Raw genomic sequence first — 72,089 nt, 5'->3', positions numbered from 1 at the left:
GAACAATCCCGTTTTTATGCACTGCGTTTTGGAGCATATTGGGTAGCCATGCCATCGCATGCGTACCGTTTTGAGTGTTAGAAAGCCTTTTTTCAAGGTACTGTCCGCATTATTGTGGAGTATTGCTGTGCAGTGTGAGATCCACATTGAAAAAGTTCAAACAAAGACAGCTCGTTTTGTATTATCGCGAAATAGGAGAGATAATGCCACAGACATGATACGTGAATTGGAGTGTCAATCATTAAAACAAAGCCGTTTTTCGTTGCGACGGGGTCATCTCATGAAATTTCAATCACCAGTTTTCTCCTCCGATTACAAAAACATTCTGTTGGCAGCCACCTGTACAGGGAGAAATGATCATCACGATAAAATAAGAGAAATCAGGACACGCGCCGAAAAATTTAAGTGCTCGTTTTCCTCTCTTGCCGTTCGAGAATGGAACAGTAGAGAGACAGCTTGAACGTGGTTCCTTGAACTCTCTGCCAGGCTCTTTATTGTGAACAGCAGAGTAATCACGTAGACGTGGATGTAGATATTTTTGTACTGTTGCCTTGGCAGAAGTGATACATAGACGGTACACAGTCGAGACGAGAAGAGGGTAGAAGCTTTCTAAATGTGGTATTAGAAGAAGAATGCTGAAGGATACGTGCGTAGATCGAAAAGCTGTTGACGAGCTACTGACTCAAACTGGGAAAAAAAATGAATGTATGCTGCAACATTACTGAAATAGGTGATCGGCTTCAAAATACGTCCTGAGACTTTAAGCAGCAGTCAGTTTAGTGGCGATGGGTAGTGGGGGAGCTAAAAATTACAGATAGAGAGACCAAGTCTGGATTATAGTTAGCAATTTGAAATGGTTGTAGACTGTAGTGGTAATGTATCGAGAAGAGCTGCATCAGACCAGCCTTTCTACTGACAGCAACGGCTGTTAATAGTGTAATAGTTGGGACAATAAAATAAGTGTTACATCGTGAATTTACCTGCTAGAGTTTCCACCAATGGCAGGTTTCTTCCTGATTTTGGGTGAATATCGCCCCACTATTTGTACGCATATAGCACAAAAATCTCAAACACGTGCATATTTGTATCCTTTATCTGTGCTGTGCAATATGAATTAAGAGAATAGTCTGTAAAATCTGTAGATCTCATCATAGCAGAACACTTGCAACCCGATCATATTCTTCTTGTCTGATAGGTAGGGTCTATCGCTTCCGTGTCTAATTGATTTGGAGAGGTAAGCTGTCCGAAGTCACTGCAGGAATAGAGAGAGGGTTATCCATCTAATTACACTAATTGTTGGATGTTTTCTTTAAATTAGAAACTAGCTTAATGAAAGATCGCCGAGTGTTTCTGTGTGCCATTGTGATTAATGAACGCCTTAGATAGCAGTCTCATTTCAGATAACGCGCGTTACAAAGGCATAGGCATCGCTTTCAGTCGTGTCTTCTTCCGCTTGGAGCGCTTTTATCCGCGTTCTTTCCTCCGCCCTCAACGGCAGGTTGCTGCCGGCTCTATTGTCTCTGCGCTTCTCTTAACACCGTCTTTTCTCATCCGCTCCTTGGCCGAGAATCGGATTGGCTACTTTCTGTTGTTTTATTAGGCCGAGAGCTGCATCTCAAGCTTCGCTGCGCCTCTCTTTATTAGATTCGCAAACGGTCTGATATCTGCAGACTTTAATAACGTAATCCCTGAGATTGGCCGCCTGCGGCAGAACTGTGGTCTTACAAAACCACTACCTTACGGCCGGCGGTGACGTGGCCGCAATCGGCGGGCGGAGATTTCATAACCTCTATAAGCCTAAGATCCCAGCTCTCATTGGAGTTTGCCTCGGGCGAGCTCCCAAGGACAGAGTAACAGGCAGCGATAGAAGAAGAACCCGAGGAAAAAAGTAACAAACTCCGGGTAATTTGAAGTGCTCTTTATGAGACTCCAGGCTGCCTACAGGGTTTCGCAGACACCTGCATGAAATTATACCATATGCTTTCGTTACGCATGTATGCAAAACTCAAGTATACTGTTAACATCGCACTTCCGTCCAGTAACTCAACAGTTTCATTGTTATCTGTATTATCTATGTACTTCAGTCTGACAGATTTAACGCGTGAAAGTCTTTTCTTCTATATATAGCTACTGCACCTTGCATCCATTTGAACTTGCCTAATGTATTCGAGCGTTGGGGCTCCTCTACAATTTCGTGCCCTTCCCCTCCCCATCGTGGATCTATACTTCCCCTCCACCACCCCCCACCCCCACCCCCCTCCGTCCATCCAGTTAGCAATTTGATGCTTCCTTATTGCTTCGGGATATGTCCCATCGACCGAGCCCCTCTTTAAATTCTGCTTGTATCATAAATTTATTTTCTCCCCAGTTACATTCTGTACCTTTTCATCTGTTTCTACATTCACTCATTTGAAGGCTGGTCTTCAGACAAGTCCCTTCAAGAAGACTTTCGAAAGTATAAGCTAAATTCCATGTTAAAATTTTTTTCTTTGTCAGAAACGCTTTTGTAGCTGTCGCAAGTCCTTCCACTGTCGTCAACTGTTTTGCTGACCAAATAGCAAAACTCTTAGAATACCTGTGTTTCTTTGGCGTCAGCAGATTTACTTCAAATACCGTTCGTTACCCTTTCTTTTACTTTTGTTGATATTCGTGTTAAAACTTTCTCTCAAGACATCATCTATACCGTTCAATCCAGCTTCCAAGTAATTGTCTGACTCTGATAGCCTTACAGTGTCATCGCGTATCGGAATAAAATTATTGTTAGAAAATAGTTATTTTGGTGCCTTAGTTGTTAATTTTCACGGAGACTAAAATACGAGTAGATGGAAGTGTATCCGTGGTGTAAGTAAACAGACGTATTTAGAGTTCAGGCAAGTACGCTATTTTTAGTGAATTTATAAAATAAAATGAGAAGGACTTACGGTAAACGAATCTGTGGTATTCACAATTAGTTGAGACAATTATTGTTAGACGTGTTTTTTCTGTGAGAGTCGGGCGAGCCAGCCGCGGTGGCCGAGGGGTTCTAGGCACTTCAGTCCGGAACCGCGCGACTGCTACAGTCTCAGGTTCGAATACTGCCTCGGGCATGGATGTGTATGATGTCGTTAGGCTGGTTAGGTTTAAGTAGTTCTAAGTTCTAGGGGACTGATGACCTCAGATCTTAAGTCCCATAGTGATCAGAGCCATCTGTTAGTGCCACTCAATAATGACCCACAAATTTTCTATGTCAACGAAAATAAAACGACCTTACAGTTCGTTGCAGACCTTAAGCCGTTGTCTTCGTTCTCGCCTACGATGCTCCCATTGCTCCATGTAATACAGTGGGCACATCTTGATTCGCAATGACCAGTTATTGGACAGGATCTTGATGTTATTGGAGTCTCTTACGTCTGTTCACACTCGTCATGCTATTGGTACCTCAATAATAACAGTTGCGCCTCACACAGACCAGACAGTGCACACCACTTGAGTGTGTTCACTCTCTCGTCTCAAAAGTAAGTCAGCCACCTGCGTGCTCTAATGTGACGTAACTCTCAGCGCTCCTACACAGGTCTTTGCTCTCTGCCAACGATATTGCCTTTCCAATCTTTTGCTAACGGCATTAACCCAGAATAAATACATCATAATATAAAATGCTGTGAAAAGCTTTCACCGCATATCACATTCCTAATTATCATATAATACCTAGAGATATACAGAATAAAATAAGTACATTATATTTACAAGAAAAATAATGTGAAATTTATTTAGATAGCCCATCTTTATTATAGTGTCACAGATAGTCCACCCAGCGTGCGGGCAAACACAGTAACCTCAATGCACAGCTCTGTGCGTACAAGCCTTTCCTGTAAAATATGACTGACACATCGCTACACTCACAAGGGGAGTCCACTACGTTGGGATCACAGATTTACTTCAAACTTTGCACACCTTTAGCACGCCATTAAAACCAACATAAATTCCACGTAGTAAGATGCACTACTCAGGCAACTCCGAGTAAAACGCAAGACGAGTTTTACGCGTCTATAATGTGGCTTAGGTATCAGTGCGTGGGTGCCGACAGTTAGAGTTCATGGTGGTCAAGTGTAAGCATTCGTCTATCAGGCGACGGTTCGACTCCCTCTCGAACTTCACCTATTTTTTCGTTAATAGTCTCATTATTTAATTTGTATGACATTTGACAGGTAATGTACTGGAAAAAAACACCTGTATTTGCGTGAAGTTTAAATTTATGTTTTCCATGTCAGTATGACAAAGTCCTCCGGCGTGTGATGTCGAGAGCACATCCGACGTGTGACGATACACCCCTCTTGTGATACGGCACGTTGTGACATACTACGTTACAGATTGTGAATAACGTCATTCGCATCATTATTTACCGAGGTTTGACTTGGGCATTCCTAGCTTGTTCCCCGTCCTTGAAAATTTGATTATCCATGGTAAATCGTCAAATAACACACGGAATTCATTACAAATTCATGAAAATTCACGTGGTATTTTTCGTTATATTACCTTTCAAATGTCGTATACACTGTTAACCGAATCTTCCATCGGTTCTTGGTAAAACATTATAATAAATGAAAAGCACCAGTTTGCTTTTGTTCTGCAGTATTACATTTCTTGTTAACCGGTTTTCAGCTTACAAGGCCATCTTCACACATTTACTGAGTATTATCACCAAAGAAGTTAAAATGTTTGCGAACAACATTGGAAGAGAAGTAACACGTCTAGACTGAAGTAGAAACATACAGTAAGTAACATCTTTGCAATAAAAAAGTAAAAATTGAATAGTACATAAATAACAATGTAGTAGACAGGAAAACGTTTAGTACAAAACAGGAATAGCATGCCTACATAACAGTTTCAATTAATAAACAAAAGTAATAAAATCAAATAAAATTAGTTCTAGACAAGGCTACATCAGGAGGTATGAAACATAGAGAGTGATACAAAACGGTTCAAATGGCTCTGAGCACTATGGGACTTAACGTCTATGGTCATCAGTCCCCTAGAACTTCGAACTACTTAAACCTAACTAACCTAAGGACATGACACACATCCATGCCCGAGGCAGGATTCGAACCTGCGACCGCAGCAGTCGCGCGGCTCCGGACTGAGCGCCTAGAGCCGCTAGACCACCGCGGCCGAACCAATTAAAAGAAGAGACAATTATCAGTGCAACTACTGAATACATAAGGAACTTAAACAATATCAATAAGATAAACAGAAATAAATAAATGCAGGAAAATGGAGGTGTTTGAGGGAACCTACAGTTTGAGAGTGTGGTGGTACTGCATTTTAACATTAACATTATAATCAAACCAGTGGCTGTGTAACAGTTTTCATTAAATAAATGAGCAAAGTAAAATATGAATAGTATTTGATGAGCGAACTACAAGGGGTGTTAAACATGGACAGTAATACAAATGCCAGTTAAAAGAAAGCCTTAACTATTGGAACTACGGTCTATATGGAATACAAAATCAACTTAAACAAAACAGAACAACTTAATGAATACAGGAAAATGGGAATATGTAGGAAGAGAGAGTGTAGGAAATAATGAACAACAGAGATGATTATATGAAGTTTACGAGAGGGGAAGTGTTGAGCTGTGTCTGGTCATTTAGGATGAGATCTGGACTGTGAACAAAGTGCTTGTTAATTTCCAGGGCTTCCAGTTGTTTGCTAAGTGAAGTACATGCGACACTGGCTGGTTGTTGTGACCCTTACTCAGTATCAATTAAATAAAATGACCAGCGATAAAAAGATATATAGATTAAAAAGTAAGTGTGACCTGGACTCGAACAGCGGCCTCCTTCACGACCCTCTCGCACAGTGAGAACGCCAACCGCTTGACGACATTGACTTCTTGCGACTGGCTTCTTCGCACGGATACATCAGTTACACAACAGACGCGTAAAATATCTCGGAATTGCCAGAGTAGTGTGTCATAATACTTGCACCTAATGTTGTTTTAATGGCCAACTGAAGGTGTACAAAGTTTGAAGTAAATCCGTGATTCCAACGTCGTGGCCTGGCATTGTCAACGCGCACAGCTTGTGCCCTTGACTGTACACTTAACACAGCTTGAATCAACTCAATCGAGCGATATATAGCTGCCGGCCAAAAGAACGTTGTCAGTGCTGCTCCCATACTGTGAATGCCTCTGCCCGTGTGTCCTCTAGAATCGCCGTCCTCTCGTCCAGGACAGACACCAGCCACCGTCCCGACCTGTTTGTGTCCACATTCTGCAGGAGCGTCCCACATCGCTCGTTAGTGGGTTCCCACCTCCGGCTCTTCAGCACACCAACTCTGCAGAAGTTTCCCCTCTCACGGCCCCCCACTGAGTGACCGTGCTGACTTCTACCGCCCTCGCACCTCTGCCCCAGCGACGCTCGCGTTGATATCCGTGCACACGCCGACATTCTGGTGGAGTGCTGCCGTGAAAAGCTGCCAGATCTTCTCTCCGAGTGCAAGCGAAACAAACGAGACACTTGACGTGGCGTGCCGAAATAGTGCAAACACCGTCCAGACCGTAACAGTTTTGGACAAAGCATCTACGCAGTCCACTTGCAGACCTCTGGTCCTGCGTTGGCACAGTGCGAGGGGACACACTGCCATGTCCTTCTTTGTGCACCGCAATAATTGCACGGAACACAACTTGTTATGTAGAAATGCAGTACTTTACGAGTTACACACGTCTGCCCGCTGCAGCGATTGGCTAGCCGAGACACACTTCCGTTCTCTGCGGTGTCTCCAGGCTATCTGGCCCATCTGCTCTCTGCGGCCACTCTCCATTGTGCCTGCGTGCACAGAGGACCTTTAAAGCGCAGTTTCGCACACCAGGAAGCAGGTTATACTGGACCAGATGAGCTGTCCGTTTTGCAAGATGCCGCTAGATAGCATTTGGATCGGCAAAGTGAGTTATGGATCTCGACATACTCCCAGTCTAAAAGAAGTCTTCTCAGTTTACAGTGTAAACATAAATTTAACAAGCAACAGCAATGGAAAATTTTTCTATAGCGACAGAAAAATGAAGGGTGAGAAATTTAAATTGGGATTTATGTAAATGAATACTAAACTTGAAATATTAAAGTAGGAATGAACGTTACTTGAATGTCAAGTTAAAAGTTTGTTGTCTTTCACAAAGAAGTTTTCCCCTTAATTAAGAGTGCCATTAAAAGGATCTGAGCTTTCAGGACTGTCCAGCTACGCCTGTGTTCAGTAGGTTTACTTGTTTATGATCCAGGTTCGTACAGTCGCCCAGATGATCAATTGGTAGTGATATGAAGACGTATGCTCCAGCACTTCACACCTCTGCTGTTGCGCCCCGCTCTCCTGAAAAACTTATTTAAGTTTATTTCTCAAAGTAGGCACGCCTGTCCACCTACACACGTAGAGCACTCTGGGCTTGTGAATGTAGTCGACTCTTTTTCTTGCCGGGAGGGGAGGGGAATTATTATTACTACAGTGCCTATGGCGAGACAAGAGCTCTGACAGCTAAAGCGGCCTTGGCGCACGTGCTTCGCGCATCCACGATGGCCAATCATATCGTGAGCTTTTGTTTATGTTACCATGGCAACGCTGCAGTGTTGCCGTAGTGCTTCGCGACCGCTGTCGGCTTTCTGCCCGTCATGTCGAATACTGGCAACTGCGCTGCCAGCTGTCAGAGCTCTTTTCTCGGCGTACGGAGTATAAATTACAGTTGCAATGCAAAGATGCCCTGTTTCGATGGAACGGTCCGCGTGCAAGCTCGAACACTCATAAAGGCAAAGACAGGAATGTCTAACTGTGCGTGTATGTAAACATGTAACACAAGTTTCAAAAGTTGTTAAAATAATGAAATTGCTCTCGTATGAATAAATATTTATTAATACGATAATTCTCTTTGACAAAACAACCACTTTCGTATTTCTATTCGATTAGGTATTGCAGCTCAACCTTTAACTAAACTCAATTCTCTAACTAATTCCACATCCGTACAACAATACAATTAGATCCCCTCCGAGAGCACCTCCATCTATTCCAGTTTCTCAACTCGTAGTAAAAAGTATTGTCAGTCCAGGTGTCAAGGACGCTGTATCAGCAAAAAGTAGCATCGCCTATATAGAGTTTATTCTCGTAGTCACTTCCTTTTGCTTTTGCAAATACGTTAATTCTCAAGCGCATAAAGCGATGCAGTTAAGTCAGTTTACGTTGTTGTTGAATGTAAATTCAAAATAATAGAAACCATTGAAATTTAGTATCAGAACACACAATATCGTGTCATATATACTGATCAGCGTAACCACATCTGCACTCACATGTCGACTAATCTCCTTAAATTGCGGGGAGGGTGGCGATGATCTCTGACGCCGCGTTCAGTCACATCTAGATGTGTTAGATCGGGTTCAGCACAGAGTTGAGAAGCCACCATGTCAACTGTAACTCGCCACTGTGTTCCTCGAACCACTCCAACACACTTATAGCGTTGTGGCATGACGCATTGTCTTGTTGAAGAATGCCACTGCCATTGGGAAACATGATAGCCTTGAAGAGGTGTACATCGTCTGTAAGGAGTGTAACATACTCCTTGGCCATTGTGGTGCTCTGTGTGAGATCCACTGGAACAATGAGTGCCCACGTGAATCTTTCCCACTGGCCTGGCGAAGATGGTATAGGAATTAATCATACCATGTGCCGCTCTACCACTGCGCCAACGTCCAGTGCCAACGCTTACATAACCATTTCAGTCGTAGCTGGCGCCACAGTTCCCCGCCTGTCCTGTCCTACCAGTCTGCCCATCTCTAATGAGGGGTGGCCGGCGAACCTCACAATGTCTGGACGTCGTTTGAATTTAGTTTCTCCTCATGTTGAATACATTCACCACAGCACTCCTCGATCACCCAACAAGTCATACAACTTTCGAAATGCTCGTGCCCAGCCTCTGGGTCATCACAATCTGCCCTCAGTCAAACTCAGATACATCGCGCGCCTTCCCCATTCTGCACACGGACAGCACATTCACTGATATTACATGATGGTTGTGTTTGGCTAGGAGAAATTCCTCGTCAGGAGAGGCTGCTATCGCCTGGACGGGTTTATATCGATAGCACATCGGTGGTAACAGTGACCTGCCTGATCAGAGTAAAAAAGAAATACAATAACATTTAGGGTAAAAAAAAAAACTGTCGCACTTCATGTGGAAGCTTAGGAATATATACGAACAACATATGCAGCCTCCCAAGCTGAGGTAAAGATTTTTTGCTGCAAAAAGCAATTTGGCGATTGGATTTTACCGTGTACCAACATTCTAATAGTTCACTGGTTAGGCGGGTGACACAATTTTGCCAGTAGGACTATTAATATGCCCATTCACAGTGTTCACCATCACTACAGGCACCCACTTATCAACGGGAAACAGCTGCGTGACGACACGCAGCCACACACTAACGCAGGCAAGCTATACTCCATCACCAGCACATGGTCATCAATCTGTGACTGCTGGACTCCTTCCCATGCCCAGTTACTGAGTTGCTACAGCTGATGCACGTACTCAGTGGACCACCTCCAAAAGCAGTCATTCAGCTGAAACTTCCTGCCAGATTAAACCTGTGTGACAGACCGAGACTCGAACTCGGGACTTTTGCCAAGTGCACTTGCCCGCGAAAGGCAAAGCTCCCGAGTTCGAGTCTCTGTCCGGCACACAGTTTTAATGTCCCAGGAAGTTTCATATCAGCGCACACTCCGCTGTAGAGTGAAAATCTCATTCAGCCATTCAGCTGTTGTACAAGTTACTACTTGTGCAACTTGTTGACAGGAATCTCTAAGATGGAGGGTATTGGAGCCGACAGATAAAATTTACGATGTTCCAGTTGACGAGAGACTTGTCACGATTCACCAAACCAGCCTACATATCTCTGATTTTTATCACAAGCTATATGTTGCTGAAGGTGCGTTAATCTGTGTCAGATGATTTGAGTTCTCTAATCTTTGCTTGCTTAAGGTATCGAAGAAAACATCTGAAACCGGAACCATACCAGCTTCATAGAAGTCGTGATCAGAAAACGGCAACCAAACGGAATGTTCCAACCTGTTGTGACCATGTACCTAGAAGGCAACTCACTGTCCACAAGAGCACAAGTGGTTAAATTGCGAGCTTGGAAAATACATCGACCTTGCAAGTTTGTGACACATTTAGGGAAGGTATTGTTTATACTATTTACTGGCAATGTCTCGTTGCATAGTGTCTGCTTTAGATTCTCCGCCATGACCTTTAAATATAAAAGACGATTGTCCCGACTGTCTAGGGGCGCCATACAAGATTGCTACCTATCCATGCTCTCTTAAATATTGACGACAGCTGTTGCCAACAATGCATTATGGTTGTCATGTGGTCTTCCCTGAGTCAAATGATGGGAGAAGAAGGAGCTTCTAGAGTCATCAGTCTGACTGCACATTGCGTCAACTGGCCTGAGGAGCATTGTGCAATGAGGTGACAAAAGTCTTGGAATAGCGATACAGATAGTAGTGATATCGCGTACACAAGGTATAAAATGGCAGTGTATTGATGGAGCTGTCATTTGTACTCAGTTGATACTTACGATAAAGCTTACGACATGATTATAGCCGCACGATGGGAGTAAACCGACGCATGGTACATTCCATTTCTGAAATCGTTAGGGAATTCAACATTCCGAGATCCACAGCGTCAAGAGGGTGCCGAGAATAAAAAATTTCAGGTGTTACCTCTCACCACAGTCAAAGCAGATGACGCAGAGCAGCGGAGTTTGAGTACATTTGTCAGTACTAACAGACAAAGCAACACTGCGTGAAGTAATCGCAGACATCAATGTGGGACGTACAACGAAAGCATCCGTTAAGACATTGTGGCTAAATTTGGCTTTAATGGGTTATGGCAGCAGACGACCGACGAGAGTGCCAATGCTAACAGCACGAAATTGACTACACTGCCTCTCCTGGGTTCTCGACCATGAACGTGGATTGAAAGAGCAATATGGAGGGAATGGTACAATAGGGATTTGGATTGCTGATTAGTGGGCGCGGTATTGGCTGTCAGGACTGGGTTTAGTGTGTTAAATCTAAAGGCGTTATAAAAAGAGAAGAAGGCGTGAGATGAAGATGTAGTGGTATACAATGTCCACCAGGGAAAGTAGGCTTATACAGAAGGTCAGATGGAATGTATGCCTACTTGTGATTTCAAGGGATTTAAAGTATTTAAGGTGAGATGGAGGTCCTGCCCACGTTGGCGTAAGTTACGATGGGGCATATCAGAGATTTATAGCTAAGGCTAATGGTGGAAGGATGTAGACTCCAGGTACAGCCTGTAGGTAGTGTTAGTCAGTTTCATGATTCGTGTTGGATGGCCAAGAGCTGTGCGTTCGATATTATTTTTATTTCGAGGTCCGTCCTGAGTACTGTGTCTGACAGATGAAGGGTCAGTTGTAGCTGGAGATATGGGAATATGGATGGTGGAAACGCAGAGTGGTACGAAAGAAGATGACAGATTGGCATTATGTGGTTGTACTTTAAGTTACCACACACTATATATATGAGCGGCAAATGCTCATGTAGATATGGAGAACTGTAGTGAGAGGAAACGACATGGATGATAGAGATATATTGTAGTGTCGCCTCTGTGATGGGTGTTGTTTCGCAAATTCAGGTGTGGTATTTCTTCCAGTATGATTATCTGTGTATGAATTGCAACGTATGTCAATTATTTAGTTTTGTGTCAGAGAAGAGGTGTGCCATTTTCATTGTGATCTCCCAGGCGTGTCACTTCACAGGCCTACCTTTGAGGGTGCCTGCATTTCTTATTTCTGGGCTCCACTGTGGGCAACGGTTCATACTAAGAAAATCTGAAACGTCAAATGCACAAACAGACGACAAAATTAATCAGTTGCCACCAGACTTCATATAGAAATCGTGTCAAGTACTTTAGCAAGGTTAAGTAGGTACATATAATTATAAACAAAAATCATTCTCGAATTCAGATAATGTATTCTATCGAATCATATCGGCAACTGATAATGGCCAAAGAAAACATAATCATTTTTACAAAATAATATGTACTGCAGCAGTCAATTGTTACTAATTAGGACGACACGTTTCGGCAGAATCCTGTTCCAGTATATATTATTGCTTGGAAACGTTATAATACAGTCACAGCCTTCAAACAACATCCATATAACTTGGATAAATTTAAGTTAAACCAATCCTATTAAAGCAATACATTTTGTATGCTTTACTCTAAACTTGAGAGCTAATGCTGCACTGTTCGCAGGAAATTATATAGACTTCCATGACAGCATCCATGATCCACCACCAACGTTATCAACAGACCCCATCACCAAATACACCCCTAAAACTACACTACTGGCGATTAAAATTGCTACACCAAGAAGAAATGCAGATGATAAACGGGTATTCATTGGACAAATATATTATATTAGAACTGACATGTGATTACATTTTCAAGCAATTTGGGTGCATAGATCCTGAGAAATCAGTACCCAGGGCAACCACCTCTGGTCGTAATAACGGCCTTGATACGCCTGGGCATTGAGTCAAACAGAGCTTGGATGGCGTGTACAGGTACAGCTGCCCATGCAGCTTCAACACGATACCACAGTTCATCAAGAGTAGTGACTGGCGTATCGTGACGAGCCAGTTGCTCGGCCACCATTGACCAGACGTTTTCAATTTGTGAGAGATCTGGAGTATGTGCTGGCCAGGGCAGCAGTCGAACATTTTCTGTATCCAGAAGGACCCATACAGGACCCGCAACATGCGGTCGTACATTATCCTGCTGAAATGTAGCGTTTCTCAGGGATCGAATGAAGGGTAGAGCCACGGGTCGTAACACATATGAAATGTAACGTCCACTGTTCAAAGTGCCATCAATGCGAACAAGAGGTGACCGAGACGTGTAAACAATGGCATCCTATACCATTACGCCGGGTGATACGCCAGTATGGCGATGACGAATACACGCTTCCAATGTGCGTTCACCGCGATGTCGCCAAACACGGATGCGACGATCACAATGCTGTAAAGAGAACCTGGATTCATCCAAAAAATGACGTTTTGCCATTCGTGCACCCAGGTCCGTCATGGAGTACACCATTGCAAGCGCTCCTGTGTGTGATGCAGCGTCAAGGGTAACCGCAGCCACGGTCTCGGAGCTGATAGTCTATCGTGCTGCAAACGTCGTCGAACTGTTCGTGCAGATGGTTGTTGTCTTGCAAACGTCCCCATCTGTTGATTCAGGGATCGAGACGTGGCTGCACGATCCGTTTCAGCCATGCGGGTAAGATGCCCGTCATCTCGACTGCTAATGAATCTAGGCCGTTGGGATTCAGCACGGCGTTCCGTTTTACCCTCCTGGACCCACCGATTCCATATTCTGCTAAAAGTCATTGGATATCGACGAACGCGAGCAGCAATGTCGCGATACTTTAAACCGCAATCGCGATAGGCTACAATACGACCTTTTTCAAAGTCGGAAACGTGATGGTAGGCATTTCTCCTCCTTACACGAGGCATCGCAACAACGTTTCACCAGGCAACGCCGGTCGACTGCTGTTTGTGTATGAGAAATCGGTTGGAAACTTTCCTCATGTCAGCACGTTGTAGGTGTCGCCAACGGCGCCAATCTTGTGTGAATGCTTTGAAAAGCTAATAAATTTCGCGTCTGTAGCACGTCATCCTCGTGGTGTAGCAATTGTAATGGCCAGTAGTGTATGTGTGCTCTCCAACTCCGATCTCAGGCGAAGTAGCCAGTTCTTCTTCGTCTGCATGCTCCTCTAACTATCGTACAAAGTAAAAGACCCTGGCCAATGCCCATCCTACAGTGGTGGGCCTGTGAGAAGGCGGGTAGTAGGGCGATGCGCAGTGGCAAGGAACCACGTGATGCCCCAGCCAATAGCGTCAACCCGCCGTGCTTGACTGTAGCGTACGCATCGTGGTGTGCGACGACAATTTAACATTAATTTTCGTGGTACGCTACTGAAGTTACTGAGGCAGAATGGTGTTTGTACCTGCGACATAAAGCAAACACGACAAGTAGTACATTAAGAAGCTACAGCGATAATTTTTCGAGCATATGAATTCTTGTTGGCAGTCAGAAGCAGAAACAGTAGCCGTGTGTAGCGCTCACCCCCGAGTTGCCAGTTACCAGGGCAGGCGACGACTGGAGTGTGGGAGACAGAGGGCACGCTGGCGACGCTGCAAAGTGTTTACTCTCTCTCTCTCTCTCTCTCTCTCTCTGCGCAGAACTCTTTGTCCTGCTGCCTTCTTACGTGCGCGCCACTATAACTTCTGGCGCTTGTTTGAATTTCAAGGACGGTTCCTTGCGACTCGTATAGAAATCGGAGCGCGCCAACTTTCTAGTGCCTGGCAAAGCTGGGATAAGTTACGACCCTCGAAAGCGTCCGCCCCAGCGGCCGAAAAATTACTGGGCGTCGTGGGGGCGGCTTGGAGGCCGTCTGGGGTGGGGTTTGGTTCGCACCAAGCGGACTGCACCGTCACGCCTTTCCGTTTGAAGAGCCATCGCCTTCATTTCCAAAGTGGTAGAGTTTTTCTTTGTTCGTGGAGTTTCGTGTCGAAGGATATTCCAAGACGCAAATATCGCCATGATTTAGTCGCTAGCTTACACCATTTCCAACTACGAGGGCATACTGAAAACTATTACCTCCGAATTTTTTATGTGAAGAATATTAAAGTTTTTTTTTAATAAAACGAACGTTATTAACATTCTACATGTTTATTCGTCGTTCTGCACATTTATTTCTCGGCACCGTCACCCTAGTGTCGAACACGTTTCTGCCAACGGGAGACCAGGTTTTTGATACTGTCAGTGTAGAATGAATGACTTCGTTGATGGAGCCACAACCTCACCTCTGCTAACACCGTTTCGTCGCTATCAAAGTGAAGTCCCCGAAAGTGTGCTTAAGCTTTGGAAACAGATTAAAATCAGACGGGCGGCGCTTATGTGTGCTCTGGCATTCTCCTGCGGAAGCTGCAGGTGCTCCATTTGACGACGAACTGCTACAATTCGTACCTTTTGTTTTCTGAGTGTCTCGCTGTACCTTGCAGAGTTAATGGTGGTGCCTTTAGGCATTAATGTCAAATGCACCACACCTCGAACATCCCACAACACTGTGACTATGAGTTTGTCTGATGATGGCATCGCCTTGGGCTTTTCTGGCGTCGGTGATCGTGTGTGGCGGACCTCCACAACTCTCTTGTTTCCGGAGTGAAAATGATGAACTGTGTTTGCATCATCTGTCACGATGTTGTGAAGCAATCCATCACTTTCACGCTCAAAACGCTAAAGGAATTGTTGACAAGTCCAGGCTCCACTTTCTGATGCCAGGAGTATACGAGGCACCGACCGTACCAGAGTTTTCTGTACTGCAGTTCTGCAATGGTGGTCTGTACACGCTCTCGTTGTTTGTCACAATTACCCTGAGAGCTGCGTCTGTATTACCCATTTTTTTTTTCTGGTGAGTTATCAGCCCGATTCCATCTAGTCTCGTTGGTTGCCGTGGGCGGTCGTCCTTTCTAATGTCTATCACACAGGACGTGATAAGTGTGGTGTCTCCGCAAGGTACCACACTGGCTAGGTTGTAGGCTTCAAATCGGCCGCTGTCCGTCAGTACACATCGGACCCGCGAGTCGCCACTGTCGACGCAAACAGACCGAGCGCCGCCACTCGGCTGGTCTTAGGAGACGAGCTAGCGCACTGGCCAGTTCTACAGCCCACTTTAATAGGAATGGTTCAGAGATCTAATTTGCAGAGACGCTAGTAAGCATAGCCTTCAGCTAAGTCAGTAGCTACGACCTAGCCAGACGCCACGAAGTTTATGCATTGACAACGATCTGTATATGTGAAGCGCCGGCCGGAGTGGCCGAGCGGTTCTAGGCGCTGCAGTCTGGAACCGCCCGACCGCTGCGGTCGCAGGTTCGAAGCCTGCCTCGGGCATGGGTGTGTGTGCTGTCCTTAGGTTAGTTAGGTTTAAGTAGTTCTAAGTTCTAGGGGACTCATGACCTCAGCAGTTAAGTCCCATATTGGTCAGAGCCATTTGAACCATTTGTATGTGTGAAGCAACCAGAATTGTAAAGAAGTATTCGCAGTTCATTCTATAACAGCACTTGTAAATATTATTGTACACAATCAAGATGGACGTTAACCGCTGATGCTGAATTAAAGCTAAATATTTAATTGTATTCCTGTCTACAAACTTTGTAATCACCTAAGATGTTCCAGATACATACTGTCAAGTATATTTCATTGATCCTCACGTCAGTCTACGTCATCAACGCGTGCAATTAATGACCACACATCGTGATCAGACTAAGAGTCAAATTGCGTGACTCAGCCGGGTCACCCTTTTTCCATGAGGCCCATAGTTCCGCCTCATACATAACAATAAGCAACACAATTTCTTACATTGCGAGCACCAACATCCGAACGTACCACATTAATTTGTCGAAACAATCATTATCGTACACAGCTGACATTCTTCTGTGGTTTTCAATTGGAGGCACGTTTTTTGCTGTTAAAAACTCGACTACAGCAAGCTGATCCTCACGAACCTACATAGTTACGTTAAACACAAGCTAATGACACACTACAGTTCGGATCACTCTAGCGGTAGAGCGTTGCGTTAGCGAACCGCGATAGCCGACCGAGTAATATGGACGACATTTGATACCGCACCCGGTATTGAGAACGGAACAAAACAGTCGGAGGAATTCTTATCAGTACACCCTCGTATTTCATTCCGTCATCTCGTCGCCTGTCCCTTCTATATTGATCAGTGCTAATTGAATTAAAACAGGCTACGTGGACCCTCTGAGAACGCACAGATGTCTCGTCCTGCCAGCATGCAAGCCCTTTACCTTCAGTCATTACGCCTCGCTCCGTGGACGCCTGAAAGGTTTGCAGGCGAAATAGTAGCAGACGACGAAGTTCGGTTACCGCTGAATTCCCACGGTTTTTTGGATCACGTAGTACGCTGTGAAAACATGAAGACTCCACTTGGCATGTTTGATGGCTGTTTTGATACTGAATTCCCGGTCTCTGAGACGCACTCGACAGCTATCCAACCTCTGGCAGGCCTTGGGTACCTATTCAGACAACTGCTACACCAGTAAGTGGCTGGGAGAAAATGAAATTTTAACTGTATAGCACGCCAACACTGCTCTCAACACCGCCCTTACTTAGTGCATTTGCAACGTGTTTCGTTTGCTGACAGCGGCGAATGCGTGGGGCGAATATGGCTCTCCTCAATATTCAGTTGTGTACCGTCCGCCGCACGGCCATTACATACACGCATATCAGGAATTACACTCCTGGCCATTAAAATTGCTACACCAAGAAGAAATGTAGATGATAAACGGGTATTCATTGGACAAATATATTATACTAGAACTGACATGTGATTACATTTTCACGCAATTTGGGTGCATAGATCCTGAGAAATAAGTACCCAGAACAACCACCTCTGGCCGTAATAATCGCCTTGATACGCCTGGGAATTGAGTCAAACAGCGCTTGGATGGCGTGTACAAGTCCAGCTGCCCATGCAGCTTCAACACGATACCACAGTTCATTAAGAGTAATGACTGGCGTATTGTGACGAACCAGTTGCTCGGCCACCATTGACCAGACGTTTTCAATTGGTGAGAGATCTGGAGAATGTGCTGGCCAGGGCAGCAGTCCAACATTTTCTGTATCCAGAAAGACCCGTACTAGATCCGTAACGTGTGGTCGTGCAGTATCCTGCTGAAATGTACAGTTTCGCAGGGATCGAATGAAGGGTAGAGCCACGGGTCGTAACACATCTGAAATGTAATGTCCAGTGTTCAAAGTGCCGTCAATGAGAACAAGAGGTGACCGAGACGTGTAACCAATGACACCCCATACCATCACGCCGGGTGAAACGCCAGTATGACGATGACGAATACACGCTTCCAATGTGCGTTCACCGCGATGTCGCCAAACACGGTTGCGACCATCATCGTGCTGTAAACAGAACCTGGTTTCATCCGAAAAAATGACGTTTTGTCATTCGTGCACCCAGGTTCGTCGTTGAGTACACCATTGCAGGCGCTCCTGTCAGTGATGCAGCGTCAAGGGTAACCGCAGCCGTGGTCTCCGAGCTGATAGTCCATGTTGCTGCAAACGTCGTCGAACTGTTGGTGCAGATGGTTGTTGTCTTGCAAACGTCCCCATGTGTTGACTCAGGGATCGAGACGTGGCTGCAGGATCCGTTACAGCCATGCGGATAAGATGTTTGTCACCTCGACTGCTAGTGATACGAGGCCGTTGGGATCCAGCACGGCCTTCCGTATTACCCTCCGGAACCCACAGATTCCATATTCTGCTAACAGTAATTGAATCTCTACCAATGCGAGCAGCATTGTCGCGATATGATAAACCGCAATCGCGATAGGCTACAATCCGACCTTTATCAAAGTCGGAAACGTGATGGTACGCATTTCTCCTCCTTACACGAGGCATCACAACAACGTTTCAACGGACAACGCCGGTCAACTGCTGTTTGTGTACGAGAAATCGGTTGGAAACTTTCTTCATGTCAGCACGTCGTAGGTGTCGCCAAGGGCGCCAACCTTTTGTGAATGCTCTGAAAAGCTAATCATTTGCATATCACAGCATCTTCTTCCTGTCGGTTAATTTTCGCGTCTGTAGCACGTCAGCTTCGTGTTGTAGCAATTTTAATGGCCAGTAGTGTACGTCACAGACACTAGAAGAAACACTCGGAGTTGCAGACAACTGAGAACTATTAAACAAACCCACACATTAGGTCTTCACAATTGATCACACTATGTACAAAGAAACGACTCCAGCAAAATGGATTCCTCTGATACTAACACTGTAAGCATTCTATGTAATTTATCTACATATGAAATTCTGAATGTTCTTTTTCTCCTCGAGTAACGTGTATTCGACTGCTGAGCAATACTGATTGACGGTTGGCCCTGTATTACGTTTGTGAACATTTTTGTGAAAGAAAACTTTGATCTTAGTGAAATGATGAATTTGAAGTAATGAAAATGAATATAATTACATCCAAAAAGAAAGTAACAGCGCGCTCAGTGAAAACAATTTAACTGAAACTCAGTACTGAAATACGTTATGAAAGTTACGTACAAGAAGTCCAGTGTCTGACTTGAAATATCCAATAGAAAAATATTACTCAATTCGGAGTAAAAAATTTCGAAAAACGAATTACGCTGCTTTGACGCTTTTGTTGAGCTGTTCTGATTTCTATGAGCTCATTTCGAACCCCACGATCATTTTCAAGCCATGTCCTTAGCACATCGTTATTGCTGATGCTGTCGAAATGTTAATATAGGTGGAGATCCACTAACCTTCAGTTTATGCAGGTACTGCAGACTGTTTTTGGGATGGTTGGTTATTTTTGTATTTGACAGCTTCTTTCGACAAATTTAATTGAGAAATAAAAACCGGAAGAAAATAACGGTTTATGAGTACCTACACTGTTCACTGTAAATTAATCAGCTTACTTAGCACAAAACACGAAAATTCTCACTACGCTCTGTTTGCTGACAAAAATGCTAAGTGAGGTCTGCTCTGAAAGAAAAGTAATTTACCTCTTGCTCAGCATGCTGTTCTGTGTCTTGTGTACTGACGTCATCAAAAGCAAATTGAAATCATCAAATGCAGCAGTTGGAGAAAAATAATCTTTTCACTTTTCTTTGCTTGTCAGATACAAAATGTGACTGCTTGTGCAGTGCACACACGACAAAATATTTAAAACTTTACTGAGAATAATGGAGGAAAGTTTTACTTTAACTAGAAGCGTTCTTGAATAATTAAACTCCGATTATTGTCGAAACGATTGTACACCATAGGAAGACTCTAGCAATTACGAAATTCTCTCATTACAAAAATTACCGACATTTAAACCGATTGCATTATTTTTGACGTAATAAAAATGAAGTTATCAATTTAACGCTCATCATGAGAATTATTAGTTATGTAAGGGACAAAGATTTCCTTCAGTTAATAGTTCTGACAAACTTTTCATTGCGTTGATTACCTTGAAATATTCCTCGAAAAATATTCTCCATTCATACAGGCAAGAAAATATCTTTACAAACGAATTTTCACCTCAGTAACAAAATATTCCAGATAATTTTTTACAGATTCACAAATACCAGATCTTCTCTAAAACTGAACTGCTCGTTATTATACCTCTAATAAGACTACTCTAACGCCTCACAACTGATTGACAAAGGGCACTACAGATTACTTCAATCAGCGGCTAAAGGATCTTGTCCACTACTCGTGCATCTTTGTCCCAGTACAGTTAAGGTGAAATATTTAAAATTTCGGAAAACATAAGAAAACCTTACAACATGAACGAAGAGACAAACGAACCATAACGTGTCCATAACACGCGCAGGACACTAAATGATGAAATAAGAACATGCTGACGGATTAGAGTGGAAAGTTGTTAACCTATTAAGTAGGATAGCCGTGATCGGTTATTGTACCAAGCACGAAGGAAAGCATGTAATTAGAGACACTAACTTACAAAAACTGTAACAAAATTAATCTAGCTAATTAACGCACAATGATGCGACAAAAATAACATTAAACAAACACAATAAGTGCTACTCAATGTAAAAATAATAACACACAGACAGAATAGAAACCTGTCAATACGTTAAGGAAGCTAGATCGCGGCAGGCTATTGCACCAGACGCCATGTTAAATCTGTAATTAGACTACATTAATCCAGAAAAACTGTAACACGAGTAATCTAGCTAATCAACACATATATAGCATACAAAAATTAACAAAACTTAGATATGCGGACAGTAACGCATGAGATGAATCGAATCGTGATATCCGACGCGTGAACGATGTCGTGTAACAAACCAAACAATGGGATGCGCTGCCCAGGGACGTCGGACTCGAGGACACATTCCGACGCCATATCCATGGGCAGCGCCGGTGAGGGCACAACTATCTACCACCACTAACAGTACCTTTGTTCTTTCTTTATATTCTTAAGAATCATATTTGTATAATCTTCCATTTCGAAATTCCATGTACAGGCTGGCGCAGGGAAACGGGAAATTTCGAAATAACGTCATTTCCATGAATAAATTCATAAAACTAGTAATTTATTAACGAAAGTGAGTGTATTCAGTATGCCATTATTCAGTATGTCTTTACAATCAAAATGTCCAAAAGTGTCTCTTTACTTTTTAAAGATGACATCGGAAAGATGTGCTCCCATTCGGCGTTCACACTCTAACAGCCTGTTATGAAAACTCTGGAATGCGCGGTGTAGCAAATCTTGGGGAACGGCAGTGATTTCGTTTTCCATGTTCTCCTTCAGTTCATGGATTGTTGCAGGACGTGTACGGTACACCTTGCCCTTAAGATATCCCCACAGGAAGAAGTCGCACACGCTAAGATCAGGGGATCTCGCAGGCCATGCAATGTCACCGTTACGTGAAATAATGCGTCTTCCAAACAACTGACGAACTACTGCCATCGATTGTCGAGCAGTGTGTGACGTGGCTCCGTCCTGCTGAAACCACATGTTTTCGACGTTAAGATTAAGCTCGTACAGTCTCGGTGTGAAGAATGTTTGAAGCACTTCAACACATCGAGCGGATGTTACTGTCACTGCCCTAGCATCCTCACGTTCAAAAAAATAAGGGCCGATAACACCGTGACATGATACAGCACACCATATTGTGACCTTGGCGCTATGTAGTGGTCGCTGGTGAAACTCACAAGAATTTTCCTGTGCCCAATAACGAAAATTCTGTTTGTTCACCAATCCGTTCAGGTGGAAATGGGCTTCTTCTGATATCCATAAGTTACCAAGGAAATTCGCGTCCTCGTTGATTTTAGCCAATATCTGGCTACTAAACTCCACATGTGACGCTGGGTCTCGTTCATGAAGTGTTGCACAATCTGCAACTTATAGGGATGGAAGTCTAATTCGTGCAGTATTCTTTGTAAGCTTCGCCGCTTAATCCCTAGCGAAGATGCATGCTGTCGAACGGAGCGGCGAGGACTTCTCTCGATTTCAGCTCTAGCGGCTGCAATGTTCTCTGGGGTACTTACCGTTAGAATGTCACCTGGAGGTTTCTTTCCAAGGCAGATCCTGTTTCTTCAAAATTACGCACCCAAGTTGTAATCGCATGCGCAGATGGGACATGTCCATGACGTCCAAGCTGGTAATGCTGTCGAAACGTTCTCTGCGCAGCAGTCGCACTATCACCATTTTTGTAAAACGCTCTCACAGCTACTGCACGTTCCGCACCAGTCCAATTCTCCATGATTACTAAATGGCAATGCGTTCACATGAATTGCGCAAAGTTTCGAACATCTGCCGGCGCTACAGTGCTGCCAACTGTAACGTTCAAAATTTCCTCTTCCCCGCGCCACCCTGTATTATAATTTCAAGAAGCAATCACAGCTGTAGACTGTGCAGAAAAGGACAAAAGATATCCCCACGCCTCCCCCTCCACGTGATGCTGCATGGGCAACAGTGCCCTCGACCTCATCTGCTTGGTCCATCTTGATTGCCTGGTACGGGCCGTGGTAATTGGCTAAGTGGATTGAGTGCAGCATTGCGGCCGCCATTGTTAGGAGAGGGGGAATCCTGGCTGTGTATATGACGCCTTGGAAAGAAAAACATGCACCCTTGCCCTCAACTAACTCCTCTAGACCCACCAGGCACTGTAGAAAATAGTAGCCGCGCTCACGTTTCTTTAATACTTGAAGCTAATAAAATAACATGGTTCAAAGAGGGTAGAAACGTAGTAGCATTTTACACACTTGGTGTGAACATTAATTTATTCGACACCATTAAAAGTTAATTTCTCACAATGTCCTTCGGTCCTGTTCTGTAGCGTGTAGCGGACAGCTTCACAGTGGGTTTGTGGCCAGTCATGCAGTCATGTACGAGTACAAATTTGTATTTGTTTTTCTTTACACCGAATGATGATATAATAAGTATGTTTAGAATTAATTGACTGCAGGTGATCAGCCCTAGATAATAATGAATGATGTATATACATAAATAAGAATGTCATATATTAATGCTTAGGAAAGTTTAATTGAATTCGAGCTTGATAGTATCGGATTAGTTAGGGTAAAGGCTTTATAGGAAAATTTGTAAGAAACAAAAACATTTTAAGAGGTTAAAATTTTTTAGTTCCTCAGAAGGTATGAGGCGTCGCAGCTGGGGCGCGATACGAAACTGAGAACTCTCACCGCCGCGATTCGAAAAGAGCGAACGCCCCTTATTTATCAGCTGTCATGCGAATTTGATGAATTTCGTGAGGAAATAAAACTGAATCGCATACTGATGTAGCCGTTCATGCTCAGTGACAGAATGGACTAGTAGTTTGCTTTGACTGGTGGGCCGGACGCCTGCGATGGTGCAGTGCCTCCGCCACTCTGTGACAGGGAAAGATGGCGCCTCTTTAATCCCTGCCACAGTGGTGAGAGACATGAGGCAAATTGAAGGCATTTGTACACCTCTGCAAGTGATGGAAACAGATGGCGAGAAGCTTTCTGAAGACCATGAGTAGCTGTTAGCACGATTTGAGGAGCGTAGCACTAAGGGCACGAAAGATATTTTCAAAGCGTCGGTCTGGGGGATTGGATCCTGGAATGATGAACTGTGTAATACAAAACTGAGATGTAATAAAGCTGTGATACGTCTTTCGTCTTGAAGTGCTGGTAATTCTGTGATAATATGTAGGACGGTGTCCAAAAATGACTGCAGAAAGTTAATTTATCTTCCCAGCCAGAAGTATACAGGGTGTAACAAAAAGGTACGGCCAAACTTTCAGGAAACATTCCTCATAAACAAATAAAGAAAAGATGTTATGTGGACATGGGTCCGGAAACGCTTAATTTCCATGTTGGAGCTCATTTTAGTTTCGTCCACCTACGCTCAATGGAGCACGTTGTCGTGATTTCATACGGGATACTCTACCTGTGCTGCTAGAACATGTGCCTTTACAAGGACGACACAACATGTGGTTCATGCACGATGGAGCTCCTGCACATTTCAGTCGAAGTGTTCGTACGTTTCTCAACAACAGATTCGGTGACCGATGGATTGGTAGAGGCGGACCAATTCCATGGCCTCCACGCTCTCCTTACCTCAACCCTCTTGATTTTCATTTATGGGGGCATTTGAAAGCTCTTGTCTACGCAAACCCGGTACCAAATGTAGACACTCTTCGTGCTCGTATTGTGGACGGCTGTGATACAATACGCCATTCTCCAGGGCTGCATCAGCGCATCAGGGATTCCATGCGACGGAGGGTGGATACATGTATCCTCGCTAACGGAGGACATTTTGAACATTTCCTGTAACAAAGTGTTTGAAGTCACGCTGGTACGTTCTGTTGCTGTGTGAAGCAATAAAATGAGCTCTAACATGGAAAGTAAGCGTTTCCGGACACATGTCCACGTAACATATTTTCTTTCTTTTTGTGTGAGGAATGTTTCCTGAACGTTTGGCCATACCTTTTTGTAACACCCTGTATAGTTCAATGATGAAAGGTGCGGATTAGTCCGACGCGGTACTGGATGATTACAGAAGTTATATTCGTGAAACAAAAATGGTTTGTAAAATAATTTAGACGTTGCTTTGAGTGTTATTTGGTGTACAGGAGAAAAGTGCGATTGGAAATTTGACTGAGGAAGATCAGATTACATTTCTCCATATCACTCATAAAATTTGTAAGCAGCCACACTCAGTACTACTCGTAAATAGCACTTGCTTTACTTGTACCTTCGTTCAGCATTGGTACAGAGTCGGCATGATTAACGGATTTGGCATGGTTAGGTTAAGGAGAGGTCAGGTGTACAGTTGCTGTCGCCACACCGTTATCCCCCAGAATGGAGTATATGTTCCCCAATCGTCTCGTGCGAAAGTGAGCGAAAGTTTTCTGAATATTTCCAAATCGTGTAAATGAAGCGGGACTTTGATGCCAGACTGGTATTCACCTAGTGGGATGTGAGAAACCGCCTAAAAACCCCAAATCCTTGTTGGCCGGAACATCGTTCCTCATCCGTTAATACGCCGAGTGGATTCGATGGGGGCCAGCGCTCCTCTTCGTCCTGGAAGCAGAGTTTCCACACGCACGGCTCTGCGGGCGAGTAACCTGTACTAAACAGTACTGGAACGGAAAGTTCTAAGGACGAAGAGTATTGCAAACCCAGACAGAAATAGATACGATTCGTACGTCACCGTAATTGTGAAGTAAGGTGTGATAAAAATTCGACATTTTCGGTATATTACAAAATATATCTGTGAAGTAAGATATTGTAAAGTTCAACATTTTCCTCTATTTCGTCTCAGACAGCAGAAATTTAGGTGACAGATCAAGGAGATTGACAAGTAGCCACTTGTTGTTAAACACATATGCTTTTTGACCTGTCGTATGGTAACTTCTGAAAATAAATAGCAGGCAGTAATCTTTCTTCATCCCTCTCGTATTGCGGCTGGTTTCTTGCAGAGTAAGTGTCCCACATCTGAACGTTAACGTCCGTAATAACTCAAAATGATCCTATTTTTGTATATACTTCAGAACCATCAAGCAATATATAATGTCGAAAGCTATTGCCAATTCAAGTGTTCCAAACTGTGTGCTACAGATACCTGGATGTGATACATCAAGTTATAGGGAGCAATTTTAGCTGGAGACGAAATGTGTTCACTGAAGCTCCCAATCACGCGAGGCGTCCTTTAGTATTCGCCGGATCTGGGACGACAAAGTTTCAGCGAACTAGCAGGGTCTACAAACGAGGTGCGTTGCATACTACCTACCCCACTAAACTGATAAAGTCATTTTCAACAAGAAAATCTTAAGAATTAATGTCTCGTAACGGAGAGAGATGTTTTAGATGCGACTCAGAAACCCCAATTATGCTCGAGCCTACAGGCTCTTACGTGGAGCAGATGACTACATGATAGGCAACTCGCACTGCATATCAGTGCTACAGAGTATATACCTCCTACCGCCTTCAGGAGCATAACAAGTCAAATTGCGTCTAGCGTCACTGAGAAATGTCACCAAACGTTTTGTTTCTAGCAAACGTTGTTTGCCATGACCTGATATGTCACCCCTAGACGTTTATCACAAAAGCTTTGAAACACCCTGTGTTTTTACGTCACTTCACAGCATTTCTTCCGTTGCACGATGGTATTCTGAAAAGCAATTCAACCTAGTTTTTTTGTCTGAAAGCTCTTAACGCTTTTAAATAAAACGTGACTAAATATTTGCTGCCCTTTGACGCTAGAGGTCTCCGAATTGTAGTGTGTAACGTGGCGTCGTGTAAAGTAACTACGTAGGTGCGTGAGAAACAGAGTGTTGTAGTTGAATTTCGGATTCGAGGAGTTTATCCACGCATGGAGCACACACTCCTTCAGAATGTCAAAGTTAGACCACACACGAGAACTGTGACATCTGCAACTATCCGACCTCTTGGGTTCACGGTCATTGACCATCCTCCATACAGTACCGACTTGGCCCCTACCGAATTCCATCTGTTTCCAGAAGTTGACGGACACCTTCGAGGACTTCACTTTGATAGTGATGAAGAGGTGCAAGCAGAGGTGCGGTTGTGGCCCTGTCAACTACGTCAAACATTCTACACTGACTGTATCAACAAACTCGTCTTTCATGGGGGAAAATGCGTTCCTCGCCGGCTAACTATGTTGAAAAACAAACATGCAGTCAAGAAGAATAAAGTGGTAGGTCGTTGGTAACCTTTGTTTTATTTTAAAAGCCTTAAGCGTTTTCACATAAAAAATTCGAAGACATTACTTTTGAACACACCCTCATAGTTCTGAAGAGGGGATGTATGTGTAGAGCTAATGAACACGTAATTATAATTTTTCCCTAAGTGTCCAATTCTGTGGGTTTCCATTTAACATGTTTTTGCTAGTCAGAATTCATTGTCGTATTTGTCAATCCTATACGGCACGAGTATTCATGATCATCAAATGTTAACAGCCATCTCTTCACTTTTGCGCTTAACCAAACTGGTCCCCATATGTCTCGAGTAACCGTTTCACATCTGCAGCATTTCCCCCCTCAGCACACACCAGCCCTCTGATAGGTTTTCCTTTCCCAAGAGAATGCTCGTCCCTAATATTTGTGCACTGATATTGCCGGTCTGTTCTCCAGTCGTCAGCAAGGACTACATGGGACATGATACGCAATCCAAGGTCAGCAGCTAAACATGCGATAATGTACTTTCAGTAACAACAATATCGCATTTTGCCATATGTGATGACTTTCAGAATATGGCATTGAACCAAAATTTATTTTGGGAATATTAATTCGTATGCAGCGGGAGTGCTGCTGAATTTTACAAAAGGCGTAAATTCTTAGTGAGTGAAAATAGGCAATACAGCGACGGCAATATTATATTTCTTCCTTGTCCAGCTGTTGAAGTAAATGTATAACACTCACCACCACCATTCACTTACTTGAGTTCACTGAAATCCAATGATAATTTGCAGATTGGGAAGAATCTACTTTTCGAGAGTGGGCAACGTATAGTCCTACTTCATTATTTCAGCGGTATCAATGGTCATTGTTTGCCTTGTAATAATAGTTAACCTGTTCCAGATCGTGTCTAATTCCTTTTATCCAAAATGACCAATTTCCTGTGTAAAATGTTTCCTCCTCCTTTCAGTTATATCATCCATAACAGATATTATATCCATATGGAGTACATAATTTCAGTAAATTTCGTGTAATGGATACTGTACGACAAGGTTTCACACAGTGAGGTGAATGTACCTATAAGCGTCTCTGACGCTAGTAAAACGTTGTCAGAATTCCGTTATTTATTAATCACTTTTATAATCATCACGTTCTACACGGGCCTTGTAGCCGATGACCCCTCACTCATCTGCGTGTTGGATTCTCGCTGACGGCTCCCGAGTCAGCTCCTCCACTGAAGTTCCAGACGAAAAGTGAGCCATCTCGCGCTGCAGCGCGCTGCCGGCACGTCTGTGGTCCAGCACGAATGGTCTCGTACTAGCTGCTGGAGTGTGCTCGATCCCTCTCCGAATTCTGTGCTGACCCTTGATGACCCAACCGCGACGTGGTGTGGTCAGAAGTCGTGTAGTCAGTCGAACAATACGGGACTGGAATAGAAGGGAGAACCGATAGAGGTACTCAGGGTATCCTCCGCCACACACCGTCAGGTAGGTTGCGGAGTATGGATGCAGATGTAGATGTAGATATCTGGCCTACCGACCTGGTAGGTTTCAGCACTAGGAGGCGTCCAAGTGTTGAAGAGGCAGGGGGGTCCCATGAGACCCTGCTCACTGTTTCCACTCTGAAGTTCGCCGGGATCTACATCTACATCTACATCCATACTCCGCAAGCCACCTGACGGTGTGTGGCGGAGGGTACCCTGAGTACCTCTATCGGTTCTCCCTTCTATTCCAGTCTCGTATTGTTCGTGGAAAGAAGGATTGTCGGTATGCCTCTGCGTGGGCTCTAATCTCCCTGATTTTGTCCTCATGGTCTCTTCGCGAGATATACGCAGGAGGGAGCAATATACTGCTTGACTCCTCGGTGTAGGTATGTTCTCGAAACTTCAACAAAAGCCCGTACCGAGCTACTGAGCGTCTCTCCTGCAGAGTCTTCCACTGGAGTTTATCTACGATCTCCGTAACGCTTTCGCGATAACTAAATGATCCTGTAACGAAGCGCGCTGCTCTCCGTCCGACCTTCTCTACCTCTTCTATCAACCCTATCTGGTACGAAGCCCACAATGGTGAGCAGTATTCAAGCAGTGGGCGAACAAGTGTACTGTAACCTACTTCCTTTCTTTTCGGACAGCATTTCCTTAGGATTCTTCCAATGAATCTCAGTCCGGCAACTGCCTTACCGACGACTAATTTTATGTGGCCATTCCATTTGAAATCACTCCTAATGTCTACTCCCTGATAATTTACGGAATTAACTGCTTCCAGTTGCTGACCTGCTATATTGTAGCTAAATGATAAAGGATCTTTCTTTCTGTGTATTCACAGTACATTACACTTGCCTACATCGAGATTCAATTGCCATTCCCTGCACCATGCGTCAATTCGTTGCAGATCCTCCTGCATTTCAGTACAATTTTCCATTTTTACAACCTCTCGATATACTACAGCATCATCCGCAGAAAGCATCAGTGAACTTCCGATGTTATCCACAAGATTATTTATATATATTGTGAATAGCAACGGCCCTACGACACTCCCCTGAGGCACACCTGAAATCATACTTACTTCGGAAGACTTCTCTACATTGGGAATGACATGTTGTGTTCTGTTATCCAGGAACTCCTCAATCCAGTCACACAATTGGTCTGATAGTCCATACGCTCTTACTTTGTTCATTAAACGACAGTGGGGAACTGTATCGAACGCCTTGCGGAAGTGTAGATACGTGGCAACTACTGTGAACCCGTGTCTATGGGCCTCTGAATCTCGTAGACGAATAGCGCTAGCTGGGATTCATACGATCGTCTTTTTCGAATCCCATGCTGATTCCTACAGAGTAGATTTCTACTCTCCAGAAATGTCATTGTACTCGAACATAATACGTGTTCCAAAATTCCACAACTGATCGACGTAACATATAGAGGTCTATAGTTCTGCACATCTGTTCGACGTCCCTTCTTGAAAACGGGGATGACCTGTGCCCTTTTCCAATCTTTTGGAACGATGCGCTCTTCTAAAGACCTGCGGTACACCGCTGCAAGAAGGGGGGCAAGTTCCTTCGCATACTCTGTGTAAAATCGGTCTGGTATCCCATCAGGTCCAGTGGCCTTTCCTCTTTTGAGTGCTTTTCATTGTTTTTCTATCCCTCTGTCATCTATTTCGATATCTACTATTCTGTCATCTATGCGAAAATCTAGAGAAGGAAATACAGTGCAGTCTGCCTTTGTGAAACAGCTTTGGAAAAAGACATTTAGTATATCGGCCTTTAGTCTGTCATCCTCTGTCTCAGTACCATTTTGGTCACAAGGTGCCTAGACATTTTATTTTGATCCACCTACCGCTTTGACATAAGACCAAAATTTCTTAGGATTTTCTGCCAAGTCAGTTCATGGAACTTTACTTTCGAATTCGTTGAACAACTCTCGCATAGCCCTCCTCACACTACATTTCGCTTCGTGTAATTTTTGTTTGTCTGCAAGGCTTTGGCTATGTTTACGTTTGCTGTGAAGTTCCCTTTGCTTCCGTAGCAGTGTTCTAACTCGGTTGTTGTACCATGGTGGCTCTTTTCCATCTCTTACGATCTTGCTTGCCACATACTCATCTAACGCATATTGTACGATGGTTTTGAACTTCTGCTTTTCGCGGTGTTGCGTTGTCAGAAGACAGTCAGCTTCTCCATCAGCAATGGTAGGCACCGAACAGCTCACCAGGCGAAGACCATCATCGCAGGTGCATCTTCGACTGGTTCATAGACTGTTCTGCAGTGTCTTCGACTGGTTCATAGACTGTTCTGCAGTATCTTTGACATAGATTCGCTTCAGTATCGTAATTATGGAATCAAGTGCTATTACTGTGAGCGCCCTCTATCCAAATGATCAACTCCTTGAGACCTGGAAAGCTAAAGTACTCAAAGGGAGCTAACGTGAGGTTATGATGTGATGCTCGTATCTAAATGACCGCATGTCCCCCTCCCCCCCAATCCTTATTCTGCCGTATTCGCTTAACAGGCTCTTAACTGCTGTGTAGGTTCTCTGATACTGGTTGTTATGAAGTAAGTACAGTTCCTTTTGACGTCTCTTATGAGCTAACGAATATGTGTGTCACGTTTCCGTTGGTTTTCTGTCCCATGCCATTTCCTGCTGCGCTTTTCCTCTCTCTCTCTCTCTCTCTCTCTCTCTCTCTCTCTCTCTCGGCACAGTGTTGTAACGTGCTGAGGCTTAATCCACTTGAGACATACCGTTTATTTCTTGATTCTGTCTCTGGCTCTGGCGTGACAGCACTTTGCTTGTAGCTAGGTGAATGAATTTGAATACAATTTTCTAGTGTCCAACCCCTTATTGTTCTGTGGCGTATCAGAGGAAAATGTATGTTGCGCCCTCTGAAGCAGTAGTTGGACATAATTAATGTCATATTTACAAACTATAATTGTTCTGCACTGTATGAGATAGGAGTCACAGGGTTTTACAAATACTGGTAACTACCTTGGGCAACAATTTCAGCACTGTGTGCATACTGCACTAACAATTCCACTGAGTAATAGACCCAAGTCACAGCGCGAATATCGTTCCGAAATAGAACCACCTCCGGCGGAAACTACAGCCTACCCGTGTCTACTGGTGATGTAATACCTCACTAAGCTGTCACTCGAGTCAACACCTCGCATCGTTTAAACGAATGCAACATCGCAAATGCTCCGATGATGGCCACATGCCGCCCGTCAGTTAAACTCCAATTTCTGTGTTGATTTCTCCACTGAAGACCTGAGGCTACAAGATCCTACGTAGATGAAATAGGCAATTGGCTGACGTAGTTGTACCAAGTGTCGTTGCAAAAGTACCCACCTGTCGTGTAATATGTTTACAGCTGTTCTCTCGAATTTAAACACGAAGAATACATCTACATCTTCGTGATTACTCTGCTACTCCCAATAAAGTGCCTGGCTGAGGGTTCAATGAACTACCTTCAAGCTATCTCTCTACCGTTCCACTCTCGAACGACGCACGGGGAAAATGAAAACTTAAATTTTTCTGTGCGAGCCCTGATTTCTCTTATTTTGTCATCATGATCATTTCTCCCTATGTAGGTGGGTGCCAACAGAATGTTTTCGCAATCGGAGGAGAAAACTGGTGATTGAAATCTGAAGAGAAGACCCCGTCGCAACGGAAAATGCCTTTGTTTTAATGATTCCACTCCAATTCACGTATCATGTCTGTGGCACTATCTCACCTTTTTCGCGATAGTACAAAACGAGCCGCCCTTCTTTGTACTTGTTCGATGTAAGGCGTCAGGTCCACCTGATGTGGATCCCACACCACACAGCAATACTCCAGAACAGGGCGGACAAGCGTGGTGTAAACAGTCTCTTTAGTACACCTATTGCCCCTTCGAAGTGTTCTGCCAATGAATCGTAGTCTTTGGTTTGCTCTACCCACAGTATTATCTACGTGATCGTTCCAGTTTAGGTTATTTGTAATTGTAATCCCTAAGTAAATAGTTGAATTCACAGCCTTCAGATTTGTGTGCCTTATCGCGTAATCGAAATTTAGTGGATATCTTTTAGTACTCAAGTGAATAACTTCATACTATTCTTTATTCTGGATCAATTACCACTTTTCGCACCATACAGATACCTTATCTAAATCATTTTGCAATTCGTTTTGGCCATCTGATGACTTAACAAGACGGTAAGTGATAGCATCATCTGAAAACAATCTAAGACGGCTACTAAGATTGTCTCCTATATCGTTGATGTAGATCAGGAACAATACAGGGCCTATAACACTTCCTTGGTGAACGCCGGATGTTACTTCTGTTTTAGCGATGACTTTCCGTCTGTTACTACGAACTGTGACCCTTCTGACAGTAAATCGCGAATCCAGTCCCACAACTGAGGCGATATTCCACAGACACGCAGTTTGGTTAGAAGACACTTGTGAGGATCGGTGTCGAAAGCCTTCTGGAGATCTACAAAAAAATAAATAAATAAATAAATAAAAAATAAAAAAATAAAAAAGGATCAATTTGACATCCCCAGTCGATAGCACTCATTACTTCCTGAATGTAAAGAGCTAGTTGTGTTTCGCAATGATGATATTTTCTGAATCCGTGCTGACTATATGTCAATAAATCGTTTTCTTCGAGGTACTTCATAATGTTCGAATACAGTACATGTTCCAAAACCCTACGGCAAATCGACGTTAGTGATATGGGCCTGCAATTCAACGGATCACTCCTACTTCCCTTTTTGAGTAGCTGTAAGTGTGACTTGAGCAATTTTCCAGTCTTTGTGTACGGATCTTTCTGTGAGCGAGCGGTTGTATATAATTGCTAAGTATGGAGCTATTGTACCAGCATACACTGAGAGGAACCTGACTGGTATAGTATCTGGATCGGAAGCCTTGCCTCTATTAAGTGATTTAAGCTGTTTCGCGACACCGAGGATATCTACTTTTACATTTCTCATCTTGGCAGTTGTTATTGACTGGAATTCAGGAATATTTACTTCGTCTTCTTTAGTGAAGGATTTTCGGAAAACCGTGTTTAATAACTCTGCTTTCCTGGTACTGTCACCAGTGACTTCACCCTTGTTGCCGTACAATGAAGGTTTAGATTGCGTCTTGCCACTGGTGTGCTTTATGTATGACCAGAATCTCTTTGGGTTTCCTGCCAGATTTCGAGACAGAGTTTCGTTATGGAAATTACGAGAAGCATCTCGCACTGAAATACGCGCTATTTTTCGAACCTCTGTAAAACTCAAATGGTTCAAATGGCTGTGAGCACAATGGGACTTAATTTCTGAGGTCATCAGTCCCCTAGAACTTAGAACTACTTAAACCTAATTAACCTAAGGAAATCACACACATCCATGCCCGAGGCAGGATTCGAACCTGCGACTGTAGCGGTCGCGCGGTTCCAGACTGAAGCGCCTAGAACCGCTTGGCCACATCGGCCGGCTCTGCAAAACTCTGTCAGTCGTGGGGATTTTGCGTTCTTTTAAATTTGGCATGCTTTTTTCGCTGCTTTTGCAACAGCGATATAACCCGTTTTGTGTACCATGGGGGATCAGGACCGTCACTTATTAATTGGTGTGATGTATATGTCTCACTTGCTGTCGATACTATCTCTTTCAAATCATTCCACAACTTTTCTACGCTTACATGATTAGATCGGAAGGAATGAAGACTGTCTCTTAAGACGGCAATAAGAGCATTTTTATCAGATTTTTAAAATAGATATACTTTGCGTTTCTTTTTGATGGTTGTAGGAGTTACGGTATTCACCCTAGCAGCAACTGCCTTCTGGTCGCTAATCCCTGTATTTGTCACTGTTCTCACTATTTGTCCAGGATTATTTGATGCTAAGAGGTCAAGTATGCTTTCGCAATCATTTACACTTCGATTAGGCTTATGACCTAATTGTTCAAAACAGTTTTCTGAGAAAGCATTAAGTATATTTTCTGATGACGTTTTATGCATGTCGCTGACTTTAAACGTATAATTTTTCCAGTATATCGAGGGTAGATTGAAGTCACCACCGACTACAACTGTATGAGGGGGGTACCGATTTGAAATGAGACTTGAAGTTTTGTTTGAACTGTTCAGCAAATATACATTCTGAGTCGGGGCGGTCGGTAAAACGATCCAATTAATAAAAATTCTTCCAGTCCATATGTGGCATAAGAGCAGACTAATGCTTAACAGTATTGGTTAAAAACAGTCTTGGTTGCATTTTTAGTTTTTTTTAGTTTTCAACGACGCGTTTCGCTTTATTTAGGCATCTTCAGGTTATCCTTTTCAGATGGACGCGAGAGGCACCAAGATCTGCGTAACGCGTTCCAGTTGATAGTTAAGTCTGAATGTCAAGTATAATAACCTCTACCCATACTATTTCCCAGGAACTATCTACTTCAATTTCACTACAATACAAACTACTTCTGAAAGCAATAAATACTCCACCACTAACTGTATTTAGTCTATCCTTTCTGAACAGAGTTAGTTCGTTTGAAAAAAATTCGGCCGGAATTACTTCCGGCTTTAGCCAGCTTTCTGTACATATAACTATTTGAGCTTCAGTGCTTTCTATTAGGGCTTGGATCTCTGCTTCTTTCCCAACACAGCTAGGACGATTTACAACTACAATAACGATCGTTTCTACAACTAATTTACTGTGTTTCACCTGTCCCCTTTTAGACAACGCTCTTTCTGTGGTTCCCTGAGACACTCCAACCTAAAAAACCGCCCAGTCCCTTCCGCACAGCCCGCGCTACCCGTGTAGCCGCTTCCTGTGTGTTAAAACAACAGCTGATTCCTCAAACTTGGGGGGCTATCAAGTACAGGGTCCCACAGGGTTCGGTCTAAGGTCCTTTACTGTTCTTGATATACATTAATGACTTACCATTCCACATTGATGAAAATGCAAAGTTAGTTCTTTTTGCTGATGATGCAAGTGTAGTAATAACATCCAAAAACCAAGAACTAAGTGATGTAATTGTAAATGATGTTTTTCACAAAATTATTAAGTGGTTCTCAGCAAACGGACTCTCTTTAAATTTTGATAAAACACAGTATATGGCACAACTCCAGTAATAAATATAGACTTCGAATAGAAGTCTGTAGCTAAGGAAGAATTTTAAAATTTTTTAGGTGTGTCCATTGATGAGAGGTTAAACTGGAGGCAACACATAGTTGGTTTGCTGAAACGTCTGAGTTCAGCTACGTATGCTATTAGAGTTATTGCAAATTTTGGTGATAAGAATCTCAGTAAATTAGCGTACTATGCCTACTTTCATTCACTGCTTTCGTATGGCATCATGTTCTGGGGTAACTCATCGTTGAGTAGAAAAGTATTCATTGGTCAAAAACGTGTAATCAGAATAACTGCTGGAGCCCACCCACGGTCATCCTGCAGACATCTATTTAAGGATCTAGGGATCCTCACAGTAACGTCACAGTACATATATTCACTTAGGAAATTTGTTGTTAATAATCCAACCCAGTTCAAAAGTAATATCAGTGTGCATAGCTATAAAACCAGGAGAAAGGATGATCTTCACTATGCAGGGTAAAATCTGACTTTGGCACAGAAAGGGGTAAATTATGCTGCCACAAAAGTCTTTGGTCACCTACCAAACAGCATCAAAAGCCTGACAGATAGCCAACTAACATTTAAAAATAAATTAAAAGAATTTCTAGATGACAACTCCTTCTACTCATTGGCTGAATTTTTAGATATAAATTAAGGGAAAAAAACTTATACATTAGTGTCATGCAACATTTTGTCTAATGTAATATCTTATACAGACGTCTTTTATTAACCTGTCACCTTCCACATCATTATGAAGTGTCGTATTCATGATCTATGGAACAAGTATTAATCTAATCTAATCTAATCTAATCTATTGGACTCCTGGCCTATTAAGCGGAACCCGCAAACCCACCACTCGATGGCGCAAGTCAAGGAATCTGCAGCCTACACGTTCACAGAACCGCCTGCGCCTCTAAGTCAGATTCTTCACTCGTCTCTGCACCAAAGGACCACAGTCGGTTCTATCGGCGATGTCTCACATGGTGAGCTCCGCCTCAATCTCGGAAGCAAGACTGGCAGTCTTTACCATTCCCTCTAGCCGCCCGAAACCAGAGAGAATCTCCTCCGATCCAGAGTGACACACGTCATAGAGCAGGAATTCATCAATTTCCGACAAGGCTGAACCAATCATGTGTCAAGATCGGAAGATCACTTTCGACAAAATCTGTATTTTAGACAGCGTGGTTTTTTGAAGGATCATTCACATTCATAGGAGAAAGGATGGAGTATCAAAAGGTTTTATCAAGGTATGTTCTGTGAATAATGATAGGAAACCACCAATGTTAATGCTCTAACTCTTCCCGTGAACTTATTCGGCTCTATCCAAGCAAAAAGGCGAATTTTTAGTATAGAAGAGTGCTGATGAAGGAACCTGGACGATTAACTTCATACCAGATGTGCCGACGTACCTCTTCATCCAAAAGGTGAAAGTTCGTGGACCGTTGAACAGATAAGTCATGGCAAGTATATTTTTGGACTCAAGTGTAATACTGCTCGGCCACAGCAAATGCTGACATGTATTGTCAAACTTCAAAAGAACTCAAACGGACGATGCATTACCAAAGATGAAGGAATGCTGAGCAAGAGCATAAGGCGTCTCCACGTGAGGCTCGGCTGCATGTCTGGCGTCCAGTTGCAACAGTCTGGATCGGACATTATGAGTAGCCTACCTTGTAGTCAGGATTTACCCCTCCAGTGACTTCCACGGCGGCATAAAAACCTGGTTAGCGACGTCTGGTGAGCTGTGGGTATCTGTAAGACTGGTGTTGCGTCAGTGATGCAAACGTAACGGAACTAACTTACGCTTCTGTACTCACCAGGCACTAGGGAAACGTCGAAGCAGCAGTCACGTCTCATGAAAACTGAAACTCCACAAAGGCGACAGCTCAAAGAGCAGGGAAAAGGTACTACGTGGACATTCATTGGTTTAATTTAATTTAACAGATCTTCTCTAAATTCATACATTTATGGTACCCTAACTGGAGATCACGGCAGTGTATTGGCACGAAAGTTACGTAAGTGAGAGATACGTCACCGTGATCTTAAATCTGAGAACGGCGCTTATTGAGATACTGCCATGCAGATTTTGCAATTACATTAGAAAACTGTGCACACAGTGTAACCCTTTCACACCCTTCGCTGTTCGTGCAGACGAATGTGTTTAAACCTACCTAATTACCGGAAAAGTCATGGACTCCGAAGAAAATAAATCGAAACGAAGTGGAAAAGACAACAAGCAATCGTTTCAATGGCACTTGCACACGCTGTGTTAATAACGATCGTGTGCAAACATTCTTCATTGTAAGGATGAACCTTAATAATACCAGTGTATTTTCCATGACGAAGATTTCCAGGTTGAATGACTGATGCCCACACTACAAAAAAGGTGTAAAAAAAACAAAATTCATTAACTGTTGGTGACTTATATTAACAACATACTTTTTGAAGAGGTACTGATGTGTAAGTAGAGGCCATGATCTCAGAGTACCTTATAAATTCAAATTTCATTATTTGAGTTCTACGAAGAACATACTTTTTCGTAGAGATAGTGATGTGCAAGTAAGATGCTGAACATGAAAATATTGAATATGTCATTCATTGCGGAAAGTAAAGGCTACTACTAAGACTTAAATTTTTTATTTGAATTTAACTGAAAAATTTAAAACATTTATGGAGTCTGGTGGAAGGATTCATCAAAAACAATAGATAATTTTTTTCAAAATTTCAAAATATAAAATAACTGATTAGATATTAGATTGCCATATTTTCTAACAGCGAGCATAAATACACTCCCTCGTCACTCTTCACCCCCCCTCCCACCCCAGATTGCGAGGGATAAATTTTGCTTGGATAGGCGAATGTATTATTAATTAAGAAACTGTAATTGAGTGAATACCTAGTAGTCATGAGTGAAATAATACGGTTGCTGGGGCTAAAGTGGGCCATAGTTTCTGTTACTGGTTGGGTTAGATTGATTTTGAATTTGTGTATCAATTAATGAAATGCTCATGGAGTACAACGGTCATTACTTACACAGGAGATCATTAGAATAAGCAAACTATCAAAAAATTTTATTGGTCGCTATTACTTAAAACTAAAATATGCTGACTTCTTATCTTCGTACCTAACAGTTATGTTGCATGCCTTACATTAATGTTAACTGTCAGTGAGTTTAACTAAGCACTCTTTACTATTAGTAATTTTTTTTGCCAAAATCGTTTAAATGCAATGTTCTAAGACAAGCCGAAATACGATAGGCTATAGGTCGATACATCAAATTACTAAACGCACAAAATCGAATAATATGCTTGAAACAGAACAGAAAATGTACTACAATTTGTCAGCTTCAGTGATTTCAGTATATAATGAACCTGACACTGAAAAGAGTAATTAATATTGTTCTAGTAGCAGGTTTGTGGAAAAACTTTGATTAACCAGCGAGAATACCTCTTTCAGTGTAAGATAAAAAGTTTAATTTTAGTTTCCAGCACATTTATAATTTTTGTATTGGAACATTTCTCTTTTCCACAATGTGCCACTAGATTCTTAAAATGATAGGATATGGACACTGCTTAGTGTAATAATGACTTGGGTAAATAATTACCATAGGCTTATGATTAATTTTTATGCATAAAATGTCTTGTCCAAATAAAATTCTGCAACAGTGGGAAGTCTTTTACAGCACTGATTGTTTGACATAGTACAGTGTTGTACGAGGTGAATCTCTAGTAATTCGGCGACAAAGATTGCACTGACCAAGGCCCATCTTCATTGTGGATAACTTTTAAATGTTCTTAACCGCTCAGTATTGTTCCTTGAAAAGTTCTCGTAAGGCATCTTCATTAATTAACATTGCTTTCTAATTTTATCCATAAGGAATATGAGTTTGTGATTGTTAACATCAGTGTCAGAATGTCGGTTAGCCACATAAGAGTTACAGCAGTTAACAAAGCACTATAATTTATACCTTTCGGATGTCAGGCCTTCATCATCGGAATTAGTGTGAAAGAGCGTCTAAGTGGGACTAAAACAAAACATAAAAAAACAGTAAAACGATATCACGGCTACTTCCACCCCCATTTCCCAGCTGTATCTACTTAACATGTACATCCACATCTGATAAAATAGACTATAATTACATCGAATCTATTGTTCTGGGTATCTCCAGCCTCAAAATAACTGCCAGATGCTTGCACGGCCCGTGTATCTTGCTGAAAGCCGCATCCCGCTGACAGACACACAGAAATACAGCGAATGAGCACTTCCTCAATGTTAACATGAAATCAGAGAAATATCGAAGAAACAAAGCTGGTGTATAATCACATGGGAATCCCGGAAATTCAATTCCCGTCCTAAACAGAAAGCTAATGGTATACTTGATGGTATACCATTGCAGACATTAAAGAAAGATCTCCGGAGTTTCCGAAAAAGTTATTTGTGTCACCTGTGAAATGTTTATTTAGTGTATTATGGTTTCGCACGCTATATATAATAAGCACTAGTTGTTCTAGTAGATACAGCTTCTTGTTTTTATCTTGTATGTGAAAAATTGCGAGATCCTCATCAGTTTACAATAAGTTGTGGCCAGTTAATTAATATGTATGGCTACGGATGACACCTCGAAACTGTTAAGCCGGAAAGTGTCCTGTGTTCTTCGGGCCCTAGCATAAAAGGCCTTCCAGTATGGCCGATGTAATTCGCACTGAAAGTGTTTCAATGAATTTTTTAGATACGAGCTTTCTCGTATTTGTTGACATCATATTGTAAATTATTTCTTTGCTTAAATCGCTACGTTTTGTTAATTTTAAATATGGTACTGACTTTGAGATTTGAAAATATTGATCACTTTCTGAGGAAGTGTACGGAAGTATGGAATTACGACTCTGTTAATATTCTGCGTGGCATTCTCCTTTACATTTTTGCGTACTTACTTATTTCCAGAATTTTCGTGATAAATGTTATCTCGGACTTGCTCTTTTTATTACATTTTTTCAGTCATTCTGTCCTGTTTATGCATTCATACTTTAAATGCTGTGTCTGTTAGACAAGAAAAGCAGAAAGTTCTCCGTTATCTGAACGACAAGAATTACTGAATATCGAAAGATCTCTCGTTGCCGGTCTCGTGAATACCTTGAAGGCATGCCTACCATCTTGCTTCATAAAAATTAGATTGAGAGATTTCAGTCCATCGTTTTTCTCCTGTTCTACAGTGAATTCCATTATCTCGTTTAAGTCGTTAAATTTACGTACAGTTTCGGTAACATCTCTGTCCCCACCATCGCCCAGAAGAAGAGTGTCGTCTACATAGCTCTTGTAGCAAACGATTTTAACCACGCTGTTTTGCTGGTTCATGATGATTCTTCTTCCAAAAAGATTAATGATAAAGTGTGATATTGTTCCAGATGTAGAGGAGCCTATTACCAGTCTGTCTTGTTTCGGGAGTGTCATCTTTTACTTTTACACCGATTGCCTTTAAATATTCTTTGTTTAAATGGTGAATATTTCTTTGTTTAAATTGCTTAAGTGTTTTAATTAAAAATTTTGTTTTGTGGGATCAATGATATGAAGTTTTTCATCTTAGGCCGTGTATTTATTTTCTATTTATTCTTTAAGTTTTCTGTTTTTTTCCCCTAGAACTATAATTTTTATTTTGGATATCTATTATTTAATGATTGATTATAGAATTTTTGTTTAGCGAGAACTTTTTAATTTGAATGGCGCAAAAAATTCAATGTAACATATGCAATGCGAAATAAATCAGCCACACTGATAGCTCCTTTAAGTTGAGGAACAAATTTAATAAGGACGCTTTTCGGTTTAATAGTTTCAAGAAATCAACTGTAGCCACGCGTATTTATGAAAATGGCCACCCCATGTCGAGAAATTGATGAGGATCTCACAGTTTTGCATATACAACATAAAGGCAAGAATCTGGATCCATTTATGAAACAATTTCTATTGACTCAGTCACTTTTTACTAGTATTTAATGAGCACGACGCGTTTGGCTGCAAGCTGCCATTATCAGACGCACTTACACAAGGTTTAAAAGGACAGTGCATTGGTGGTGCTGTCATTCGTACTGAGGTGATGGTTGCCTATGTGCTTATGTCCACACTACGGGAATTAGCAGACTTGGAACGCGAAGTGGTAGTTGGAGCTAGACGTATGGGACATTCCATTTCGGAAATCGTTAGAGAATTCAATATACCGAGACCACGGTGTCAAGAGTTTACTGAGAATACCAAATTTCAGGCATTAGCTCTCAGCACGGAAAGCGCAGTGGCCGACGATCGTCACTTAAGACTAGGAGCAGCGGCGTTTGCGTAGAGCTGTCAGTACTAACAGCCAAGCAACACTGCGTGAAATAACCTAAGAAATCAATGTGGGGTGGACAACGAACGTATTCGTTAGGACAGCTCTTCGAAATGTGGCGTCAGTGAGCTATGGCAGCAGACGACCAATGCGAGCGCCTTTGCTAACAGCATGACATCGCCTGCAGCACCTCTCATGGGCTCTGGACGATATAGGTTGGACCCTGGACGACTGGAAAACCGTGACGTGGTCAGATGAGTCCAGATTTCCTTTGGTAAGGGCTGATACCATCGACTGTGACGCAGACCCCACAAAGCCGTGGACCCAGGTTGTCAACATGGCACTGTGCAACTTGGTGATGGCTCCATAACGGTGTGGGCTGTTTTTGCAGGGAATGGACCGGGTTCTCTGGTCCAACTGAATTGCTTATTAACTGGAAATGTTTATGTTCGGCGACCCGAATACCTTTTCCAGCCATTCATGGGCTTCATGTTCCCAAATAGGTATGCAATTTTTACGAACGACAATGCGCCATGTCACCTGGCCACAATTGTTCGCGATTGGTTTTCAGAACATTCTGAACAATTCGGGTGAATGATTTGGCCATCCAGATGGCTCGACATAAATTCCACCGAACATTTATGGGACGTAATTGAGAGGTCAGTTCGTGCACAAAATCGTGCACCGCAGCACTTTCGCAGTTATGGATGGCTACAGAGACTGCATTTCTCAGTGTTTCTGAATAAGACTTCCAACGGCTGGTTGATTCCATTCCACGTCGAGTTGCTGCAGTACGCCGGGTACCCAATGACCTTTGTCTCCTGAGAGTATTAATCTGAAGTGCGATTAGTTTCATTTTTTGTTTGCCATAGTGACGCTAAGCTTCGAATAGAACCGTGTACAGGAAGTTACGTATATTTTAGTGTGTACATTAAATTATAGCATGTTTAGATATTTTCATTAGTGCATGTACTTACAGTTTTGTTTGAAGTATAGTTGTTTGTTACGCAAAACAGAATAACAAACGCGTCACAGCTTAACTTCTTTGCATGTAGATGTTTATATCATTCCAAAGAGTCTAAGCTGGTAATATCAACGAGTTTTAACTGCTAAGATAGTAACATATAGTGAAAATGAAACATTTTCTCTCTATATTCATTTATACCATGGCACATATTAAATAATATGATTACTCGATAGACATATGTGTTGTTAAAGACAGTATTTGGAAACGTCAACATAGGATACATTTTTGAGGAAAGTGATGTTGTTACTTCTGGCTTAGAATATAGTAACATGTACTGTGCCATGAATGTGAGTGAAAATTTCTAATTCATAGAAGTCCATCTGGTGTCCCTTGCCCATTTTAAGTAATATCTGACCATCATTCTCGATATCATCCTGTGAGTGGCCAGTGTCCAGTGTCCTTTAATCTGGTGGCTATTGCTGATTTATTGTAATTATTTGCGTGATAGGCATTTGTAAACAAACTGAAATCTCCACTCTGGAGTGGAGTGTGTGGTATATGAAACTTCATGGCAGGCTAAAACTGTGTGCAGACCGAGACTCGAACTCGGGACCGCTGCTTTTCGCAGACAAGTGCTCTACCGAATGGGTTAGCCAAGCACGAATGCTTCCCTTCCTCACAGCTCTACTCAGTTTTAGTCTGATAGGAAGTTTCATATTAGCGTACACTCTGCTTGCGAGAGAAGACGTAACTCTGTAAACATCCCCCAGGCTGCGGATAAGCCACGTCTCTGCAGTGACATTTCGTTTAGAAGTGAGTGATAGACTTTCAAGTTTTGCAGGAAAGCATCTATGAAGTTTGGACGGTTGGAAATGGGGTACTGGCGGAAGTAAAGCTCCGCGATTGAGTCATGCTTCGGTAATCTTGTCGGTAGAGCACTTGCCCGCAGAAAGTCAATGGTCCCGATTTCGAGAAATAGCCGGCGCACACTTTTAATTTGCCAGGAATTCTGACACTTTTATCTTCTCTGTACGTTTTTTGGAAGTCTCTCCAAGTCTGGCCAGCATAGAGGTCTTTGCGTGTACTACATACTGTTTTATAAATTTTTAAAAGATAACATATTGACAAGTGGAAGTATGCGACATATCTTATGTTTGTTCAACGATGTATTACGTCAACGAACGCAGTAGGTATGGAGGGTCGGTCACTAAGAGTTGCCACCAAGAATAACTCCGCGTGATGACTGGGTGTTGTGTGACGTCCTTAGGTTAGTTAGGTTTAAGTAGTTCTAAGTTCTAGGGGACTGATGACCATAGATGTTAAGTCCCATAGTGCTCAGAGCCGTTTGAACCATTTTTTTGAATAACTCGGGCGGTATGATAGGAGATGAAAACTTTTTTGTGGGACTAATGTTGCATGCCATTGGTATCAGTGCAGTGCTGCAATCTTCTTATCATGGAGTGAGTGGTATTCTTTATCACATCGGCAATTATCGAAGCACATCTCTTGCAATTCTCTCTCGCAGATCTTCAGGTATAGTTGAAACGTCCGTATAAGCAATGTCTTTTACGAATCCCCACAAGAAATAATTTAGAGGCGTTAAATCTGGCGAACGAGCCGGCCACGACACATCTCCTCCACGTCCAATCCAATGATTTGGGAATTGTCTCTGCATCTCATTTCTAGCCATCAGCGAAAAATGTACCGGACAGCCATCCTGTTGATACCAATTCTCTCCCTTGTTCCTAAAGGTATTTCTTCCAATAACAGACCTAATGCTTCTTGCCGGAATGTGGTGTACTTTCTTCTATTAAGATTTCATTCGATGAAATAGGGACCTATAATTCTGTCCTCCAGAATCCCGCACCATACATTTACCGACCACGGTTTTTGGTGTGCAAATTGTCGCAGCCAACATGGATTTTCAGTTGCCCAATAACATATGTTATGCAAATTAACATCCCCATGGCTCTTGAATGTAGCCTCGTCAGTAAATAAAATCAAATCAATAAATGTGTGATCCCTCTGAATCTGAAGTTGAGCCCATCGGCAGAATTCAATGCGACGCATACAACACGTACCAAATAATTCTTGGTGGAGACTGATATGGTAAGGATGATATTTATGGCGATGCGGATTACGAATAACACTACTCTGGTTCATGCCAGATTCCCTTCCGATATCATCTTCATCTACATCTACATGGTTACTCTGCAATTCACATTTAAGTGCCTGTCCGAGGGTTCATCGAACCATTTTCATACTACTTCTCTACCATTCCACTCTCAAATGGTGCGTGGGAAAAAGGAACACCGAAATTTTTGTTTTCGAGCTCTGATTTCTCTTATTTTATTATGATGATAATTTCTCCCTACGTAGGTGGGTGTCACTAACACAAGGATCTCGAACCACAGTGGCATGAGTACCAATTTCCGCTTCCTCGTTAGTAACTTTCCTCTGCGGACATGTTTCCGATGCATTGAAGATCCAGTTGTTCTCAATTTATCATACACATATTTAAATTTACGACGTGTAAGATGAGTACGTTGAGGATATCTTTCAGCGTATAAGTCTCTAGCTCTCACTGAATTTCGTTGGCATTCTCCATAATCGAGAAGCATATCGACTTCTTCTTCGAAGGATTGGATAATTCACATTAGCTTGATTCGCCGATACTAGTCTTACCGCTCCTATTATTGATGTATTGCGAAACCCTCGAATGGTGTTTGCATGTCAGTGGCACGTTAGATGGGTACGCCGTATTCGGCGAAAATTTACTATTTGAACGATATACGTGAGAGAATTGTGAAATCATGTGCTTCGTTAAGTGCCGATGTGATAAGGAATACCACTCAATCCATGATAAGAAGATTGCAGCACGTCATTGATACCAATGGTCATCACTTCGAACACCTTCTGTAAGTGGACATTCATGCCACCTTTTTGACCTTCGTTCACCTTCAAAGACCTTACTGTTACACATCATTTGATTCGTCTCGATAGCCGCTTTCAGAAAATAAGAACCCACCTACAGCATCCCATTTAAAAAAAAAATATAATGTTGTCTTTTATATCTCTGATGCGACCCCACCTAGCAACGAAAAACCAACGTCATATTATGGCCTCCTTTGTCCCATGCAACGTTTGTCCTACAAACGTTTCAGCTACTATCATACATTCGGAGTTATTCTAGGTGGCAACAGTTAGTGACTCACCCTGTATAAACACACAGAGCATGTTGAATCCAGTAAATGTGCTGAACGATGGGAATGGTTCCTCCTGGAGTTCACCTTTGAGTTTTTTCGACGACGTGATCCAGATTTGGAAACAAATTCGCAGATGACGGATACAGCGAGTATGTGGAACAAGGTGACAACGCCGAGCCGACTGCACGCTACTGAAAACATCAAAGTAAACACTAGGACGGCGACATCACCAGCAGCGCAACACTTCCTAATGGACCATGTGGAGGGCGCTGGTATCGTAGACTGATGTGACGAAACTTCCGGATATCGTGCCGGAGTTCCTTTTGCTTGGCTTAGCGCAGCAACGCGACGTGGCATGGACGCAACAAGTCGTCGGAAGTCCCCTGCAGAAACATTCAGCCATGTTCCCTCTATAGCCGTCCATAATTGCGGAAGTGTTGTCAGTGCACGGTTTTGTGCACGAAATGACCTTTCAATTATGTCCCGTAAATGTTCCATGGGATGCAGGTCGGGTGACTGGTTGGCCAAATAATTCGCTACAGTTGTCCAGAATGTTGTTGATAATTCTTCCGGGTTATATGGCCTTGGTCCATGGAATTCTTCTATTCGTAACGTTTCGTCCAATACTACGTTGGACATCCTCAGAGGTATGGCTGGTCCTGCTGGGTCCTGCCGACTGACGAGTCGGGCGTCGGAGAGCAGCCTAAATACCGAGGAAAGTGGGCGTGGTCTAGCTTGCACATAAAGGCAGAGAGAAAACTAGTCAAAGATAAAATGTAACTATCGATAACAGTCCGTCATAGATAAAAATCACTTATCGATTCTGTAACGCTACTGTCCATATCTCACTTAATTTCAAGGCCTCTTCTTTTCTATTAAAATTATCTTCGTGTTTATAAATTTCAGTAGCCTCCCTATACAGTCGTGGATAATAGTTCGTGGGAGCACTTAAAACTGTAGTTTCAGAAAACTTAACTACATGGTCACCTGACTGAAGTGCATGTTCTGCAAAGGCTGATTTTTCTGTTTTTCCCAGTAGGCAAAGACTTTTATGCTCCTTTACCCTCGTATTCACACTTCTTTTCGTAGTACCAATATAGACCCTGCCACAAGTACACGGAATTTTATTCACACCGCTAGATGATAATGGTGGCCTTCTATCTTTAACAGGACGAAGTACTTGTCCTATCTTTCTGGTAGGTTGGAATACCGGTTTCACTTTATGTTTCAGCAAAATTTTGCCGATTCGATCTGTAACCTTACTAATGAAAGGTAAAGACACCGTGTTCTTCCATTGCTGTGTACCATCCTTGTCCTTTGGCTTGCTGCAATTAGGTCTTAAAACTCTATTGATTTCTTTGTTTGAGTACCCATTCTTTTCGAAGGCCTGTTTCAGATGATTCAGTTCCGTATCCAGATGTTCCGGTGTACAAATCCGTTTTGCCCTGTCCACTAAACTTTTGATTACACCTCCTTTTTGTTGTGGGTGATGATTGGAGTTCTTATGTAATCTATCATTATGTGTGCTCTTCCGAAACACTTTATGTTTTAGACTACCATCGGTCTGTCTCATGACTAACACATCGAGAAACGAAATAGCCTGGTCTTTTTCCACTTCAATGGTAAACTGAATTTTAGGGTTTATGCTATTAAGATAATAAAAAAAATTCGTCTAAGGCTTTTTTACCGTGTGTCCAAACCATGAATGTGTCGTCTACATAACGGTACCAACAACATGGTTTCTTATTTGCTTTATTCAACGCTAATTGTTCAAATTTCTCCATGTAAAAACTGGCAATCGCAGGGCTCAACGGGTTACCCGTGGCAACACCATCCACTTGCTCATTAAACTCCTCGTCCGACTGAAACTGGCTAGATGTGAGACAGTGTCTAAACAGAGCGGTCAAATCTTCTGGGAAAACTTCCGTTAAGTAAACCATAACTTCATTGACCGGAATCATTGTAAACAGATACAATATCAAAACTGACCAGGATGTCTTCAGGAGCCAGGGTTAGACCTTCAGTTTTCTCAATAAAATCACGTGAATCCCTCACATACGAATCAGTCTTACCAACGTATGGTTTAGAAGAGTAGCTAGATACCTAGATATTTGATAAGTAGGGGAATCAATCGCACTAACAATGGGTCTCAGAGGGAGATTTATTTTGTGAACTGTAAGTAAACCATAAAGTCTGGGACCCTTAGCTTCGCTCCTTAGCAAAACTTTTTTATCCTTCTGTGGAATGGAAGTAGAAGACTTTATCAACGTATTAGTTTTCCTCAAAATAACAGCCGTCGGGTCTCTTCTAAGTTTATTGTAATGTCCCGCCACTAATAGATACAAAATCTTACTTCTGTAGTCCTCTTTGTTCATCACCACAGATGGAAGAACAACTATCCCTTCTTCCGCATTTAAATACCTGATGAGTTGTCCAGAATGTTCTTCAAACCAGGCGCGAACAATTGTGGCCCGGTGACATTGCGCATTGTCATCGATAAAAATTCCATCGTTGTTTGGTTGCAAATGGTCTCCAAGTAGCATAACATAACTACATCTAGTCAATGATCAGTTGAGTGGCACCAGAGGACCTAGACCATTCCACGTAAAAACAGTCCACACCATTATGGAGCCACCATCAGTTTGCACAGTGCCTTGTCGACAATTTCGGTCCATAGTTAGGTAATGCAGGAGTAGGTTTAATAATGAATAAAAAAATAGGAGTCCGGGTTAGCTACTACAAACAGTATAGTGAACGCATTATTGTGCCCAAGATAGACACAAAGCCCATGCCTACTACAGTAGTACAAGTTTATATGCCAACTAGCTCTGCAGGTGATGAAGAAATTGATGAAATGTATGACGAGATAAAAGAAATTATTCAGGTAGTAAGGGAGACGAAAGTTTAATAGTCATGGGTGACTGGAATTCGTCAGTAGGAAACGGGAGAGAAGGAAACATAGTAGGTGAATATGGATTGGGGGGAAGAAATGAAAGAGGAAGCCGCCTGATAGAATTTTGCACAGAGCATAACTTAATCATAGCTAACACTTGGTTCAAGAATCATAAAAGAAGGTTGTATACCTGGAAGAATCCTGGAGATACTAAAAGGTATCAGATAGATTATATAATGGTAAGACAGAGATTTAGGAATCAGGTTTTAAATTGTAAGACATTTCCAGGGGCAGATATGGATTCCGACCACAATCTCTTGGTTATGAACTGCAGATTGAAACTGAAGAAAATGCAGAAAGGTGGGAGTTTAAGGAGATGGGACCGGGATAAACTGAAAGAACGAGAGGTTGTAGAGAGTTTCAGGGAGAGCATAAGGGAACAATTGACAGGAATGGGGGAAAGAAATACAGTAGAAGAAGAATGGGTAGCTCTGAGGGATGAAGTAGTGAAAGCAGCAGACGATCAAGTAGGTAAAAAGACGAGGGCTAATAGAAATCCTTGGGTAACAGAAGAAATATTGAATTTAATTGATGAAAGGAGAAAATATAAAAATGCAGTAAATGAAGCAGGCAAAAAGGAATACAAACGTCTCAAAAATGAGATCGACAGGGAAGTGCAAAATGGCTAAGCAGGGATGGCTAGAGGACAAATGTAAGGATGTAGAGGCTTATCTCACTAGGGGTAAGATAGATACTGCCTACAGGAAAATTAAAGAGACCTTTGGAGAGAAGAGAACCACTTGTACGAATATCAAGAGCTCAGATGGCAATCCAGTTCTAAGCAAAGAAGGGAAGGCAGAAAGGTGGAATGAGTATATAGAGGGTTTATACAAGGGCGATGTACTTGGGGACAATATTATGGAAATGGAAGAGGATGTAGATGAAGATGAAATGGGAGATACGATACTGCGTGAAGAGTTTGACAGAGCACTGAAAGACCTGAGCCGAAACAAGACCCCGGGAGCAGACAACATTCCATTGGAACTACTGACGGCCTTGGGAGAGACAGTCCTGACAAAACTCCACCATCTGGTGAGCAAGATGTATGAGACAGGTGAAATACCCTCAGACTTCAAGAAGAATATAATAATTCCAATCCCAAAGAAAGCAGGTGTTGAAAGATGTGAAAATTACCGAACTATCAGTTTAATAAGTCACAGCTGCAAAATAGTAACGCGAATTCTTTACAGACGAATGGAAAAACTGGTAGAAGCGGACCTCGGGGAAGATCAGTTTTGATTCCGTAGAAATGTTGGAACACGTGAGGCAATACTAACCTTACGACTTATCTTAGAAGAAAGATTAAGAAAAGGCAAACCTACGTTTCTAGCATTTGTAGACATGGAGAAAGCTTTTGACAATGTTGACTGGAATACTCTCTTTCACATTCTAAAGGTGGCAGGGGTAAAATACAGGGAACGAAAGGCTATTTACAATTTGTGCAGAAACCAGATGGCAGTTATAAGAGTCGAGGGACAAGAAAGGGAAGCAATGGTTGGGAAGGGAGTGAGACAGGGTTGTAGGCTCTCCCCGATGTTATTCAATCTGTATATTGAGCAAGCAGTAAAGAAAACAAAAGAAAAATTCGGAGTAGGTATTAAAATTCATGGAGAAGAAGTAAAAACTTTGAGGTTCGCCGATGACATTGTAATTCTGTCAGAGACAGCAAAGGACTTGGAAGAGCAGTTGAACGGTATGGACAGTGTCTTGAAAGGAGGATATAAGATGAACATGAACAAAAGCAAAACGAGGATAAAGGAAAGTAGTCAAATTAAATCAAGTGATGCTGAGGGGATTAGATTAGGAAATGAGACACTTAAAGTAGTAAAGGAGTTTTGCTATTTAGGGAGTAAAATAACTGATGATGGTCGAAGTAGAGAGGGTATAAAATGTAGACTGGAAATGGCAAGGAAATCGTTTCTGAAGAAGAGAAATTTGTTAACATCGAGTATAGATTTAAGTGTCAGGAAGTCGTTTATGAAAGTATTTGTATGGAGTGTAGCCATGTATGCAAGTGAAACATGGACGATAACTAGTATGGACAAGAAGTGAATAGAAGCTTCTGAAATGTGGTGCTACAGAAGAATGCTGAAGATTAGATGGGTAGATCACGTAGCTAATGAGGAGGTATTGAATAGGATTTTGGAGAATAGAAGTTTGTGGCACAACTTGACTAGAAGAAGGGCTCGGTTGGTAGGACATGTTTTGAGGCATCAAGGGATCACAAATTAAGCATTGGAGGGCAGCGAGGAGGGTAAAAATCGTAGAGAGAGACCAAGAGATGAATACTCTAAGCAGATTCAGAAGGATGTAGGTTGCAGTAGTTACTGGGAGATGAAGAAGCTTGCACAGGATAGAGTAGCATGGAGAGCTGCATCAAACCAGTCTCAGGACTGAAGACCACAACAACAACAACAACAGTTTCGTTGGATCTCTGCCACACTCGAACCCTACCTCCAGCTCTTGCCAATCGAAATCGGCAGTCACCTGACCAAGCCACTGTTTTCCAGTCGTCGAGGGTCCAACCGAGACGGTCACGAGCCCAGCAGAGGCGCTGCAAGCAATGTCGTGCTGTTAGCAAAGACACTCGAGTCGGCCGTCTGCTGCCACGGCTCATTTAGGCCAGCCTACGCCGCACTGACCTAACGTGTACGCACGTCGTACGTCTCACCCTGACCTATGCACTTCTTTCACGCAGTATTGCTTGTCTGTTAGCACTGACAATTCTGCGCGAACTTTGCGTTATCCGTTATGACAGACAATGGCAGAATTTTTGCAGTGTCTTTATGAAGAAAAATTTTAGAATTTTTTCTGTGAATGCTAAATTAGGTGTGGGGAGTCGACATATTTAGACGATTTGAAGATATTTCATATTACCCGCAAATTTTTTTAAAGAATTTTATTATAAGTCTAGTCTGCATTCATTTAATTTTTTTTTTTAATCCCAGTGTTATCCTTCCATTTGGAATATGATCTTACCTTCCCCCTCTCTTTCACAACCATATACAACAACGTCTTGTAATTTCAGGCTTTTAGCATATGTGGATATGTACATTCATTGAAATATTAAATGACTTTTTCATTCAACGTGCCCAACTACACTTGTATGTCCGTACGATGTTTTCTGTGAATTAAGCACGTCTGAAGGCGACAACTACTTGCCGAAATCGGTACTGTGAATATTGTTTGTACACCTAAGCGATCGTTGACGTAGTGCACCACTCCACAAATATTTCATAAATATATGATTGTGTGCCTCTATCATTGTATATGTTTACGTTGTGCCTCAGCGTATGCTGCAGTTTGTTATATGTTATGCTGTCTGATAACTGTTTGTTAGTTTTTAGAATAGTTTGGTGTGACTGGTATGCAAGCAGTGGGTTTGTTTCTCATTTTGTTAGCCGCAGCTGATTTATTACAGTTCTTTGTTTCCTTTGTGAGGTTTTCAATATGTGTGTCATTATAGCGACTTGCCGCCGCTATTTGTCCATTGGTGTATTGCTAGCGATGTTACCTATTACTCTGTACACACGCTTTGTGTGTCGTTGGGTGGGAATATGAGCTGTGTATAGGGGTGTCTGTTGTTTTTGTTTTTCTGTGGACTGTATCTTCTAGAACATTAAACGAAATGGTTACAGGTGACACAGTTTAGTTCTTCACAAACTTTGCAGGTATTTTTTAATATCAGTAATTATTTAGCAACTTTACAGTATAAAAGTAGCTTTCTCTTCATGACGGGCTACCTGGCTGAGTTACACGTCAGCTTTGTTTCGTAGATATATCTTTAATTTCATGTTTTATTCACTAAGTGCTCACTCGCGCCGCTCCAGTGTTTGTCTGATGGATGTGGCTTTCAGAAAGATACACAGGCGGTGCACAAGAATGGCTGTTACTGTAGCACTGTTAGCACCAAGAGCGATTTTACGCCATTTCAGTTCAGTCTGTTTTATCAGTTGCCTGTGATGTGGATCGACATCTTAAGAAGACACGACTGGAAGGGTAGTAGCCATGGTATTAAGTTTTTATCGTTCTTGTTTATGTTTTATATTTGTCGCTTCTGAGGGTCTTGTACAGTAATTTTGATGATGTAGGCGTGACCTTCGCAATGCGTAAATTCTATCGTTTTTTACGCTGTAAATAGGTGGTTGAACTGACATGTTTAACCCTGAATTAACATTGTACTGTTGGCCACAAATTTGCATGCCCGCCGCATATACAAAGAATTGTTGCCATGACGTCGACATAAAGACTGATTTGCGTGCTCTCTTTCTCGTAGCTAAATGACGACGAATTTCCTTCACATGTAAGTTTCGTGTCTCGACTTCCTCGCGTGTACTCCACAGGTCCTATTACCAGTGAGACCTCATCGTTGACTTTATGCAATGCAACGTCCGTCATATTGCCAACGTGTCTATTGCATAAAATTTATCAAACTCGATTTGAGTAGTTTATCGGGCAATAAAGCGCAATACTTTAACTGATCGTATACAAAGAAACACTCAAAATATTTACAGTGATTATAAAAGAATAGATTTTATTCAGAGATGTTCTGTTCTGAGTCACTGTAATATTCTACATACTTCAGAGTAAAATTCAGTCATCAGTTGGACAACTAATTTTGTTTTACTTTACCAGTTTAGAAACATTTATCTGTCATCTACAGGATATTGCAAATTTAAGTTTGACAGTAGCGCCAAACCCACCTCAACAGGTAATACCATTCATTGTTCTTCTTGTCACTGTTTTAAGCAGAAACTGCCGTTCTTTCAAGCCATGATCGATGGTAATTTTAAGCTCCTCCTAACACGTTCTGTTATTTATTGCTCCTGATCTTAATAACTTAAAATGTGAAGCTGTCTGAAGTGGATAGCGAGCAAGCATTGTACCAAATATAAAAAAAATAAAACCAATAATAAAAATGACCTTGCTGGTAAGGAATAGAATGTAATTCCTCTTCTAAGTGACAGTTCATGTCTCGTAGCTAATTTTTTTTTTTAAAAAAAAAAAAAAAAAAAAAACAACACATCACTGTATCTTTTTTTCACATTTTGAACATGGCTGTACTACAGCAACGGTTACAGATCAGCAGCTGTAATAGACAGCCAACCACTTTCAATAAATGATGGTTTTATAACCTCTACCGTGGTTTCAACGGATTTAAAACCGTCTTCCTCAGAAGTACAAACTGACTGCTAAAGTGAAGTTTGCTTGTCCTTCTGAGCAAGACACTTTTAAATCTTTCGAAACCATTGTAAAGGTTATTGGAAAACCACCTTCTATTTCAAGTGGTTGCCCGTCTATTACTCCTACTGATCACTGTATCTTTTACGAACGAAAACACTATCAGACTTCTCTTCATACATAAAGAGAACCTGCCTTCTGACAAATTTCTCAAATCCGTTGTATATTAAGTTCAGTGTAATATATCCCCGAGTTTTCGTACAGAACAGACAGGGAGGTAGTTTAAAATCTGTTTCCGTGTGCACTTGCTGAACAAAGACGATGAAAATTCATACAAGTCAACTTTTGTAGAACATATCAATTCCAAAAATCAAGAAACACATACTTTCTCCTTCATGTTTCTCTAACAAGGAAATTCTGCGTCTAATAGACAAGGGCTACAGAATGAGCCTTTTGGATCAGTTTGAGGCACATAAGGATTCCTACCCGAAATCCAAAGATTTGTTGAATTATCAACTTGCTTTGAAAAACAAGAAAGTTTTAGGCTATATAGTATCTCTCATAAAATGGCGAAAATCTTTTTAAAAATGGTGAAAATTAACCCTTTCCTTTTAGATATTAATGTCAACAATAGATTATATGTTATGTATAATTCCTTTACATATCTTACTTAACTGCTGACACAACAACTTCACTGTGTACATAAATATGGTACATTTATTCTTAAGTGTCGATCTGTAGTTACAAAAAAAATCGCTCTGAGCACTATGGGACTTAACATTTGTGGTCATCAGTCCCCTAGAACTTAGAACTACATAAACCTAACTAACCTAAGGACATCACACACATCCATGCCCGAGGCAGGATTCGAACCTGCGACCGTAGCAGTCGCGCGGTTCCGGACTGAGCGCCTAGAACCGCTCGGCCACCACGGCCGGCTCTGTAGTTACAGTTATCAAATAAAATAGGTACATTTTCCATATGTCATGGCATTGCGCTTCTGTGAAGAAGATACTGACATCTGCTAAACCAATGTTAAGTAAGTTTTTGTAATACACTTCTTATATTTTACATGAAATTTTGGCCAAGTTCTTACGGTTTCTACGATCCCAAATTTTGTAGGCTTCTAAAAGTTACAGATTAATCTGTCGTAACCAGCAAAGCATAATAAAAATAACTGTGCAGCTGATGACTGATTTTCATTCTGAAATCTATAAAGGAACAGCTATGAAAGATAGAATAGAATAGTGCATTGCAGCTTGACGTGCTGTGCTACTGAGACACATTTCTGGTCTCTATCCGGCTATCAAGAAATTACGAAAAGCGTAATTGCTGCGGAAAAATGACGCAACAGCTGTTTCTCTCCTTTATTAGTGAAGTCCGTAGCTGCGATGTACATACCATTGTTTGGTTGTTGTATTCGCCACATTTGAAGGTCGAGGGCCAGGAACAGCAAATAGTGGGGCAAGCGCGAACTTCAGGGCTTCGTTGTCCTTTCTCATTATTTAGTATACATACATACATATATATATATATATATATATATATATATATATATATATATATATATCAACAATTGATAGTGTACGAAGTGAATCCCAGTTCCGTTAGGACTGTCTGTGTGTAATTTTAAACTGCAATGCTATCTCGAGGCGAATTGTGTCATTACGATCCTTGAAGTTTCAACAATAGCTGTGTACAAAATGAAAGCGCTAGCATTTTGCAGCGGGCGTCGAGGCCGGGAATGTAACAGTGCGTATCTTGACACTCGTCGAAAAATGGCGATGGAGCAGAGAGTCAACATCGAGGTTTGCGATAGGTCGTGTGTTTATGGGTGAGACTTCGTCGATATCGACCCGTATACCGAGAAGCACGACCCTTATCGCCACGGTCTACAAAGCGAAAACCATGCACGAGTTGTTGGCCAGCAAACGGATTTCAGTCCTGGGTCATCCGCCATATTGGCCGGGTACTGCCCCAGCCGACTTCTGTTTCGATGCATTTAAGGACATCCAAGAAAATTGTACTTTATTGTCAAATGCAATTCCAAAATAGGACTACAGCGACACTTTCACAACACCTTCAAAAAGATTTCAGCTGTGCGCTGACTCAGGGGGAGACCATTTTGAAGAATAAGAAGAAGAAGAATGATTTTGTGATCATAACCCGTGACTTCTATTTTTCACAGCGACAGTCCCAACGGAACTGGGCCCCCTGTGCATTCAATATCTTCTTGTGCCAGAAGCGATATTTCACTGCCCAGGGAATACACTACGTTATGAAAATATCAATCGCCCAGAGAGGGAGGAGGAAACCAAATGAAACTTCATGGGTTGTGAGGGGATGTGATGGTATTTCAGTGATTACAATATAATGTCAGATTTACGAAGAACTTGGCAGTTTGACACTAGAAACCCTCTGTCCTGGATGCGTGCATTGATTTGGTTGGGAAGGTGGATGTCGTAAAGATGTTGTATTCTGTCCTGAATTCGGCTGACCCACAGCTGACGTAACTGGTAGTTGATGTCCTCTGCATTGGCACTGAGCAGAGTTGACGTCCAGGCAGGTCGCACACATGTTGTGCTGGGGTCAGGACTGGAGGTCTTGCTGGTGACAGAAGTACCTCAACCTCACGAAGGCAGTGTAGTGATACATCCCACTCCTCGAATGAGAGATACCACGTCCTTACGTCAATATCTCAGAGAAAAGATGTTCGTGACAGAGAGTAGTCGGTGAGTGGTGAGCACCCCACTGTTGGGAGGTGTTTCAAATGGTACATACTGATGCCTGATGCCTGAGCTAACGATCCAGTGACTGTACGGTGCAGCAGTCAGACGACCCTACCTGCTGACTTGGAAATAGGAGTTCCATGGAGTGGGCGCTTTGGAAGAGAGAGCTTCCTGAAATCCAAGAACACGAAGTGTCAAAAATAATAAGTGTATTGTAATTGTTAATTATCAAGTTGAATATCAGGTCTGTGATGGACGTAGTACAGAGAGGCAGTACATGAGTTGGTAGCTGTTCTCATTTATCATGTATTAAGTTGTAATTTTGAAGATGATATGAGAACTTGAACTGAATCTCACTTCTCATTTATGTGGTGGAGTGACTGGGAACGGGCAGCTAATTTTCAGCAGCTTTATTTGCAGCCTGTAAGGAGGAGGAGTGTAAGTCAGGTTGGAGGAAGAAGGGACAGACGAGCTGGACCCTGATTAATAATACTTAACGGCGACTGAATATTCAGTAAACAACATTCATTGTATGTAAAAGGATTCTTCAGGTGACAATTTATTTGTCTGGTCGACCAGGTGAAGTATAACAAACCACCACGCAGCGCGAGCCAACATGAAACACTTCAACAGTTCGTAGAGACACGCGTCATGTATGGATTAGCATTGTCCTTTTGGAAAACGCAAGCATGACATGGTTCCATGAGAGGTAGAACTTGAGGACGCAGGATGTCCGTGACGTACCGTTGCGCTGTCGGAGTACCCCAGCCACTGGCAGTCGTGACCTGATGTCATATGCAATGACTCCCCACACCACGACAACGGAGTAAAACCGTTGTGCCTCTGCAGGACTTTGCAAGAGTGAAACCTGTCTACAGGCCGCCGACATTCTCGCCAACGACGGACATCTAGCACAGGGTAGAACTGCGATTCATCGGCGAACAGAAGGCGACGGTATCCATTAGTGATATATGCTCCCCTTTTACGGCACCACTTCAGACCCAGCCGTTTGCGTTGTGCTATCAACGGCAGCCTACGCATGGGACGATAATTCCTGAGTCCCATCTGTTGTTAGTCTCCGATATAAGTTGTGGGATGACATAATGCCACGTGGAGTGCTTTACTTTGTTCTCGCCGGGCAGATGTGAAGGGGTTACGGTGCATACGGGGAAACAGCACGAACCGACCAGCTGGCAAAATGGAGACCCAAAATGAGACCAGTTTCAAACTCTACCATGTGATGATAACGTTGTCTCACACGTGTATGTGGTACATTTGTGTCTTTACAAGTTATCACCAAACGTATGACGCTGTTTCCACCCTCTCTATAACCTACCAGGCCTATTAACAGTTCTAAATACACTTGAGCCAAAGAAACTGGTACACTTGCCTAATATAGTGCAGAGCCCCCCCTCCGACCACCACGCAGAAGTGACGCAACGCGACGTGGCGTGGACTCGAACAATATCTGAAGTAGCGCTGGAGGGAACTCGCAGCATGAATCCTGCAGGGCTGTCCATAAATCCGTAAGAGTACAAGGGTGTGGAGATCTCTTCTGAACAGCAAGTTGCAACGCATCCAAGGTATGCTCAATAATGTTCATGTCTTGGGAGTTCGGTGGCTAGCGGAAGTGTTTAAAATCAGAAGAGTGTTCGTGGAGCCTCTATGTAGCAATTCTGGACGTGTGGCGTGCCGTATTGTAATGCTGGAACTGCTTCAATCCGTCGAAATGCACAATGGACATGAATGGGTGTAGGTGATCAGACAGGATGCTTACGTACGTGTAACCTGTCAGAGTCGTATCTAGACGTATCAGGGATCCCATATCACTCCAACTGCACACGCCTCACATCATTACAGAGCCTCCACAAGCCTGAACAGTCGCCTGCTGACATGCAGGGTCCATGGATTCATGAGGTTGTCTCCATACCGGTATATGCCCATCCGCTCGATACGATTTGAAACGAGACTACTCGTCCAACGAGGCAACATGTTTCCAATCATCAACAGTCCAATGTCGGTGTTGACGAGCCAGGCGAGGCGTAAAGCTGTGTGTCGTGCAATCAACAATCCGAAAGCCTATGTCGATGATGTGTCGTTGAATGGTTCGCATGCTGACACTTGTTGACCCAACATTGATCTCTGCAGCAATTTGTGGAAAGGTTTCATGTTTAACCGGATTACTGATATCCACGTTACAGTAGTGAAATTGTCGTGATGAGGGAAGATGAGCGTTTATGCTGAACGAACAGGTCATTAGAGACGAAATTTTGTGGAGACAGTGCATGGCGAATGTGTTTAATTTTGTAGCTCTCACTTGTATCTTATACTGTAGTTGCACTTGTAACTAAACAATTAAAATGAGACAGAATTGGTCTATTCTGAATAATTTTCCCTTCTGTGTATATTCCAATTAAATCACTGAAGGATAACGAAGTTCGCCTCTAGGAAGATAGCAAACATTTCCGTGGGTGTTAGCAGAAGGTTTTCAGCAAATATCTCTGTTTTAATGTGATCTACTGTTAAAGTGGATGAAACATGGTGGAAAAGCCGGGAGAAATGCCTCTTCTGTGAATGAAAAGCTGCTAAAACCGTGACCTTTTGTTAGATTCAAATACTGTTTCGCAAATATTATTCTTCAGAAGAGCCACTCGTCTTCGCCAGCTAACTGGAGGTCACTACGGCGAGATTTTCAACGATGAACGTTATACAGACTAAAGGTTGTGTCAAGTGAGAATTTCTGCTATCGAAAACGTTCCCAGTCGTTTCTAGCCATGTGCCGCGCAGTCAGCAATAAAATTCATTAGTAGCAGAATGAGAAACCAGAAGTTAGCAATCCCTCAAAGAAATGATCTACTCCTAATGCGACGGAGTTTTTGTGTCCTTTGGTATTGTCCACATGTCACCAAAGAAAGAAATTCATTATTTTGCAGCAAATATTGCTGTTGGCCGTATAACTCGATACGTTCGACTTGAAGACGCGGTTTCAAGATGTTTGTCGGTTTCTAAAGTGACCTCACCAAATGAAGTTGCATGCCCTTATCAAAGCTGAGATCATCGAACGCTGAGTGTGAACCACAGGAGATATCAGAGTTTTATATACCTCTGAAAACAATTTTTATTAGTTACTCCCGTGGTTCTAACTTCAATATTTCGATTTCTGACATAGTGATGTGCAGCTAGTTTGTTTAAGAAGTACGATTTCACTACCGATGTTCACTGTTTTCTCAGATATCAGCAACTTTAATTGTATTAGTGAATATCATTTTTCTTTAGTGCTCTTCTTCTCAAACAGTTATGTGTTACATATGCTGAAATTTTGTAGTGAATCTATTCGGTTAAAATAACTAATTCATCACAGTACACTCTTTCGTATGGAAGAGCAATTTCGGAGTTTATTATTATTATGTATTTTATGGCCTTCATTGGACCACTCTAGTCAAAAATACGAAGTTCTAAACAAGTTGTTACACAGAGATGCAATTTGGTTCAACAATAACTTAATATGATATTTAGGTAATATAATTATTAGAGTCTATTCTTATATGAAAGGTGTTTTGCTCTTCTGTCTGCCCAATATTTCTTCATTCTTTCAGATATTTTCTTTCTTTCTTCATCTGAGACAACTCTTCCTGTACTCCTTATATTGATTTTCATTTGTTCAAAAATGGTTCAAATGGCTCTGAGCACTATGGGACTTAACAGCTATGGTCATCAGTCCCCTAGAACTTAGAACTACTTAAACCTAACTAACCTAAGGACAGCACACAACACCCAGCCATCACGAGGCAGAGAAAATCCCTGACCCCGCCGGGAATCGAACCCAGGAACCCGGGCGTGGGAAGGGAGAACGCTACCGCACGACCACGAGCTGCGGGCTTTCATTTGTAGTCTGGTTTGCGGGCTTTGCAGTATTCTGGTTTTCTCTGTCTTGTTTTTTAGGTCATCAATTGTAATTTGAAGTTCTTTTACATCTTCTTTAATTTCTGTGATCCATTTAATGTCGCTCTTGCTATTCCACAATTTTTGTATTATTTTTTTACTAATCCTGTTTTCTGGAGTTCTCATCAGATGTCCAAAGAATGAGATGCGTTTCTTGCTGATTGTGCTCATGACTGGTTCTATTTTCTTATATACTGTTTCATTTGATGCTATTCTCCAACGTCCATTTATTTTATACTATTTATTTATACAAGTCCTAATTATTCTTCATTCTATTTTTAGTATTCTGTCAATTTCTGCTGTATTAGTTGTTTTGAAGATAGCTTCAGCGGCATACGTTATTTCTGGTTGTGTAACTGTTTTATAGTGTTTTAATTTTGCATCTATAGATAGGCTTTTTTGTTGTATGTAGTTTTGGTAATGTAATTTGCATAGTTCATTTTTTTGTTCTATTCTGCCATGATGACTTCTCATTTAGATTGTATGTTATTATTTCGTCTAAATATTTAAATTTATCAACAGTTTTGATTTCCTGTTATCCTATTGTAATATTATTTGCAAGTGGTGGATTAGTTAACATAATCTTCGTTTTTTCAAATGATATTCTAACGCCTACTTTCTCTGCTATTTCTTGTAGTGATTTCACTTGTTGCCTGGTTTCTTGAAGGGTGTTGGCTAGGAGAGCGAGATCATCAGCGAATCCCAAGCAGTTCAAGCTAATATCATCTTTTGCACTTCCAATTCTTATCCTCTTTGGATTGTTCTTGTACCATTCTCTCATTATGTATTCCAGTGCACAGTTGAACAGTGATAGGCAGTCACCTTGTCTTAAGCATGTTTTTATGAGGAATGGTTCCGAAATTTCTCTTATAAACTTCACTTTTGATTTGGTGTTGGTTAGAATGAGTTGTATTATTTTAATTAGTTTTGGATGGAGTCCTAGATTTCTTAAAATTTGTAATACTGAAGGTCTGTGGAGACAGTCATAAGCCTTCTTAAAATCTACAAATGTTATTGCCAAAGGTTTGTTCCATTTCTTGTAGTATGCCATAATCAATTTTAAACTAATTATCTGCTTTGCACAGCTTCTCTGTGGTCTGAAACCTCCCTGATATTCTCCTAACTCCTGTTCTAATTGCTCCTTGATTCTTGCATATAGGATCTTGGATAGAATTTTGTATGTGCAATCTAGGAGAGAGAGTCCTCTGTAGTTATCTGGGTTGCTCTTATCTCCCTTTTTGTGTAGTGGGTGGATGATAGCTGTGGTCCAATGTTCGGGAAATCGTTCTGTTACCCAAATTTTTGTTAGAGCCATGTGTAAGGAGGTTTTGACTGTGTCACTTGCATATTTCCACATTTCAACAAAAACCTGATCTTCTCCACATGCCTTATAATTTTTTTGTTCTTTAAGAATTTTTTCTACTTCATGGAAAGTTGGAGGGTCTAGTTTGTTAGGTTTGGTTTTTATTGGGGTATTTATGTTGATTGGTAAGGGTTCTTGGGGTTCCTCGCAATTCAGAAGTTTGTTAAATGTTTTTGCTATGATTTCTGCATTTTCCTTGTTACTGTGTGTCATTCTTCCATCTTCATCTTTCAGTATTAGTGTAGGGCCCTCATATTGTTGTAGTTGTTTCCCAAAGATTTTATAGTAATTCCTGGAGTTGGTTTTATGATAATTACCTTCTATAGAGTTTATAATGTCTTTATGAAATCCTCTCTTGATTCTTCTAATATTTTGAGTGAATTTCTTTCTTTTATTTTTTAGGTTGATGGCATTTTCTTCAGTTTTATATGTTTGAAACTTTAACCATGCTTGGTGTCTACCTTCATGGAATTTGTCACATTCTGATGTCCACCATGCATGTTTCCTTCGTGGGTTCATGGGAGCTAGATTCTCTGCTTCTTTTTTAAGATTAGGCACTAGTTGTTCTAGATCATCTGTTAATTTGATGGTTTGTGTTATTTGTTGGTACTTATTATTTTTATTTAGCTGATGTGGGTCAAACCTCCTTTTTATTTTATTAGTTTTTCCGGTCCTCTTCTTTAATGGAGTGAATTTGATTTTAATTTTAACCATATAATGGTCTGAGCCTGTGTCTACTACTGTGTTAATTTCGGAGTATTATGTATAAAGATGATAATGGCTATAAATATGTCGAACAGGCAAAGAGCTCTAGTGTTTATATCTGAGCCCATCAATGACGTGAAGAATACAAATCATTTTAACTTACAGTTTCAGACACGTAATAATATGTTTCATCCACATGCAATTTTCATCAGTATGCACAATATTTGGAATACTCTACCGAGGTTATTGAATCCTTTGACGTGCTGCATAGGTAGTAAATCACAATATACAGGGTGAATCACTAACTATTGCCATCTAGAATAACTCCGAAATTATGATAGGAGTTCGAAATTATGATAGGAGTTGACAGGTTTGTGGAACAAAACTTGCGTGAGACAACTGGAGCAATAATACGACGTGTGTTTTAGTTGCTACGTGGGGTCGCTACAGAGATATGAAAGTTAACTTTGTTTTTTTTTTTAAATAGGGTGCCACGTTTGGTACTAATTTTCTGATAGCGGCTATCGAGACGACTCCATTGATGTGTAACAGTAAGGTCTTTGAAGGTGAACGAAGGTCACAAAGGTGGCATGAACGTCCATTTACAGAAGGTGTTCGAAGTGATGACCTTTGGTATCAAGGAACTGCTGCTATCTTCTTATCATGGATTGAGTTGTATTCCTTATCACATCGGCACTTATCGAAGCATATGCTCTGACAATTCTCTCTTGCATATCTTCAGATTTAGTTGGAACGTCTTTATAAACAGTGTATTTTAGGAATCTCCACAAGAAACAATCCAGAGGCGTCAAGTCTGGCGAACGAGCCGGCCACGACACATCTCCTCCGCGTCCAATTCAATGATTTGGGAACTGTCTCTGCATCTCATTTCTAGCCATCAGCAAAAAATGTGCCGGACACACATCGAGTTGATACCACATTCTGTTCCTTGTTCCTAAAGGTATTTCTTCCAGTAACAGACCTAATGTTTCTTGCCAGAATGTGATATACTTCCTACCATTAAGATGAAAGGTGGGCCCATAATTCCGTCCTCCAGAATCCCACACCATATATTCACCGACCACGGTATTTGGTTTGCAACTTGTCACAGCCAACATGGATTTTCAGTTGCCCTATAATGCACGTTATGCAAATTAACACTTCCATGGATCGTGATTGTAGACTCGTCAGTAAATAAAATCAAATTAATGAAGGTGTGATCCCTCTAAATCTGAAGTTCAGCCCATCGGTAGAATTCAATGCGACGCATACAATCCGTACCAGTTAATTCTTGGTGGACACAGATACGGTAAGGATGATATTTATGGCGATACAGAACACGAACAATACTACTCTGGCTTATGCCAGATTCTCTTGCGATTTGACGCGAACTAACACAGGATCTCGAACCACAGCGGCAAGAGTACCATTTTCCGTTTCCTTGTTAGTAACTTTCCTTTTCCGGATGTGTTTCTGATGCGCTAATGATCCAGTTGTTCTCAATTTATCATACACATATTTAAATGTACGGCGTGTGGGGTGAATACGTTTAGGATATCTTTCAGCGTATAAGGCTCTAGCTTTCACTGAATTTCGTTGGCATTTTCCGTAAATGAGAAGCTTATCGACTTGATCGTCGAAGGAATACACCATTCACATTCTATTGATTTAACGATACTGCTCTTACCGTTCCTATTAGTGTTGTATTGCGAAACTGTCGAGTGGTGTTTACATGTCAATGGCACGTTAGATGGATACGTCTTATTCTGCGAATATTTACTATCTGCACGATATACGAGAGAGAATTGTGAGAGTATGTGCTTCGATAAGTGCCTTAGTGATAAGGAATACCACGCAATCCACGATAAGAAGATTGCAGCACTGCACTGATACCAACGGTCACCACTTCGAACATATTCTGTAAATGGACGTTCATGCGACCTTTGTGACCTTCATTGACCTTCAAAGACCTTACTGTTAAAGATCATTTGATTCGTCTCGATAGCCGCCAGCAGAAAACAAGTACCAACCGACTGCATCCCATTAAAAAAAAAAGTTGACTTTCCTATCTCTGATGCGACCCCACCTAGCAACAAAAAACGCACGTCATATTATAGCCCTCGTTGTGGGATGCAACATTTGTCCCGCAAACGTTTCGGCTACTGTCACACTTTCTGAGTTACTATAGGTGGCAATAGTTATTGACTCATCCTGTGTATTACGATGGCTGTGTTCCATAAGCTTTTCAGGAGTTAAGAACTGATGGTTGACTCTCATTGTTAAGGGAGGGTAACTACTACACCAATATTTTAAATCGTTCTTCTTTTACTGTGTCTCTAATACATTTCATTATATAACATGTGTCATCCACAGAAACACGTAGTCTATATTATGAATATTCAGTAAAATCTTAATTTTTATTACGTGCACTTGGCTGAACGATTTGTTAAGTCAAGACTGAGCCGTATAACATTGTGTTGTAACGTTTGAGTCACCAAAATGGAAATAATGTGTAGGATGAATTAAACCTCGTGAACCTCATTGGCAATACCTTCTCTTCCTATATATGTATATTTTTAGCTTCCTATATTTTCTTATATTCACCTCCGCAACCGGTACCACGTTTCGAAGAGGTCTTCTTTTTTATCGAAAGTTATGAGAAACAACGTTCTAGAATCTCGTTAGCTACATCACACTGTACATCGCATGACAGCAACAGCAAAGTTGCAATAACAAACAAAGTAAACAAGTCAGACATATAGGGACTGCTTGGACTTTTCGAGGGTTGTTATAAGTGATATGTTTGTCTGGCTTGCAGTGGGATACTCAGATAAATCTGGCATTGTTTGAGTATTCCAACTGTTGGCCATCTTCAGATGCCAAGCTGAAATTCAGTTGGCATCCAAAGATGCCGAACGCCGAAAAAATGTGTTGTCAGATTGATTTTCGGATCTGGCGGCAAGTCCGACAGATGTACCACAAGTTTATTTAATGTTCCGCCTGCCTCGACTGTACAATTTCACCGTGTAATGGCACTGACATTTCCCCTAAAGTCGTGAACTGAAGAACAACATATGACTGAAGAGGTGAAGTCCAAAGAAATAAGACGAGGCAGTGGTCTTACAAGGATGGTTATTGTGAAACTTTTGCTACCTGAGAGGGTCCGCATGAAAAACGAGTGACCGTAGGACAATGGAATGTTAAGGAAACTTTTGTATGGACATGCGGAAGAAAAATAACGAATAAATCGTTGAAAGAAACACATTGTCATTTCCACATGAGAGGTTAACATGACGTACCATGTTTACGTTCGAGGTTGCAGGAGTTGTTCAAGGTGACGATAATCTGGAACCTCGCCGCCCTGGAACTTCTCTAGAGGTACCATTTCACAACTGTTGGCAGCACTTTTCGAACATGGACCATGGAATGCTCAGCTGACGTGACAGGACTCGTTCACTTCTTGAAGATCAATCATTCTCTTGAGTATTCTCAGCCATGGCGACAGTACCTTCAACTATTTGTGACGCAATTGGCCGTCGGATTCTCCCAGGAGCAATTCCCATATCGCCAGTTACTTCCAATTTGCGAATCATGTTCTTCAACCCCAGACTGGAAAGAGGATCTGTCCGTATTCCTTTATTGCGTCGATATTCGTGAGGAGCAGAAGCACCACTGCTGTTGTTTTGATAAAACTGCTTTACAAGTGGAGTCCTCCTTATCTTGTCCAGGCCTATATTGACTGTCTGCAACGGTAATGCACGCTGATGCTTGTATTCGTAACTTACGTCGGGATATCATCGCCGGCGCCTGATGGCAGGTCATGACACTGACGCTGCTAACAACTAAAGTCCTGCCGCGCACGGTCTGAACATCATTCCTGTGACGTTGGGTACCCATACGGTAAATAGGTTTCCGTCTACACTGCCTCAGCTAGCGAAAGTCAAATTATAACCACCTTTTATGTTGGGAGGAAAATGTACTCAGATACGATGTTTCTTCAATGTACGCTACTGACCATTAAAATTGCTACACCACGAAAATGACGTGCTACAGACGCGAAATTTGACCGACAGGAAGAAGATGCTGTGATATGCAAATGATCAGCTCTTCAGAGCATTCACACTAGTTTGACGCCGGTGGAGACACCTACAACGTGCTGACATGAGGAAAGTTTCCAACCGATTTCACATACACAAACAGCAGCTGACCGGCGTTGCCTGGTGAAACGTTGTTGTGATGCCTCGTGTAAGATGGAGAAATGCGTACCATCACGTTTCCGACTTTGATAAAGGTCGGCTTGTAGCCTATCGCGATTGCGGTTTATCGTATCGCGACATTGTTGCTCGCGTTGGACAAGATCCAATGACTGTTAGCACATTATGGAATCAGTGGGTTCAGGAGGGTATTACGGAACGCCGTGCTGGATCCTAACGGCCTCGTATCACTAGCAGTCGAGATGACAGGCATCTTATCCACATGGCTGTAACGGATCGTGCAGCCACGTCTCGATCCCTCAGTCAACAGATGGGGACGTTTGCAAGACAACAACCATCTGCATGAACAGTTCGACGACGTTTGCAGCAGCAGGTTCTATCAGCTCGTAGACCATGGCTGCGGTTACCCTTGACGCTGCATCACAGACAGGAGCACCTGCGATGGTGTACTCAACGACGAACCTGGGTGCACGAATGGCAAAACGTCATTTTTTCGGATGAATCCAGGTTCTTTTTACAGCAACATGATGGTCGCATCCGTGTTCGGCGACATCGCGGTGAACGTACATTAGAAGCGTGTTTTCGTCATCGCCATACTGGCATATCCCCCGGCGTGATGGTATGGGGTGCCATTGGTTACACGTCTCCGTCACCTCTTGTTCGCATTGACGGCACTTTGAACAGTGGACGTTACATTTCAGATGTGTTACGACCTGTGGCTCTGCCCTTCATTTGATCCCAGAGAAACCCTACATTTCAGCAGGATAATGCACGACTGGATGTTGCAGATCCTGTACGGGCCTTTCTGAATACAGAAAATGTTCGACTGCTGCCCTGGCCAGCACATTCTACAGATCTCTCACCAATTGTAAACGTCTGGTCAATGGTGGCCGAGCAACTGGCTCGTCACAATACGCCAGTCGCTACTCTTGATGAACTATGGTATCATGTACACGCCACGCACCTGTACACGCCATCCAAGCTTTGTTTGACTCAATGCCCAGGCGTATCAAGGCCGTTATTACGGCCAGAGGTGGTTGTTCTGGGTACTGATTTCTCAGGATCTATGCACCCAAATTGCATGAAAATATAACCACATGTCAGTTCAAGTATAATATATTTGTCCAATGAATACCCGTTTATCATCTGCATTTCTTCAAGGTGTAGCAATTTTAATGGCCAGTAGTGTATTATTCGGGTAGCTAGGATAGAGATTACAAAATGAATATACACTCAGTTAGTCAACATAATCATCCAGTCTGATGAATTCTTGGAATAATTCTAGAAATAGAGACGTGAGGAACGAAAGGCTGAAGCGCATGTACGTGCATCAGTGTTCAAGCAACAGCCCAGCGGTGTCCGTGGACTAGACAGGCAAGGGACCGGGGAGCAAAGGTGAAATCAGGTCTGAAGCATTGCAACAGGTCTGATAGGAGTAGGTGATCTCGATCGTGAGTAGTCCTTTCTTTATATGTTACAATTCTATATGAGAACGGTAGAAATAACAACAAATAGCGAGTTATACAAAAAAACTGGTTTCTATTAGTACCTTAGCCAGTGCTGAATTAAAAAACTCTGATTAAAAAAAGGAACAGATTACGTGACACTGCCTCTGGCGTATTAAATAAGGAATCATTAGAGAACCTTGGTTGTTGCATGGTGTACAATGTTGATGGCTCACAACAGGAACCAGCCAAAATTTGATTTTGGTTAGCTTTATTGAAAAAGGCGCTGCTACAGATTTAGAGTCGATACATTCGTCTTCAGACGACATTCGTGCATTTTCAAAAATCTTGTAAATTGAATGTGTGAAATTTTATGGGACTTAACTGCTAAGGTCATCAGTCCCTAAGCTTACACACTACTTAACCTAAATTATCCTAAGGACAAACACACACACACCCATGCCCGAGGGAGCACTCGAACCTCCGCCGGGAACAGCCGCGCAGACCATGACTGCAGCGCCCAAGACCGCTCGGCTAATCCCGCGCGGCTTGTAAATTGATTTAAAGATGAGCTGCCCTAGTACAAATAAAAATTCATGATTTTAACAGTGTGACAGTAATGGTGCGCTGCAATCTCGTGTTAGAATATTACTTAGGCGATCTAATCATCAGGAACATTTGTTTTTCGTTATTCGTTGAAGAAAGATGAAAAAAATAAAGGGTCATTTCAAGGAAGTTGCAGCCTCACGCGAGCTTGTGACGCAACCGTCTTTGTCTTAGAATGAAATCTTTCCTCTGCAGCGAAGTTAACGGGTCGAGACTCGAACTCGAAATTAGCAAAGATCCCGAGTTAGAGTCTCAGTCGGGCACACAGTTTTAATCTGGTAGGAAGTTTGATCATTCATTCATTTTTGAAACTAGGAGTATTTCTTTATCCTAGCGAGAATCATCTTTAAAGCAACATCCACGTATTGTGACAAAATCTTGTAACCCGTCTGATGATGAATGTACAATTCGAAGCCGCGAACGGAGCTTTGTAATGAAGTAAACAAAAACCAAATATTGTGGCTGGTTGCAGCTGTGTACCGTAAACATTCTGTATAATTAATCGGGTAATTGAGAAAACTGTGGGGATAATGTCTATAGAGGGAGAGCAAAGCTTGGCTACAATGTGGAGGTTCAGATTAATGGAGGGACCAGCATTTATGGAGATATTAAAATACTCGAAGACTATAGACCAGGGTCAAGAGCTGCATCGACAAGTTTTCAGATATAATTATTTATAACAGCAACTGTAAATACAGAAAACGGATTGGAAATGAGAATGGACGATTGTCTATACATAATAGAAACGGATTCAGTATATATCTGTTGTGCGTTTAAAATTAGCAACAGATTCAAATTTTTGGAATATGGTTCCATGATTCGGAAATAAGTGAACTACAGTATTCCTAATTCAAAGGCAGCAAACTGACAGCTAGGGAAATAGTTTACTATCATATCGTCTAGTATGACTGTCGTAATTTGTACCACCGTCTTTTAACAACTACTATAATTGGCGTAATTTGAATGCGAAGAGTCAGCTTCGGAATCAGATGAAAGAGCTTTGCTAACATTATGTTACATGTTCGAAGAATGTGACACGCAGGAGGATCCATCTACTCAGGCAATATCATAGCCTTTATAAACAAAAGAACTATACGAAGACGGTCAAAAAGATTAATGAAGCAAACAGTACCATGAAAAGGTCACTCAATATCGAAAGCTGAAAGGAACTGTAATAAAATTTTTGGAGGCAGAATCTACCTTCGACGATCGGCAAAAGTCTTGGACAATAAAAGTAGGAAATGGAGGCTGGATTCAGACGGCGGAGATGAGGTACTTACGAAGGACGGCCGGGTAACGAAAGTCCCATCACCGATTTCGGAAGAAGGAAATGCTCTAAACACGTTTTTCAAGAGAATGTGAGGCGACGAAATAACTATAGAAATATGTAAAAAAAAGTCGCCGAAGTCTCAAGCGTGACGTGAAGAGGATGACAAGGGAGGAAATGCAGATAAAATTCTTAGTATGGCTCATTGACAATGCAGATGATTTCGCTGACAGTATATTTTAGTAACGCTAGTAGAAGTCTTTAGACGCAATGGCAGTACTGTGAGAAATGATTCGGAAATGGATTCGTGGTGGATTATAAATGTTCTGCCTCCATTTTATAATTTACTGTACTTTTAAATATTGAGCTATTCTTGAGCTATTGAGCACGTTACCATGCAGTTTTCGACTAGACCAGAGGAGTCGCTTGAAGGATGTAACTGTACTGATATCACTCACCCCAACTTACGGTGAAAAGATACTCTTAGTTATCTCTGTTCAGCTGCGACAGAAGTATGCAAGTTGATCTTCTTTCAGATATTAACAGTTCTCCCTTTTCTCGTTTAGACATGTTAAAGGTTTCTGTACCGTACGTAACTGCTGAAAATATCACCAGCTTACAAGCAGCGCCAGGCGGGCGCGGACGGCAAAGGGAGCACCCAGCGCCCTCTGGGCATAAATACTGGACAAGATCCTCCAACACGGCAGTCTCAGGTAGCACCTGAAGAAGGCAACGAGTTACGTGGCCGAAATATTGTGCCAGAGCGACACAAACATCCAGCAGTAGACCCGATTACTCCACAACATAGAAATGGACGACCAAGGCGGCGTCGGATGCGTGGATGGACTACCTGGCGAAGGACCTGGCAGCCCTGGGGACTGAAGTTGCTTTGTTTCGTGTTCAATGTATCATTTTGCGTGACAAATCGTAATGATGTGGAACGAGGCAATTTACATTCACATCGTAAATACGGCTACGTGATAAAGATTTGCATCGTGTCTTTTTCTTTTTTCTTTAAATACAGATGTGGCTTAGTAATTGCTTATCGCCACCTTTTACACATTACAACGATTGAAATTATTCTATCGAATGAAAGAAGTTGTTAAGGAGAAATTTCTTCAGTTTGTTTTCAAATTTTACTTTGCTGTAAGTGATCTCAAATTTTAGTTGCAGCCTTGTGCATACCTTTTTACAAAGACAACGTTCATGTATAGTAATGAATGTCATTTTTCCATCTGGTGTTGTAACTGTGCACATCATTGTATCTTTTGAACTGTAGTGGATTATCTACAACAAACTTCATGAGACAAAAAATATTCTGTGAAGCAGTAGTCAGAATGCCCAACTACTTGAACAGATGTGTACAAGATGATCATGGCTGGGCATCACATATTATTCTTATAGCACGTTTTAAGCAATAAAGACTTTATTTCTTGAAGATGAGTTATAATGTCAATATGACATTATACAACGAAAATGTGCAAAAACGTCACCGTACTGATGTCTGTCTCCCTAAGACCTGCAGCAATTGTAAGTGCAAATGTGGCTCAAGCAAGTTGTTTTAGCTGTTCCAACATATGCTATTTGCAATGTAAATCTTTGTTAATATGGAAGTGTAAGAATTTGGAAGATTCCAACATATTTAATATTTCCTCACCTTGTCCTACACTTATCATTGATGTAGAAACCCTAGATGTGTATAATCGAATACATTGTGCCTTTTTAATATTGTTGGTGAGACCATTTGCAGAAAACCAATCAATCATATTTTTAAGTACTTCGTTTATCAATTCTGTTTCAGTATGTATGTTTGGACTGATCACAATACTCGT

Source organism: Schistocerca americana, chromosome 7, assembly GCF_021461395.2.
Source record: "Schistocerca americana isolate TAMUIC-IGC-003095 chromosome 7, iqSchAmer2.1, whole genome shotgun sequence".
NCBI lineage: Eukaryota > Metazoa > Arthropoda > Insecta > Orthoptera > Acrididae > Schistocerca > Schistocerca americana.
Note: the sequence above shows the minus strand (reverse complement) of the source record.